Here is a 71,930-nt window from a genome sequence, read left to right on the forward strand (position 1 = left end):
AACTTTTATTCCGTTGCCATGGGTTACCATGTCGTGTGATTTGACACCGAGCTACAGGCACTGCTGATTAGTAGCATCCAGTTCTGTCCATCTCTGTGCATCACTGAACCATCTGGTCATTTATTCACTAATAAGCCCCTAATGGCCCAAATATTCAGCGGCCTGTCATTGTGACATGGCAGAAAATGCCTACATCTTTCAACTCGCCTTGACATGTTGCTTGTTTCACATCAAAACTCGTCATTTACAGGAGAGAAACTCAGAGGGGTAAAAACTTGACCTAATCTGCAGTGTTAACACAGAGGCAAGGAGCTTTGTTATCTGCTAGACTGACTGAAAGGATGTTAATGCATTCATCCTTCTCCACTTCAAGATCTTCTTTTCTGCCACAGGCAGAAGGATATGAGTGCTGTCAATAGGAATTTGATTATGCGCACATTGATTCTACACTCAAAGAGGAAAGATTATGCGCAGCTCAGACCGTAAGATGCTGCGAGAGAATGTAACACGCGGCTCACGGTTGTGCATTGTGTTCACGTCCAGCCTGTCATTTGTCGCCCAAAACATTGACTTTTTGCCATAAATATTTCCAGATGAACAAAGCCAGCTGGGATTGTAATTAGTGACATGCTACCATAAATTTAACCTTTCCCGGGACACTGGTGGCAACCAATTAACTAGCCATTGAATAAAAAATATCCTCAATTATCTGTCTCATTATGGCTACGTTGGCCTGCATGTGTAAAGAGCAACGACAATGACCAACAAACCCAAGTTTCTATTTTTTTAATGTTGACTTTTTCTATTAAATTTAATGGAAAAAAAAAATCAAATTCATTATAATCACAGTAGGAATAACACAAACATGAGGTGATCACTGTGTGTGTGAGAAGACATGAAAATACCCCAAAATTGTGATAAACAAGTAAGGACACGTTAACACAAAATTCTAAATGAAATCCTAAAACAACCCTTTTCTCTATCATTGGTCTGATTGGAGTGTGAATGTGCTCCACGTTGACCGACTGGTTGCAGAGCCTCTCTGTCAACTTAACTAGCAGCCCAAGATGGTGTGAATGTATACTTAACTCCCTGTCACTTAGAAAGGCATGCACCCTGAGTCTCCATCAAGACAAGCTAAGTAAGATGGAAGACGAGCAAGCTTTGGTTGGAAAGGAGACGGGAAATGCCACCTTTGGTGAACTCGCCTGGGACCCAAATCTCTCAGACTTATTTGAATGTTGTGCTAAGGGTGAGAGGATACAGAGCGTGTGTCTTTCACTTTCTATTGTAGAAATGTTAGGGTATGGCTGTTTGAGGGATTTACTTCATACTGGAAGCATTCACAGGAAAATCCCTATTCTAGCTCATCTTTTCCCTGTTTAAATCTCCTACCATGCATTGGCATTGCAAACTACCACCACAAGGAAAGGAATCAAATCATCTATGTCTTAAACCATCAGGCTTCGTACAAAAATAAAGTTGAAACGAAGCCATCTGATAAAGGAAAGCAAGGGGAAATGTTTTTATGTATGCAGTGCAGATTCAGAACAGAATGTGAAGCAGAGTATGTGTTTGAGTCTACTTTTTTTTTTTTTTTTTTTAACCACTTATAATTAACCAAAGTATTCAAATACAAACAGTCCAGCCTGTCTGATGCCACTGCAGCTCTGTGGTCTAATTTATGTAAACTTGTTCCATTATATAGGCTGCTGAGAGCATCATTAAGGTTTGGCTTGGTTTTGGGACTCTTTTAAAGCAAACCTACAATAAAGCACAGCCAGCTCATCTCATTTGCTCAGTGTGTTGGATGTGTATTCTAATGAATGGCTTACAACAATGTGACCTGCCAGTGCAAATAATTAACCTTAAGTGAATCCAATTACATACATTTCTGCCATCATGAAAGCCTCCAAAAGCAATCATGTATGGCTTTCTCCAGGAATGTTTTGCTGATAAAGAAACTAAGTAGAGGATTTGGGACTATTCTGTAGCAACAAATGGACACTGAGAAGTCTCTTTATGCTCAGAGAGATATCTAAAGAGGAAGAAGATAAACAACAATTATACTGCTTCTCCCTGTCAGCACAGCATGCCTTGGGTCAGTCCATTAGAGATCACTGTTTGGTGCACTCTTGTGCTGGAATAAGAAGTGCACCCGTTTGCGGCCAGGCTTTTGACTGGCAGTTGGGACCTGGAGACTGTGTGTGTTGTGAGCTGCCTGCGAATGCAGACGGGGGATATCCAGACATAAACTTCTGCTGTCAGCATGGGCAATCATGGCACTTCATTGTCCAGCAGCATCATTACAATATGGTTATCATCTGAGCTTGAGTCTGACACCTTCTCCAGGACCTCTCCAATCACCCCCATAGTAGGCTTCAGTACCAGGCAGTCAGGGCAAATCTCTGCTTTGTGCTTGTCTGCCTTAATAGACTGGATGTCACTTCTGCCTGTGGAATGTGCCCGGTCTTCAGCTGTCAGTCAGAGGCGCGGGTGTCAGGCCGGAGCGTGGCTGGAGCCGTCTGGATTAGAGGGTAGTTACCATAGCTGTCAGATTACTGACAGCCTGACACCCCCTCTCCCAACTTCCTTTTATTGTTTCTTTGTTTCTCTCAAACATCCTCCAGATGGGAGAATTACCAACCAGAAGAGAGAGGGAGAAGAGAGAGATAGGGAGTGTGGGGGGTGGGTGGATACAAAGCTGAGGCGGGTTTTAAAAGTTCTATGCCACGTTAGTTTTGTGATGAAGTAAAGCGTGCTTGGTAGATTCCCATAGAGAAAGAAGGAAAGGGAGAGAGGATGAAAGAGAGCATTACACCTATTCCCACCTCTCCTTGTTTATCTTTGGTATTCATGTCAAGATAGGTGATTGTGTTGGTCATTAGTGCGCCTATACCCAACAGAGTGTCTTAGTTAGTACCTTTGAGGGAAGCTTCATCTTCACCGAATATTCACCTCTATGACTGCACCTGCCTCATTCATCTGGAGATATGTTGGAAATGTTCTTTAATTTCTCTTCCTTTTTGAGACAAATGAACTGGCTCAATGTAGAGATGTAGACAGGCACGATAAAAATCACTTATAAGACGATAACCTATGATGAATAATGGAATCCTTCATGGTTTCTGGAAGTATTTTAATGATTGAAGAAACTGTGGGTAGGCTACGGGTCAGCACTTGTCTTTACATTTTTTCATCCCTCTCACCCTCTCATTTCACTGACCCTGAATGGGTGACACTGCATTCTGGCTTTCTGTCCTGCTGGCTGTGCTTTCTGTCTGTTCTGATTCCTGCCTGTCGGCCTTTTTCCAAATGAGTGCTGGACTAACGCCAGACTCCGCATTAGCAAGAGAGATGAAGACTACATCCCACTATCTGATCTGTTTAAAAGAATAGCCAAAAGGAGGGATTAAAAAAACCAAAAAAACATTGTAAACATTTTAGTTGACTGAGCTGTTAAAGAAATGCTGAAACATATAAGAAAAAAAATTTGTAAAATAATGTATTCTAACCTGCTTCAACTTCCAACAGCCACAAGCGGCAAACTTCAGAAACAATTACATGCATGTAAAATGAAAGGAAATGAGGTCTTATGTTTGTAAAATACACCGATACACTGCTTCCGCCTCTGGCCGTTGGATTCTACCATAAAAATAACCAAAGGCAGATTACAGTTTGCCCTGACCTCCAATCTCCTCTAACAAGCCCGGCTACTAAAATCAGCTGTGCCGTCATGTACGGGTAAAGATAATGAGGGTGGCTGCCTGAGGAGAGACTGAATGCAAAACAATTATAGTTAGTTACAGGAGCACAGGTTAATATTCTCTCATGTCCCTCTGCTCACACATTCCCTTTTGTCTTACATCAATCTTAATGAAAGTTATGAGACCTGTCCACAATGATAAGCAGCCACTCAGGCGTACTCTGTGTCAAGGCTCTCACATTATGCCTCCCTTTCAGCCTATGTTTTGCATAGCCTAAAGCATCTATTAAAATCCCCTTGTAAAATTCATAAAACAAAAATGTGGTGGGTCAAGTCTAGAGGGAGCCAAAGTAAGCTGCTTATTAGCAGGGAGTCGAAAACACAGATCCAATTACAGATCCTGAACAAGGAGCACTAAGAATCAGCATTGGGGAATAAGTATTTTCCTTTTCTCTCCCCTTCAATTGGCCTAGGTGCAGAGGAGAGAGAGAGAGGTATCAGAGAGCAAGATCCACGAATGGTAATTACAGTGGGAGTGTTTAGTGCATGAAGCCAGAGTTGGAGCCATTCAAGTACAAACTCATGTAAATCTTCACTTTGCTTCAGATAGTAAATTGGTCGGGTTTAAGAGGAATCCCAGATGGAGAGGAGGAGAGGGGCTGCGCCAAGAGGAGCCATGAGCTCCAGAGATATGTAAAGAATCTCTGTCTGGAATTTAAAGGGCTACAAATTAGACCTGACATTAGCCTTTTTCTTTTACAGAGCCAGCAGAATGTGAATGAAACAGAATAAATAACTATAAGACGGCTTTTCCCCCCTTCTTATAAGATGACATTAATCCTTTCATGTGCAATGACAGCTTACAGGGTTTGACCCTCTCCCCAGACAGCCATATAAAGCCAGGAGATTTCTTAACATCCCACCAAGAACAAGCTTCTGTTAATAAGAGGTCCTGATAGAGGTCTCCACCCCACATTTAATACTCCAGTTTACACCAACCTACCCTGCTCAACAGATGGTTCTTATTAATAAAAATCAACAATACTGTGATTTTTAATGCCACTTAGCTTTTTTTAATTTTAATTTGAATCATTCTGTATCTGTAACAAGGAGGCAGCACTTTTATATATATTTTTTCTTCCTGGGTAGTGAAGGCTGAAGTGTCTCTCAAGCGTACAATAGCGTGAGCATTTGAGCCCTTTGAAAGAAAAAAGATCAAAGGCGGCAAGTCCTCCTGCTGCTGCTGCTGGGTTTAAGCTGTAACCAGCACAGACCCTGCTCTCCACATCTCAAATAGCGCATAGTGGTGGGTGGCGAGCTGACTGATTGCCAGGAGTGTACTGTCAGCGTCACTCCCCTCCACAGAGGACCACAATGGGGGGACAGTTTGTGGGCATTTGATGTGGACCCCCACGCCACTAGCAGAGGCGGTCAGCATTTCCCGTAATGACCTCAATAGCTAATGTGCTACGCTCATATTTCGACGGGGTAATTCATTTGCACAAAAAGGCAATCAATCACATTTCTGCACACAATAAATTCTGCCCCAAGTTGAATGAATGTGGTATTTAGTTTTCAATACAATACTGAAAAGTAATTGAGTATTTAAAAAATAAAAATCAATAGGGCTACAGTGGAATTTCTGTAAGTGATACTTACAGAAGCAAGATGCCCTGCTGAGGCATGCAATGGCTTCACTTGACACTGAAAAGGTTTTAAGGTGAGAACAAAACATAATCTAATTTATTACAAATGGGAAAGGCTGAGCTCAATTCATTTATAAAATTAACATGTAATTAACTGGAAGCACAACTGGTGAGCTTTAATTGTATGAATGATCTGTTTGTGGTTTATTATAGCTAAAATATACTGAACACAGAAGTTATAAGAGGCAGCAGAGGTTAGGATGCCAAAAAAGATTTTTTTTTTTTTTTTAATATTTACATGGCTCAGTGAAAAATTGTGATGTTGTGGTTTCAGGTCTGGCTTGTGGCCTGTGTTGGCTTTCATCCCTGCCTTCTTCTCCATGTTCTCACTATGCTATGAGTCGGTGCTGCAGTGTCTGATATGATGCTATCTCATATTCTATTATATACAGACGTATATACGTTACATTACATCAGGATACACTAGAGTTATGTCTCGGGCTAAACTAAGTGCAAGGGTCTCACATCCTTAAATAAATGTTAACACAGTGGTATGAGTTAACAGACACTCCCGTACAATTACCAGCGAGGGTTACAGCGCTGACATTATCAGGAGGAAGTCTACATTACAAATGGTATTCCTTTTGAAAACGGCAGCAAAGTGGCCACTTTATATTCCATCACCTTGGATTTTTTTTTTTTTCCCCCAGCCACCCCTTATTTCTCCGTTTTCCAATCAATTCCATCTGCTGCCAATGGACTGATACAAATACAATTTCTATTTGCGCAACAGGATCAGACACAAAGCAAATAAAATGTGCAAGATATGCAGTCCAAAACAACATCTGGTTGTCGGAGTATGCAGATTAATTGGAAGTCTTTGTGTTGTGATTTCAGTTGAGTGCAGTTTGACTAACATCTTAACCTACTTAGTGCAATTAGTGCTTCATTAGAGAGGCTAACTAACTATTGCTTCTCTCCATAATGATGTGCAAGAGTGTAGACATAAAAGTACATAATCAATGGTTTCCAATTACTCCACAAGTGCAACCACTATTTCAAATAAACTGGATAATAATATAGAGCCATTACAAAGTCTAAGGTAGCAGAACCATTTAATTGCAGTGCAGTTCTTCTCAGCTCCAAGATTTTTTCACACTAATGAAGTGTCATACAAAAAAGGCTGTATTGATTTTTTCACCACACAGCCTCAACCACAAATATGTAATTATCCTTTTTATATCTGGCAGGGGATTAAGGTAATCTATAGTATCTAGCCTTTGCGCTTCCCTGACAGGGCTGTGTGTGGCTTTTACCCTTTTCAAAATATGCAGCTTTTTGATGAATGAACTTTAGACAAAATGATGTTCTGTTCTATATTGTTTTGTCTAAAAACCTGTATTCTGAAGACATCATGCAGCATGTACAGCTGCCTGAGCTTTCAGTACACAATCATGGCATTTCAAGCCCTGTCATCTATAAGCCAGGCAGTTAGAGGTAACCATCAGCTAACACACACACAGACAGATAGGCTCCACAATCAAACACAAACACACAAAAAATAGAACGGGCTGCACATTTTTACACACACACACACACACACACACACACACACACACACACACACACACACACACACACACACACACACACACACACAGTTTCTTTGAAGATGTGTGTGAAGCTGTGAGCTCAATAGAATTCATCACAGCTGGTTAATAAGGTTAATTTAATCCAATAATGTGTCCATGAAAATCACTATTTCCTCTGGAGCATCGCACAAAAAGCTCCCCACTGTTCACAGCGAAACACACAACGCATCCGCACTTATCCTCAGGCTTCACATGATAACAACCTAGTCCATTTAAACTTCAGGCCAGCAACTCTTCTCCTCTCTCTCCCTCTCTGTCTGTCTTTGCGTCTCCAGACCTGAGATGGACGAGCAACCTTAAGACTACCCCACGCTGGGCTGCCCTTCACGATAATAAAAAGCCATTACCTTGACCGCTGACACGAGGCCAAGTGTGAGGGTCAGAGTGATATTTATTGATGAAACTCTGAGCTCCCAATCTGCTGCACTCAGTGCGCATCATACAGCTGTCAGCACAGACAGGGATCAGGCAGCATGATGGCCCTCGACATGGCCCATCTATAATTTATGAACTACACAGAAAACAACCAGGAGACAACAGAGAAGCCCTGGCTGCCCAGGGATTACCCTCCAGCCCAGCTAAAGAGATCTGAACGAGAACCATCTAAGGGCCACTGTGGGCCACGCTGATATGGGGCAGCAGGTAAGCACAATAGCTGGTGTTCCATATTCAGAGGGGCCTCACCGGGATCCATCTCTCTGGAGGACAGTGTTGTGAATAATAGACAGTGTTTACAGTGGGGATGTAAAGTGAGTGCGCTGGTGCATCACACACCCCAGCACACTTCAGCTGAGCCCTGTAAATGAGCTAACAGAGGGGCAGAGGATGTAAAGTTTCACAGTTTATTCTACAAAAAGCTCTGGGATAGCCCAGTGGCACAGGCAGCCAAAGATGACCATCACGAGGTGAAGGCATTTAGTTGTTTTTCACTGAATTATTATTATCATTATAATTTTTACTACTAATTAAAAAAATCATTATAGATTAATAGGCAGAGTATTTTCTTGACAAACTGTTTCATAAATCTGTGAAAAATACCATCGCAGTTTCCTAAAGCTTTTTTTTTTCTTTTTTCAACAAACTGCAAAAGAAAGAAAAGCAAAAGCAAATAAACTGGAGGTGGAGAATAAAAGAAATAATCAGCAAAACAGCTGCTAATTAACTGTGACTGACTTAAAAATGAATCAGATCATTTTTTTTAGTTGAAAGGTGGTGATCTTGTGCCTGAAAATAGTAATATTAACTAATAGCAACATTTGTTAAAGTAGTTAGTTATAAAACTGATGACACAAATAAGGCTGAACCAATTTAAATGATTGCTGCTTCAGTTAGTTAAAAAAACAAAAACACTTTTTTACTTCTACAATTGAGTAAACATGGATTATAGCAGATGGATAGGATTTTTATTTTTTTTTTATTTTTAGAAAGTTTTCCCGCTGGTTTATTTTGGTATTGTTATCCATTTGTTCTTTTCTTTCTTATTCTAAATCCCACTTGACAGTTCTTTGTTGAAAACTTTAATTGCAAATACACTCCTTGCCCATTTTTTAACACCATGGGTATTCTGTCTCCATTCTTGAATTCCCACCCAGATCAAATGCAATCCTTCATCGGCCAATTTCACTGACACTTTCTTTTTATCTTCTGAATTCATCCTTACATGCAGCAGACAGACATATATTTTTCTGATCAATAAATAACCATATATAATTGAATACTGCTGCATCTCAAATGAAGCCCTCATTTACCAAGCTTCAGTAAACAGGCTAGATTCTTTGCCTATCTAACGCTGACATTTCAAATTCAAACACATTCGGGGCAGTGTCAGTGCACAGTGCTTCTGTATCCCACTTAGGCTCTCTTTTCAATATGGAACTATCTCCACCCAATAATTATTCTGGGCATCTCCAAAGTCATTACACATTATTTTGATCTCGCATCATAATTCACAGCTTGGCGCACAAATGCATTTTCTCAAAATGCATGGTAATTCCTTGGTGCACAGCAAAGTTATGATTCATTTATACTGGAGTGACAGCATAATGCAGAGACGTCAAAATCCATTAAACTGTTCATGTCTTGGGGTTTATTTTTAGATTCAATTGAGATTTAACGGATGGTGAAAAATACACAGTCAGGTGTGTTTACCTCACCTTTAGAGAGAATGTGTTATGGTTCCAATTAATTTGTTATTCCTGTCACTAAAGGCATTGTCTATGTCAAAACTGTCACAAAGCGCTTTGGGCTTTGTTTCTGGAGAATGGCATTTAATTTCGCTGTATACTTTCATAACTATACTCATTTAAAAGGTGTGCATTTTTTAGAGACACTTAAATTTAATACGTGCTGATTTGATTGCTCATCACAATGGCAGATTGCAACATGCTAGCCGTTACCTTGACCACTGAGCTATGATCATCCACAGTTTAAAAGACATTCAATTATCTTATGTGTGCCTCTAGAGATGAGCGCTGAGAGGAGGATTCAACAGTCTGAGTGGATGCTAAATTGCATGACTGTGGATATAATGCTACCATTTAACATTGTTAGCTTTGTGAATACTTTCCAGAGTAACACAGTGTATATGCCTATACTTTGCTGTGGCACTGCACACTGCTAATTTTCAGTACAATACATATTCATTCTTAATGAACTTTTATGGGCAATAAAATACTGTTAAATAAAAGTTTAGCTTAAGCAAATATATAATTCATAATTTATTTTTGTACTTTTTAAAATATAGCAAATCTGTTTAGTCAATAAAAACAATAGGTATTTGTTGTGTAGCTGTGCACAACTGCCTATGCAGATTCCACTAAAAAGAGACTGTACACTCCACATTGCTGTGGTTCTTTGTATTAAAGCCCAGAAGTGCACTGACTATAGCTAGCTGCTGTCTGATATGGGGAAAGGCAGGCAGGAGGGATTTTTTTTCTTCCTTCTACAAGGATTTTTTTGTGTGCAGTTATGGTCCATCATTATTAAATGTCTCTTGTTGGATGGGAGAGGCGCTTTATCAAAAACAGCCATTCATCAGGCGCTGTGCAAGACAGCTCACATCTGACCTCTGCGGCAATAATGCCGCATCAAGTAGGCCAACTACCTAGTTTAGGCGGCAGAGCAGGGAGCAGGGGGCCGGCTCCAAGATTAAGTGCGCTGTTTCAGGTTTTCATTCCCAGGGGCTCTGCTAGCTGATGTTGTATTGATTGCAAAAGTTTACCAGTAAGTATCACAAACAACAATAGCCAGGTCAACGATCGGTGATGCCTGAACTGCTATTCCCTCGCGGAGGACTACACGTTCAGGGCTAAAGCACTGCCATCATCATGGCTGTGTGCAGGGTGCAGAGAGGGCTCTCTTGAGTTGGGGGAAGAGAAGTGCACTGGCTGTTCCTACTGACATTTAGGAAAGCGATATGTCAGTGTGAAATGAGCGTGCGTGAGATAATTATAAGCCTTTGCATTATAAAAGGCTGCATCGACAAACTGTCGGATTGGCCTTCCACAGAGGCACCTAGCCCTGTTAGGTACTCCTACATAGGTTACTCCTTATCTTGTTTAATGGTTTAGTAATTTATTTTAACATCAACTGCAATGCCTTTCTATACACACATGTAGCAGATCCAAGCAAATGATTCAAAGTATCGCCCATTTCCAAACAACTCTGTTCCCTTATTTATGATAGCATGTCCAAGAAAAGAATTGTTACCCCTAAACAATATTTTCTAGGAGGAAACTGCACTGCTACAGTCATAACATAAGTGAAAGGACTGAGCAGTAAAGAAGACGATTCACCCTGAGGCCATCTCCAGCAGGCTGAATGATGGTGCATCCTTGGCCCTGCATGGGGGACAGCACACAACCCTCCATCACAGTGCCACCGGACCATTACCCAGGGACTGTAACGGCCAGTCGCTCCAACCAGGCCTCCTCCACTGCCCCATGAAGCTAATCATGTGATTTGATGCAATGACAGAGTAATGACACAGATTGGTGGTGTGTTCAGCTTCCCCTCTGCTGGAGGCAACAGAGGAGATGGTAAACACATGAGACTGCCTGAGCCACAACCAGAGATACCACATTGCAGAGCAAGTTACAGAAGATATCCAAGTGCTCTCACAAGTGAAATCAAGATTAATGGTGCTGCTGAGGAATTCTTTTATGTCCTTCAGTAACTATATTTCACTTAATGAGGGACATTAGCTGTAATAAAACTACTCAGAAGTACAAGCCGTTAATTAATGCATCCACATTACCACTGAATGAAAATAACTGAGTTGTGGTACCCATTGGACCAAATATTAAAGGTGCAATCTGTAGGCTCATAATTTCCACTGCTCTGTGCCAATTCATCATTTCAGCCTCTAAGAAAAATCCTTGTACAAAATTTCTAAGCCAGTATTGTGAAACTTACTGTGCTGCTCATCATTCCTTATTAAACTGTATTTAGCAAAGTTTTAAATTACCATATTTGTTTACCTTTTATTATTATGCATCGTGAGCATAATTACACCAAGACTGCTTTCAAGATATTGAGGACTGTGCATGAAGTTGATAGTAAGTGAACAGTTAAAGACCATTCCTGTTTGATTCCAGTGTTGAGCTACTGTTTTTTGTTTTTTTTTTCCTACACCAAAAAATTACTTCCAGATCTTCGCTTAACTTAACAACACAGAAATACATCTCACTAACCTCCCTCTAAGAGCACCTTTATCTGGGCTATAATCCTGGCTGTAATGTGCCCTCGTTAGGAAAGCACTGCTGGCCCACACCAGTAGTAACACGGGGAAGGCCTCAGGCACCACTGGAATTAATTACAGACAAAAGCGATGGTGTTTGCAATTGTCATGCCAAATTTATCACTAGCCACTTAATGTGCCTCATCTGAACTGATCCACACTGGCTGAATTGCCCCAGGGCATCTATTCTTCATCTTCCAGGGGTGAGGTGGTGCTACTCAGAGACCGTGTCTGTGTGTGTGTACAGGGCAGTCTGCATCTGCTGGGGGCCTGCCTAAATCCTAGGCTGGAGGCGGTGTGTGCTAACAATGCCCCCAGCAAATACAACATGTAGAAGTGTATAACAAATGTCAACACCCCCTACCCGGCCCCTCATTCTCTACCCACCCAGCTACGTCTCCAGAGAGAGGTTCAAAGCCAATCTTGACATCTTTAATTCTGTCATTTTTGTGATGATAATCCTTGATGTGCTTGGATGTGGTGTCTGTAGTCATTTGCTCCTCAACAAAGTACATCTTTACACAGGCTTGCAGTGCACAAAGCCCATACTGCAGATTAATAAAAGATTAAATAAATCTTTGCGTATTTTTGCCAACAAATACAAGAGAAAAACATTTAGAGAAGTAAGAAGACAACTAACAAATGTTTTCATTAGAATTTCTATCCAGCATTTAGTCTATAAAATTTCAGAAATTTCAGCTGCGTTTGAGGCGAGGTCGTCACATTTCTTGTGTTGTTTCAGCTTACTAAGAAAACCTACAATCTTCACATTATTTTTGATATTTTTACTCATTATTTACTCAATTATAAAAAATATCAGTTGACTAAGCCAGTACTTAATCATTTAATCTTCGTATGGATGTTGATAATTGTCACTGTCAATTAGGCATTTTATGAAGTTAAATTGTAACATGTTTGTATCCTTTTCATTGAAATATTATAAATTAAAAAGCTGTGACAATTTCAGCAGTAAAATCCAGGGTGTATTTTTTAACTGTTTTCTTTAATCTTGTCATTTAGCTGGTTGCTTATATCAAAAGCACAAAGACTGTCCCAAATGCACACTTACACATAAGCCACCATTATCTTTCTGCTTGTGCAGCTGAAAACCTAATACCTTAGTTCAATAATAATGCAGAGGGGACAGCTCATTGGTAGCCCGGTGGTACAACAGAATAATAGCTCCAAAAGAGTGCTGCCTCGCTAAAACAAATATGCAGGTGCTTCGGTTCAACTTGAAAAAATGCACGAAAATATTGTATCCACAAGTGCATAATGTCTCATCAACACAAATCGGTTATCAATTAAAGCAAAAACCATCTCATTATATTAATGAATGGCCTCAGCTAGTAATAGCCTGTCTTATTGATGTTTGAACAAGGTAAGCACAAACCCCCTTACACAGCACTGAGATCCACAGCATCAGCAGCTGAGAAGAGATTTGGAAGAATGAAGAAAACAAACAAAAAAAAAAAACACGCAAAGAGGAATTGAAGGGCACAACAGGGTGCTCTCAGAGGGACTGCATTTATTCCAGCAATTGCCATGCAAGCCTTGTTGTAAGTAATAATGTGGCCTTTAATGACGGAATGATGGACCTGCCAAACACTGCCTCTGCTATATACTGTCTGCATGTCCCCGCCGTCCGCTTCTCACATACCCATCTGGGACATATTAGCATATCCTCGTCAATTCACAGCCCGCTTTAACATAATCCATATTTGTTGGGTAAAGTCCAACAGCAAGCCTCCCATACAGCGGTCATAGGATGCTATGACACACTTCAGGAGCCCGGCCCACATAAAGCATGCTTGGGCAGCTAAGCAATTCAGAAATGCAAAATAGTAGGGCACACCATCCCCTGCCTTGTACCGAGAGGGACAAATCCCTTTTGGCCAGACATCTCCAGACTGTTACCTTGGTATTCCTCCACAACAGTACTTGTGATTTTTATTCTAAGTGTTCAGGAAAAAGGAGGAAAGGAACAAAAAGCAGCCTGCTGTCATGGCTGGCAGTGAGTGTGTAGAATACATTGGGTTGCTGAGGCATGTCAAAGTAAGTATGCTTCACCTATCAGAGAATAATGCCATATTTTGATTCACATTTGCTTGGTAAATATTCTTATTTTTTACTCTTTATAAAATGAGTTGACTGCAGAAAAGCAGAGTTTAAAACATCCTTCAAATAATCTGTTATTTTAAAATAAATGTGTTTAATTACATTTCTCTAGCATGACCCTGAGCTTCTGTAATTGTAATGTAGCACATTACTGTATGTAAGCAGGCATATTAATGAATATACACCTGAACAATAAATAATATTAACAGTGCCAGAAAAATCAAGTTACAGTGCATTAGGTCAAAGTAATGTCTATTATTCTTGAAAGCATATGGAAACTAATTTACTTAGTGGGTCATCCCCTAAGAGCGCAATAATCTTTATTCCAGAGAAGAAAAATCCTTCTCAAACGACCTGACATTTAATGTGTAGTCAGGAAATGGGTTTAAGCGAATTTAAGCTTCAATTTTCATCAATACATCAATCCAATCATGTTTAAAAGAAAATAAACAGTAAATGAGGAGCTAAATAATATATTTTTTAATAATAATATATTCCACTAATGTCATTTTTTAAAAGTTCTCTGCAGTAAAGACATTCAGTAGAATTCCTTCACCCACTTGAAAGCAATACCTGTCATGAACCATCATCACAAAAGCCTTCTGAGATATAATCTCAGAGCACTTTTAACCCAGGAATTTCAAACCTTCCTGTCAAAGAGAAAGCAGAGATCTTGGGATCATGACACTCAGTCAGCAGCAGTCACACAGCTCTGGGCCGGGTGCTTCTCAAGTGCTGGACTATGTAGCAGCCAGCAGAGCCGGAGACTGACTTTCACAAGTCCAGAGGAATCCTCTTAATGGACTGCAACAAACATGAAAGCTGTGCTTATATAATCCAATAATATCAATATATAATTAAGAAGTTGTCATTTTCGTAATGATTAAAGGAAGGATTCAAATGCGAGTCCAAGCACCTAGGCTTTTTTTTTTTAACTTATAAAAAAAAAAAAAAAAAATCTACCACCACTGTTTGGAGGTAAACAGAGTGGAGCAAATTGTAAACATCACGAAAGCTATAAATATTTCAGCCGTGTCAGTTGTCAGACCCACCTAGTGTTCAGGTCCGAGACATCTAGTTATAGCTGAATTCAAACTGAGGTTGACTTATGATAATAAGATTCATTCACAGCACGATCTACTGTATGTATACAAGATGCCCCCTTCATTTCCCTAAGTTGAGGAAGTTTCTGATGTAGTTTCCTTCTGTCTGCATTTAAAAAAAAAAAAAAAAGCATATCTGCTATGCATGGCTTCAGTAGTGAAAAATCACATGAAGAAAATGTATTTCTTTTTAAATCAAAGACCATTTTTATTTGTGTTCCAGAGAGGTCAGCAAGGGTTCCTGAGATGCACTCACACCCCCACTACGGCTGCGAGTGGGACGCTTCTCTAAGGGATGTCATGCTGCATGTCATCAGCCTGGTTAAATTGCACTGCCAGTGGGTAAGCAGCAGGGGTCACATGAGGCTCAGTGTGGACTGCAACATGTAACGCATGGCAGACCACAGTCTGAAGACTGGCCTGTAATGACTCCAAAACATCCCGATAAAGATTGAGGGGCAGCTGTTTTCATCTCGTCTCTCTCTCTCTTTCTCTCTCTTTCACACACACACACACACACACAATGAAGAAAAGGCCAAGTAAAGCTCCGTAGTAAAACATTAAAAAGGTCTATAAGGTTTTGCTTGTTTGCCCTGTAGAAATCAATATATCAATACTGCATCAATAGAATCCATAGATAATAGGGTAGCTGTTTAGGGGGTAGTCTGCAAGATAATTCTCATTTTAGGAATGATTATACAATCCAGTATATCAAGCTAAAAGAAAATTGTTTATTTCAGGGGCGAGCCCAAGCATTTGCCCTTGTAAACACAAAGCCCACATGTGACTGGGAGAGGCCTCAGTTGGGCAGACAGCAGAGGGAGTTAACACAGCTAATTAGGGGAGGCTGACATGTTAAAGTGAGCTGCGGCTCGGGAGTCAGCTCTATCACATATGTTTCCTTTGTGGCGGGTGAAGTGGCTCCTTTGTTTGTGAATTGATGGCGTTTCGCTCTGCCGTCCCTTTGGGTAGAGGCACTGACCTGCGGAGGCCCCGACAGTGTGAAGAGGCTCTTTCTCTATCTCCCCAATGCCTCCTGCTCCAGCTGTCCCACTCCCTCCCCAAAACGAAACCTTCCCAGAACTGTGGACGCACAGTGAGATGGGCAACACCTGTAAAAGAGCGAATACCCCCTCCGCCCAGGCACCTCAAAGCAGCCTGCCCACCTGCTACTGAGCTCTCTGGGCCCTGGAGCTTAAACGCTCATTTTGTGCCTCTCAGCACGGGACTTATTGATATAAATAGCTGTGCACAAAGTGCACACTCTGTTTTCTCTTGGTCTGATGCAGTAGGTGTGTATGTGATTATACTCAATGGCAGCCTCTTTCAGGTGGGGATGAAATATGAGCAGTTTGGACACTGGGTAAATGACAATCTCTTCTAAATTCACTGAAAATGATTATTGTACAATTGACATGTATCGAAATGGACAACATGATTTGGGCGCCTGTCTTAAACAAGGATTCAATATCTAATATGTAGACACAATATGGTCTGCAATAAACCTTACAGATACTGCAATAGATTTAATGATGACCTTACCATTTGTCTTTATAAAGCTTGTCCTTCCTCACTGGTGAATCATAGGGTTTGTCCTTGAAGAACACACTTTATGGTTACAATGAAAAGAAGCATTATTAAGTCTATATACAGTAAGTCTTCCATTTATTATTATGTGTTAATTGTAGTTTAACATATACCAGGCTATTCACCAGTAAGTCCATAAAGGTTGCTTGCCTGTGGCTCAAACAGAAACAACAAAAAAAAGAAACTAAATTCACTGTATAGCACGTCAAAGCCTGGTCATTAAAGTGTTAACTTGCCCTACGCGCCCACAAACAAAGTTTGAAAAAAGTCAATCTCTTTCATTCACCTAAGCCTGCATGGCAACAGATTAATCCTCACCCATTAAGATGACAAGACAATTTGTGGAGTAGTTGAGTGTAAATAAATATGTTGAGGAGGAGATAATACATTAGGCTGCTGACCGGGCTATTCCATTACAGCAGCACATTTGTTTCCATACACGGAGGAAGCCATTCAGCGGATAGCGTCTTTCCTTCATGAGGTGAAAGTGGAATCTTGCCTCTGAGAGGAAAATAAGGACATCAGGACTCTCCAACATTAACTTTCATCACAAAAGTCATCTCACCCACCAGCAATAGCGGCTCTCTCAGGCTCACCCATAAAAAGGAAAAGATATAATACACAGCCTTCAGTTTAAGAGGTAACAATAGTTTTGTCTCCATTAGGTGCTATAAAACAACAGCATCGAGAAGTGCATCTGGTGCCTCACCATTTCAGAGCCATGACTGTAAAACACTACCTGCCACTGATGCTCCAGCATCACAAAACAATGCGAGAAACTTTTTTAGATGTTTTATATGCATGTTTACAAGCTTCTTTACGATTCCAGGTGGTAGTTTTGCTAGAAGACAAGAGGCAGTACAAGCCAAGTGGCTGCATTGATTTTGCAGTAATTGATCTGATGGTTCCTTGTGATAATTGACAATTATCCCTGATTACCAGACAGGGGCTTAAAATCAGTCTAAGAAAATGACCGACATTATGGGATGTTGTACAATGGCTGAACAAAGATAAATCAATATACCTCAGAAACTGCTTACAAAACAAGACAAAAGAGAGTTACAATGGACCCCATGCTGTAATTCCTCATTTACTACTATATAGACACAGTGCCACACATAAACTAATACCAAAGGAGGCTAAAATTAACACAATAGTTATGTAAGTGCATGAAAAATGCTCTTAATAAGTGTCCCCCCACACACACATGCAGGCTGCAAATGTGGATATGTCTACACCTTTGCATGTGTGCGTGTCCATAAAAAGCATGCATCGGTGTGTAGCCACACGTCTATATTTCTCTGTTACTATGTGTCTGACCTCGGTTGATTGGTCCTCTTGATTCAACCAGACAGATGCAACTCATTGCAGCTTAATAAATATAGGGGCCCAAGGGATCTCTGCTAAACAGTTCTATTAAGTTGGAAACATGTCAGCCAATATAAAAGCAGCCTGACCCCAGGAAAGGTCAACTGTGACACGCATGTTTACTCAGGAAAACAACCCGAGGCTGGAAGGTCTTGTTTTATCGGATGTCTTCAAAAGAGAGAGAGAGAGAAAGAGAGCGCGTCTGGCTGGCCAATTGTTAGTTTTACGTGATTTTTGGATCTTTGAACCCACAAAGGAAAGGGCTGTGTTGTCACTGAGGTTTCCTGTACACAAGTAAAACAACAAGCACACAGTGTATATTTCTGATAAGATAGATAGATAGATAGATAGATAGATAGATAGATAGATAGATAGATAGATAGATAGATAGATAGATAGATAGATAGATAGATAGATAGATAGATAGATAGATAGATAGATAGACAGACAGACAGACAGACAGACAGACAGACAGACAGACAGACAGACAGACAGACAGACAGACTCTCGAATAGCTCACGAACAGCAGAGGTGAGACAGACCCACTTCCTGTCTCAAATAATCTGCCTCCACAATGTTTAATCAGCACATCAAAACATTGAGGGAGAGGAATTTCCGTGCTTGGTGAGCATATTAGGGATGCAGTCGCAGCGTTAACTAGCATTGATGAACTGTTTGCTTATGCAGTAATAATTAACTTCCATTACATTACTTTGTGTGATTACTTTCTTAATTGCCTGAATTATGCATCAATTTAATATCTAATAACCAGTCTTAGACATTAGACACCGTTCAGACACATTGCTTATAGTTTCCCAGCTTTAATTAAACACACTAGAATAAATGAAACCATGTAGGATGGATGTCTTGCAGTGATTTCCTGGGTGCTTAAATATGCTATTTATTATAAAAGCATCTAAAATTCACTTTCTCCTCAGGAAAGCAAACCACAAGATGCCAATTATAGAATGCAAGTTGCTTTGCCATGGCTTTTTGAGGATCTAGACTAATAAATTTGTTGAGTGGGATTCATTGTGTATTATGCAAATACAATACTGTGCCATTTTTTAAGTTTCAAATTTGCAGAGCGAACACATGTCCCCAAAGATGATTTTAATTATATAGCAGAATGGGCTCCTGTTTTGCATTGTTATTGTCCCACAGTAAGGAACCAGTTAACTGGAACAATAAATGAGAGTGTACGTTGATATTCAAATTATTTTTGATATCATTTAAATGCAACATATCTCGCACATAGTCGTTGCATGAAATATGTTCATGTGCTTACTGGCTGAGGCTACAAATGGATGACCTAATCAGGAATATAAAAACACTATAAAGGTATTACAGGCATAGAGCAGTATAGGAAGGTTATTTTCTGCAGAAAAGCCTTCCACCTTGTTCGCCTCTTCCAGTGCTGCACAAAAATAAACATTTTAGAATTAGGTCATCTTTCTCAATTGAACCTTCATGGTACCTGATGTAAATTTCATTTACAGGTACTGCATGTCATATGAGCTAAATATAATTAAAAAGCCAGCCCATGGAAGCGCCGCGTCATTCAGTGAATTGATATTAACTTTTAGTCCCCTTGTATCATCATTTTACCTCCACTAGAAAAGTGACATATCCACTTAAAAAGAAAAATGAATCCAATTTTCCTCATCAGCAGTAGTTTGGTAAACATTCATGTAACAGAAAAGCCACACTAGCTACATTTTTCTTTAAAAACCCTTCAAAATTATGTGACTAAAAACTACACTTTACATGAATTGTTGTAAATTATATGTGAATTCAAATGATGGCAAATCAACGCAAAAGTCAGAAGGTGGGAAAAATCACCTATGGCGGAACTAGAAATCTATTTAGCTGATCTGAACTGATGCAAATCCTTGTGACTGGTGTTAGGTCTGGCAGCATCGTTAGTCTGCCTTTTAAATGATTTCCAGAGCTGGTGAGCTGCTGGCAATGCAAGGTTAGACAGAAAATGATGGCAGCACGCGGATGCTTCACAGACCTCATGATAGTTTCCGTCTGTCATTATTTACGTCTGACTAGTCGCGTCATGTCAGCTACCTAGAGAGACACTTTTAATGTGAACCCCCCCTTCGTTCTCCTATTGCTCTTCACAAGCAGTGTAGTATACCATTATTTCTTTGCTTCAGTACCTTTAGGTGAAGCTCGCCCTCCCATCAGCCAGAATCAAAGACAGATCCCCTGCTTGATATTGTACATGCCCGTGTTCTTACAGAGCTGGCACAGAAGCTACACAGCTACCTCAGTGAGGAAGGCAATCTGTATTTCATTTGACTAATTAAATGAAATCGGGGGAGAAAAAAAAAACATTGGGTGATATGGAGTTTGGGGATTTAAAGCGTGGATCTCAAAAGATTTTGGAGGGCACAGCTGCAGCAACAGTTCCATAATAAATATCTGAAATGTTTTATAGCTATGTTTATACAGTCCTGCTGTATAATCTACTGTTATTAGCAAATGCAGTATCATCTCCTGAAGAGGAGAGTGCACTAAAGGATGCTATGAGCTACTAAGACTGATCAATTAATGAAACACTCAGAGCAAACCCAAAAGTATTATTGTACGAGGTCTCTTTCACAACATACAAATATTATCTCAAAACAGTTACCCTCAAGCTCGATACAATGGCCATTTATCACAGCACTGCCCATGAATCAAGTCACGCAGTAAAATCAATCATTGATTCACCTTATTCCCTTGTTTTTCCATCTGAGCCACATAATGATCATTAAACTGACCACAGCATGTCCAAAAAATGGATTTATAATACTCTGAGCACAGCTTGAAACATCACAAGAATAGTATTGTAAGGAAAAGTTGACACAGATACAGCATACAAAAAAGAATATTAATTTGCCATATCTTATGGCTATACAACTTCTTCTTGCATCTTTAAGTGCGGTACACTTGTGCTGTGGGAGTAGCTACTACAGGACCAAGACCCCTTGGCCAGAGTCCATCTCTACGCTTTGTGCACGTGATCCCAGCCTAGATGAGCATGCTTTAATGGGGCTGCTTAGCCCCATCATGACCCAATGAGTGCCGGCTGTAGAGTGGATGTGCTTGGTGTATGTGTGTGTGTTCCCAGCAGGGAGACAGTGCCTTATGAAGGTCAAAACTGCAGTAGTCTGGGGCTCTCTAAGTGAACCCTGGAGAGGATAACAAGCCACATCTAACACTCTCTTTGTGCTCTCACAGCCACTGATTCACCTGAGAATAGTATAAGCTAAAAGATAACACAGTACAAAGCAAAAGTCTCAGGGTCTCGGGATGCTAAGAAAAAAACATTTTCAATTACGGCGCAGAATTATTGTCTCAACCCAGGAATAAAACTATCAGTCTTGACTCAAAATGAGAAAAGTAGTGTTTTGCAAAGCAATTCTTGTATAGCCTGTATACAAAAATGAAGTAAATGACAAATACCGTTTGCCTCAAGGGGATTTCAGTTTAACCACAGTCTGTGACAGTATTGCCCTGTGTTATGGCCACCTAATGGCCAATGTAGCATTAATTCAGCTTCAGATGAACAGGCAGGACAGCAGAATCAAAAATGAGGAGGGGGCCCTAGGTGTATGAATTATGCATATTACATTACCATAACACTACAATACACTGTGCGACAAAACAATGTGGTGAAAATTGGGCTTCGACTGAGATATTGAACAATTTCCTACATGGTTCTTGCCTACCTTCGAAGTGGAATTGTATTAAGCTTCCTCAATAACAGCAAAACCCATATGAGATTTGTATGTTCACATCTAGTCCAGTGAACAAAACACTATGTAAACAACTCAGGGATAATTGAAAAGAAAGTCTCCTGACTGCTTTCCCTGGGACCTATCATTCAGGTAGATGGGAATTTGGTTAAATGGCAGGAGAGAAATTACTTCTTTCATTGATTTTCCTTTAGACTTCAAAGGCAGATAAATGAAATGGAGCAATTTATTTTATCATGCTCTGAAATGGTATTCAAGAAAAACATGTCAGAAACTATTATTTGCAATCATGTTGCTCTTATTAATCCTGGGGAAAAATGGATAAATGAAATCGCACAAAGGGATTTACTGGGCTACAACACATTTTCAGTTTGAATTACGCCGTAAACAGTGGAGAGCAACACATGCAGTCACACAGAGTAAATGAAGTGAAAAATTAAACTTTAACTTTTAAACAAAGTTCTTATACATACATCACAGGAGAATTGGCTTCTGAGATCATTATAAATGAAAAATGTGATCAAATACATATTTTTTATTTATTTATTTTTTTTTAAGTGTTAAACCATTGAAATTAAGATTTTTGGGTAAAATGACATCACACTACACACCCAATGTTTAGTATTTTAAAACATGTTTTTTATCAGTGTCATTTAAATCACAGTGTAGTCCTAAAAACAAAAAAATACAAGTCCAATAGTATAAGGCTGAACCTCCATCACTGATTTGTAGATGAATCCTATAAAGGAGACAGCCTTAAGCTGTAGCGCACACTTGCAGTGTGCTGTGTAAAACAGTATGTGGTATTGGTAACTGCTTCTGTTCAAGCCTTGTAATCATTACCTGGCATCTTATTGCCTCTGTGGCTTTTAAAGCTCTTGTCTCATGCCCAGAAAACAGGGAGTTATAGCTGATCTTTTATTAAAACTTTAGGAGAGCGTCCCTCTCTGGAGGGGGGCGGAGGAGGAGTGGGACAAATTAGTGTTGACAGTAGACACTTAAAGCAGGAAAATCACAGGCCCACTGGGAGGCAGGAGCCACATGGGGCTCCCCGCCTGTGTAAAGAACACTCCAGATTTCACTTGAGATGCAGTCGCCTTTTAACAGGGCAGGGGGAATGTCAACAGACTCTCTTGAATGAACCAATAAAGCCACTAAAAGGAGAGGATTAACCAGCTGATATCAGGGACAGCGGTTTGTTTTGAATGCCGCTCCCCCCTCTATGGAGCATGGCCTGAAACACACTGGGTGGAACATTTCTTTTGCCAAGCATGCTACTACACTGCCAAAATTGTGTAGTTAATTGTGCTAATACTTGATTGTGGTCACGCCAGATTTAACCATGTAATTCTACTGACATTACTACAGCTTGATCGGAGCATGAAAAGATAACCCTCCATTAATTTGTAATTGAAGCAAACTGAATTTCTTCTTTTTTCTTGACCTGAACTTTTGATGCAAAAAGGACCCGTTTCCAAATCAAATCCTTTGTACTGTAGACGCTCTATTGTTGCTTTTACTGCCCATTCATCAGAGAGCACTGCTGCTGGTAAGTGAGGCTACACAACATGAAACAGTAATTACAAGACATCAGGGGCTTTCAATCTCTTCTTAATTTCCTAACAGCTGTGATGAAAAACCCTCAGTCCAATTAATGTGTCAAAACATGACCCAACAATGTCATGGCCGACTCACAACCCCCTAATCATCAAATCAAGGAAAACCGTGAGTTAAATTTGATATGTTTGAACTCCAGTGATAGAGTTTCAATTTTTGTAAAACACCAAATAAACGAGTCAAGGTTGCTGCTGTTTTTGCTCATCTGTTTAACAGCTGCAGCTCAGTAAGGCTGGTAAGGGAGCGGTTTGACATATTTAATGATAAAATATCTTGAAGAGTGAATGGTTTTAATGTTAGGGCCTGATGTAAAGGCTGAGAGAAGAGTAATAAGTTGGGGCTTTGTGAAATTTGCTTGCACAAAGCGTTAGTGGCATGTTAATGCTCTGCCATGTGTATGCAGTTAAACTGCTTAATTCATTTAAAATTTTAAAAAAGAAATAACCAGATTGTGTATTGTGTCTTCTTTTCAGGTGAACCTGATGATTTAAATGATTTGTGATATTATTATTGATTTTTTTAAATTCCATTAATTCACCAGTCAGTTTCCAAGCTACAGAACTTTGTAAGGCACTGAGCACTTGTGAACACACTATACTGTGTCTGTTCCTCTGGTGGTTATGTGGCAATGTTTGCATGTTGATTATGCTAAAAACATCATATTAATATCCAGTAAGTGAAATGTTAAGGATTTATTTTCTTTTTTGTGTATGTGTCTACAGGTTTCAGAGCACAGACTACAGATCATGTAAAGTATCAACTGTCCAAGTGTCAGATGCTACGATGGCTCACCATAAAGTGCTTACGTTTATGTGAAAGTAAAACCCACAATTCAAGTTATAGAAAAAGAAAAGTTTTTTTTTTTTTTTTTTTTTTTTTTTTTTTTTTTAATGAAATAGCTGATAATGGGCTGCAATACGATTAGTATTTATGAGCACCAGTACTGGAAACTTTCTGCCCAACGTCAAGCCAGGCACAGTAAGATGAATTTAGGTATTTGCAAAGTGCATCTGATTTATTATGGAGAAGGTGAGGGTAAAACATTGAGGGATTTCCCTTTAATCAGATCTCTTAGGAGTCTGTGTAGTAGACCAATACCCCAATGAGTTTCCTTTTAAAAATCTACGAATAGATTGGTTGCACACTGCCACAGTCTTAGCCTCAATCAGAGTGAGTTAAGGAGGATTTTGTTAAATCTAAGAGCCTTTTACATCTCTGAAAAGTTCATTTCTCTTCATCTATTAACTCTGAATAAAAACCTACCATCATTTATGCATTTGTCCATTTAGGAATCCTCAAGCTTGTGAGCTGTAGATCTGAGCCCAAATTTTAAGCTTACGGATGACCAATCACAGAGGTGCGTGCCTCAGAGCTGAACCACAAATGGATCCTTCACAGCATTGTAAATCAGGACCTCAAAGAGTATTATTTAGCCTCAAGCAAAGAGTGCTTGTTTATCAGATGGTGCCTGAGTCTAGGATAAAAACCTCCCCATAAATCTGGGTACCTTTTATGTGCTCATGGAGACTGGCTGGCTCATTCTGAGTTTAAGGCTTTCAAGAATGCAGAGGTAAGCATGGCACTCATGTCAAAGAGTAAACATTGCATTACGAGGTCCTGAGGGCGAGTTTATGAGATGTTCAAACATAATCTAATTGTCTTAATGTATTTTTAATGACACCTATATCCCAGTGTAGCTTTGCTGTGACTTAAGCCATTTAAGGCTTAAGTCACAGCAAACAAATAAGACAAACAAATAAGAAACCACAAATCAGTGACAAATCGTAACACTTAAAAGGTGAATTCAAGGTGAATCGTCAGTCTAAAGGCTTTGCATTCATGATTTAGCGTATGGAGTCAATATATGGGTTCAATAAGCACTGTCAGTTTTTCACATGAAGTGCCAGTAGGTGCTACACTATCCAACTGTGCGCTGCATGTAAGTTTTCACGATTGCGGCGCTCCGGCAGGTAATTTTCTGAACATTTTATTTTGTTATCTGATATATTGCCGCTCAGATACGGCATCGCTAAACCCCCGATGATAAATCAAAGGTGCGGCGGCTGCCTCTGATAACTCAATAAGCACCTGGACTCCTCCTAACATGTCACACCTGCACTTCTACATATACCAGTTTCACTCTCGGGCCTCACTGGGGGGCTCAATACACCTGCCTAGTGCATTTCAGCAGCCTAGCAGCTGGGAGAGAAACATCATGCATGCTTAATTAGGAGGATAGGGAACCATGGGAAGAGACTGATAATTTTGTTAATGCATCTTATATATACTCTTTAAAATTTGAAATGCAATGGGGAGCATTTTGCTGGAATGACCCTCTTCTTGTTGAGCAAAGAGGCACTGCAAATCAATACAAAGTTGTTCTCGGGGATCATCTTTATCCTGGGATGAATGATTTCTATCTCGATGGGAATGGTATCTTCCAGGATGGTAATGCTGCCATACACAGGGCATGGGAGGTTACCAAATGATTTGTGAATGATGAGAAGCAAAGTTTAGGGCTGTTATGATGTCTGTCCAGTTGAACACCTATAAAGGACCAACCTGTCACCTCACCAGATAAAGGAATATCAATTGGATGAATGGTCTTTCATCCCTCAAGCTGAGTTCAAGGGATGTGTAGACGTGGAATGCCAACTGAAAACTTTAAACGGTTTTTTGCTTAAATGTTTTTTACATCTGTATATGCAGTATCTTCTCTCAATAGGCATTCTTTCCATCTTGTAAAATGAAAATTGTTCATTATTTTAAACAAACATGAAGGATTAAAGCACATTCATATTTAGTGTATTCCACTTTATTCACACTGCTGAGTATTAAAAAGACTTAATTTAATGAGCAAATTTGAGCATATTTAAAAAGAGAATACCAAGGGGAGACTTTGTTGATCAATACTATTGCACATCTTCTATCCAATCAATTTGGTGCCTGCTTAGGAGCCATTACCAAGAGTAATAAATAGGGGGTATTTATTAAATTTCACAGAGAGATGTTCAATGTCATATATGGGAAAAAGCCTGTTCAATGGATAGATTGTTCATTCTTTGAGTGTCAACAAGCTAAAAAATTGACTTTCAAACCCTCCAGCTGAATAATATAGTAAAACTACTATAAGATTTTTTTTTAATTGTCAAATAAGCTCTTTGTGAAGCACTTATTCCAATAAAATGTTAAAATTCACACCCATTTTTCTGCCAATCTATACAGTGTTGATAAGTGAAAAAAGGTATAAATAGTGGAGATTCTGTTTGTTTTTCTGAAGGCAGAAACAAATGCTCTGAATTCAAAGTTTTGAATGTATCCTTGGGCTGAGATTTTATGCCCTGTGGAGTACTACTTGCTGTAGTTATTTCTGCTGCTACATGCACAGAGGTACTAGTGTCTAAGACACCATTTCAGACAGGTGAATTTTCCAATGAATTTTTAGTGTTTTACAAGGACAGCCTTCTCGTGTGAGAGTATTGCTTTTGCAGGGTGACTCTCATGAACACTCAACAAGCTTTGTGTGTATCACAGAATTACAATCATACACCCAAATCTGATCTGGGCTCCAGCATTGCTACAAAGACTACAAGCCCTATAAGGGAGTGAGGAGGGAAGAAGCAGTATGATAACTCAGAATGTCCTGCTGTAATTATGGTATTCATGAAAAGATGAAATTGAGTGCAGACTAAATCTGTAGCTGCGGGCAAAATCAACAGCTTGGCATTACTCCATGACCCCTGCCTATCTTGAGGATACAGCAAACATACCAAAACTTTGCAGTTTTTTTTCATCAGTCAAGAGTGAGGGAATGAAGTGCATCGATTGCTTGTGATTATTAACTAGACTGAGATAAGCCCTCTCCTTATTATGCAGATTACTGAGGCTCCCCGCTCCAGCATATTGTACAGATGCAAGGGAGCAGCTGCTCTTACAGATGGTGGGTACACGGATCTATCATTATGCCTCCATTGTCTCCACTTCAATTGTTTGGGGGACAACAGAACTGCATCAAAGAGGAATCCGACTGCAATGAATTAAGAAAGAGAAACGAAAACCATCAAGTAAATTTATACACCGGAGGCCGTGGAATGGAGAGGAGCGTAAAGCTGAAGCTATTTCATATATAAAACCATGGAGTCACCCAGTCATGTATACTGTACCCAAATCTGTTGGATGCAGCACTGTGCACCAAACATATGTTGTTTTTAGCAACAAACAGACATTAATTTAGGAGTCAGATATTAATCCAAATACGAAAAAAAAACAGAAACTACAAGTAAACAAACAAACAAAAAAAAAATCATGGAACCTAAATGTTCAGAAATTTTAAAAAATGTGTACACCTCCTCATTAGAGAAATTTCAACTCACCATTCAAACGAAAAACTCAGATTATTTACTTTCATATGGCACACAAGCAATAACTGACCATAGTTATTTTTAAATTTATGAACTCATCCCATAAAGGCCACTGCAGTGAAGGGAGAATATGCAGACAACATCAGTTTTGCCCTTAAAGGGAACCTCTGGTTGTCCATTTGACTCTCCACACCTCCTGCTGTGTGCTGCTCAGATCAGGACACTGGTAGCTCCTCTGATCAAACATGACATTACACTGGAGGGAATTACATGCTCAGATAATACCGGAGAAGGTCACACTGAGTTGTAGATGATGACAGCAGTCACACTATTTCGCAGTTAGCGAGGGGTAATATTACTTTAAACATTAATGCAGTGACATTAACCCTGGCACAAAACAGGTTTCCAAACCTTGTCAAGTAAGCTGGTAATGTAAGGCTGGATGAAAATGTCCCTGATATATAAAGAATTTACATCCTTAAGCAGTAAGTAATTACTACCTTTTTGCTTACATATGCAGCTGCCACAATGGGTGGCAAAGACAAAACATAGGCTAACACAGGCTCATAGTCACTGCGCAACACAGCAGAAGCATATGAATGAGAAGCTATTTCAAGCTAAGAAGTACAATAGGTATACTGAAATGAACAGATAAAAAACAAGTCTTGAACTAAGCCTGGTCCTTTTGATTTTTGAATATGTATTGGCTGAGGAAGAGGGTAACTGAGTGATATATTAAAGTGTTAAATGCTGTACTAAATAGTCCACTCTACTACCCACAGTATAAGATTAAAAATACATTTCAGATGTGTCACTAATTCTTTCAAATTGTGGAGGTGGTGGACAGAAATAAAATGATCTACAAAATGTCCAACCCTCATTATCCTATTATTTTCCAAAATAAGGCTCACCCCACAAAAAAACAAACAAAAAAAAAAAAAAAAAAAAAACAACAGAAAATGTCTTGGTAATTTTCTGCCAGTACATTATCCATTTTTTAAACTGACATTTATGGGAATTCCTGTAAATGGTAATGAAATTGAACACATGCTTAAAAACATCAGCAATGAATTAACACGGAAAATTCTTTCATTGTAAAATGGCACATTGTACAGTATTTTTACTGATTTTTTTTTAGCGCAGCAGACTTACAAGAGAACACAATAACATCCATAAGATTACTTCTCTATAAGATTACTTCTTTATCCCATGTCATTTTATACCAATATTAAACTTCGATCTTTTTTGTATGTGATTCCATAATTCTGCATAACAGCAGCTATTTTGTGCAGAGATAGGCTTAAACTATAAACGTAAGATTCCCACTGGCATCCATATATTATAGTAATATGTGGTTTAATTCCCATAAGGTGGAGAGAACTTACGCCTCCTTATGGGAATTAATTATTTGCTCCAAATAGAAAATCAATGCCTTAGCAGAATATATTCAGTTTTCAATATCCTAGAGAACTGCTCTCAGTATGAATTAATAAATTCCATCTTAGCAACTTACTGCCCATTTATTCAATATTAAAACAGAATTTATCTTTGTAACAATAAAATTCATGCAAATATGAAATGCATGTGAGTAAAAGCACATAGTGTACAGGAAATTTTATAGATGTATCCCAGGCGGTCAGAAAGCTAACATTAATTCCTTAACTTGAATCTGCTATATTCCAATAAATAACAGTTTTCCTTTCTTGGGTCATGTGTCATGGGTGGATAGATTGAGCTCCTGTCAAAGGACAAAGCTCCCCACACAAGTCCACACTGCCTCGTCTGTTGTTAGGCCCTGGTCCACATGGGGCCAAATTTGATTGGAAAGCCCAGAGGGAGGAGTTCCACCAGTCACAGGGGCATTGTTAGCGCCTCCAAAATGGCCAGAGAAGAATGACTGATTATGCAACCACAGCCAGGGTTACTAATAGGAATTCTATTTGAATTTCTAACATAACAGATGTTTGCTGGGCACCTCCATGGAGTGTGCATACACAGTTATGCTAATTCACCAGTGTTTCCCTTCAAGTTAGCTCAGAGTCATTAGAGCACACAGCTAGCTTGGATCCCTCTGTCAAAATAATAATTGGCCATTATTGATATTAATTAACATTTTTGCTCTCTATGTCCTTTTTGACCCACTATCTGTTAGTAAATCCAGTTACTGAGCCCTATTAGGGCAACAAAATCCACAGGCCTCTACAGTCGGTGTGAGTTATTTATCAGAAACGGAACATAAAGCCAATTAGGAATGGGTGCACAGTTATCTTCATTCTCCACTGAATACTTCTTGATCTCCATTATAAATTGCTAATAGAGCAGATACTGGTTAGCAAAAAAGGAAAGATAGGTTACCATTTCTCACTCCCACCCGTGATGACAGGTGAATAGCACCAATTACAGTACCTTTGCTTGATGAGGCTACACCGTCATCAGCTGCCCCCCTCCTTCCTTTGAGGGGCTTCATGGTGTATTTTCCTCTGTTCTGTTGGTCAGCAGGGTTCATTGGCCCAAAACTCAAATATTACAGAAGGCCATGAAAGTGTTGATGTTCTGTCCTCCAAAAGTCATAGCTTTTGGTCTCTCTGCTATTATGATGCAATGAGCATGAAAAACACTTTATAGGCTCAGCTCAAGAAATCCTAATAGGTGTATATTGACTGGTTTATTTTCCACAAAGGGACTAGTAGCTGCAGGAAAATATATCAAAAAGGCTATCAAAAATGGTTGGGTCTTCTGTGGGGAATCAATAGTGGGTTGAGTTTTCACAGTTCTCTCTCGTCATTTAAAAAGACTGTAGACTATATGTTGCCTGGAAGGACCCACATGATTTTTTTTTTTTTAACATAGCAACCACACTACATGCTTGAAAAGACACAGATTAATAATAATTTAAACCATTATGACATCTGCTGTGAACTTGATAACAGGTAATTTTTACTCTAACTTGACAATGTGGCAATTATTTGTTTAGTGTTGTACAACCTAAGGACTTAGTAGCATGAAGGATCATGAGTTGATGTCGAAGCAGGTAGTCTAACATAACCTATGTGAATTAAAACTAATGTCCCTGCTCCCTGAATCCAGATGCTGCCATGGCAGCCCAGACTTATGACAAGAGGTATTGCGGTCCCTTAAATGAGCAGTATTTAATAGCCTGGATTCAAGTGTAAAGGCTTTCTCCCTAGTGCATTACTCCAAGAACCTAATTACAAGTTTCATCATCAATCATGAGCATTATTTATTCAGTGAAATGAATTTCTAATTAATAACTGATGAGCATTATGGCCTCAAAGACTGTAAAGTAATTAATTATAGTTGGCAACAGGGAATATCCCTGTAAAGGACTATCTGGTGCACAGTTACAGCACAGTGGTGCCAACAGGCTAATGTCCACAGAGAAGATGCACTGATTTTTTTTGTTTTTTTTTTTGCTTGGTACCAATTCTTTATTGAAATAATTATAGTTAATGTGGTCTGGGACTGTCATACTATTGATAATGTAGTGGAAAATCACAAAAAAGTATATTATAATTTCGGACTGCAACAGGTCCAAGAGCACATTTTAAGTCAAGATACTCCATAGTTTGTTTGAATATCACCACATTTAAAGTGAGGTCCGAAGGTTTTGGAGAGTGGTACAACTTGTAATTTTGCCTCTGTTCACCACCATAGTGTGGACTATCAGCTTTAACAGAAAAGGTTTAAATGTACTTAAAATGTTGCACTAACTGAACCAATTTTTGGTCTATTCACTTTCACAGAACCAAAAGTAAATGAATGAAATAATATAAAGATTATTTTAAATACTTTGACACAAGTCCTTTGCTGCCTTCAGTCCATGGAGCAGGAGCATTAGTTTTTATTCACATAGGTTATATAAGACTACCTGCTTCAACACCAACTCATCATCCCTCATGACTGTCTTAAGCCTGGAACCAATGGAGGTTTCTTGTTCAGGTGCTTTGCTAGGCCTTTACTTGCTACAAGTTTATGAGTCTTTCTTCAGTTTTGTATTCAGTGAGAGAAAAAACTGCTCAGCTGCCTTGGCCATTTAGTAACATTCTCCTCCTTTGCATGAAGAAACTGTCTAAAATAGTGTCCTATCAGTATTGCAGTACTGAACTGAATTTGAGTGTAGTAAATATACCTCTACACAATTCAGAAATCATCCTGCTGCTTCTATCACCAGCCATATAATTGACACTGGATGGATGGATGGTCCGGTTCCACTTGCAGTCAAATGCACCTATGGCATCACACCACATCTTCTGTGTTTTATAATTGTTGGTGCTTCAGATTATGATTCCTTCCTTTACTTCTCCATACTCTTCTCTTTCAGGTCTGGGCTACTGTAGACTAAAGTCTGGCAACCCCACACATTCAATTCAATTCAATTTTATTTATATAGTGCCAAATCACAACAAACAGTCACCTCAAGGAGCTTTATATTGTAAGGTAAAGACCCTACAATAATTACAGAGAAACCCCAAAACAACTGCAAGCACTTGGTGACAGTGAGAAGGAAAAACCTCCTTTTAACAGAAAGAAACCTCTGACAGCACCAGCCTCAGGAGGGGCAGTCATCTGCTGCGACTAGTTAGTGGGGAGGGGAGGGAGACAGGACAAAAGACATGTTGTGGAAGAGAGCCAGAGATTAATAATAACTAATGGTTAAATGCAAAGTGGTGTATAAACACAGAGTGAAAAGAGGTGAGTGAAAAAGGAATACTCAGTCCATCATGAGAAGCCCCCCCAGCAGCCTAGGCCTATTGCAGCATAACTAAGGGATGGTTCAGGGTCTCTTGATCCAGCCCCAACTATAAGCATTATCAAAAAGGAACGTTTTAAGCCTAATCTTAAAAATAGAGAGGGTGTCTGTCTCCCGAATCCAAACTGGGAGCTGGTTCTACAGAAGAGGAGCCTGAAAGCTGAAGACTCTGCCTCCCATTCTACTTTTAAATACCCCAGGAATCACAAATAAGCCAGCAGTGTGAGAGTGAAGTGCTCTTTTGGGGTGATATGATACTATGAGATCTTTAAGATAAGATGGCGCCTCATTGCTCAAAATCTTGTATGTGAGGAGAAGGGTTTTAAATTCAATTCTGGATTTAACAGGGAGCCAATGAAGAGAAGCCAATATGGGAGACATATGCTCTGTCTTTCTAGTCCCTGTGAATACTCTAGCTGCAGTATCCACTCCACTTATCAAGTATGTTAGGAGGCTATGCACATGCTTCCACAACTGGAGTTGCTACTGTCCCTATGAAGTAATAACTACTACTAGTAAAAGAAAAACAAACAAACATGTATTTATCTTGTGTTTTCTTTTTCAACAATTAAAAAGAATACCTCTAGCAACCATTTTAGATTCATTTTAATCATCTGTTTACATAAAAATGTTATTATATGAGACTTCTCTTTTTGAAATTCTACTCATAGTAATCATGCCATATTCATGACAACAAATTATAAAAATGACTGACAAAAACTACTGGGGAACAATGATTTGCCTTGCAGAAAGCAAAACAAAACAAAGATGGTTTCTGTGTCACCCCAGTGGCTTAAAGACTATAGCAGTGATTCAGCAGTGGTAGTGCACTGGGTGGCTACAGATGACCCACCTACCTGCAAAGAGCACCTGCTGCCAGATAGAGGCAGTGTTTAAAGTATGTAGTACAGCTGGTCTGTGGATTACTCCTGCTTGTGTTGTGGATTGTTCTTTAACCAGATGTGGAGAAGAGTGAAGTTATAACATACTAAGAGCTGAAACCAAGTGTTAAAAACAATGTAAAGTGCCCATCGCAGGCACCATCTGTGCTTTATATTTGATGGGGTTTTTTTCACATTTTTCCTGTTACTAGTGCATCCCGCTGTCATTCTCTTCCCTATTCTGGGCCACTTGTTAATCAATCAGCATTCAACCTGCGTACAGCATCATCCACCCTGAACAATGAGCAGTTGGGTTTTTGGAGGGCAGTACGTTTGCATAGACTGAAAACCCCTCCCTATAGACTCTCCATAGGCAAATACCTATGCAAACAGCCACAGCCATGGTAAAATAAATTAAGCATAAATGACCACTGACGTCCTCAGCCTGGCCACCCCAGCAGCAAGACCCATCACTGATGCAGATATCCTCCTGTGATTAGTGATTATTATTATTTTTTTTTTTGGAAGTCAGGATAACATTACAGCCCCATTTCATAACAGAAACCCTTTCAGCAGACATCTTATTACCTTGTGCAAATCTATTTTCCCCTAATTTGGAGGCCTTTATGTCTCCCCTGGGTTAGTAAAGATATATTACATATTCCAGCAAATATATGTTTTCAGAAAGATTTCATAAATATTAACAAAACACATTAAAACCACATCCTAGAACAGACAACAAATTTCCATGTAAACAAATTAGAGAAAGTACATACTGTACTCTTGTATAAGGGTGTATACAGCATAATGTCTTTCTATTTATACAATCTATAACAATAAGCCAGACATAATGCACACTTAAAAGGTATTTACATCATATTATACTCATTTGTGTACAGTAATATGATACGTAATGCACCCATACTACATAATTTGATATCAATGAATTATGTATAACATCACTATAATCATAAGCCAACCATGTACAAAACATAATGCAACCATGTTGTTTACATTTGAGAAATATTGCTGAGCAGTAGGTATGGCTTTAATATTGCTCTAGCTACTGCCAGCTATTCACTGACTTATATATGGGGAATCCCCACTTTCCCCATTTCAGTCAATAATGGTTAAGCAGGTATAGCCAATCACACAGCACAATATGATCACACGATTAGGCTAAGCCATTCAGGCATGAGAAAGAGGCTGCATATATTATCTAGCATCAGCAGCCTGGAATCCTCCATGTTGTTAACACTCCACTTCAGATAAATACAACCCAAGTGTACAAAGATTACTAAACATCCAGGAATCTGAACATCCTGTTGCACATCTTTAAAGAGTAAAGAACACATCTGCAAAATTCATGGCTCTACTCCTTGTGGTTTTGGAGTCTTTAGACGGGAAAGACAGATGGACAGATAAGACGGACAAATAAATGACAATATCCTCCCATTTTATATTGTATGGGAGGATAAAAACTGTAGCTTCACCACTGGTACAACATAATGTTGGCTTAATTTATCCAAATAATTTTGCTGTTTTTTTTAAAGACTTTTTTCTAAAAACAAGATGTCTCACCTGGCTTGGGGTGTCCATCTTAAGGCAAAGTATTTCAGTTGAATGGATTTTTATTCACCAAGAAAAGAATTCAGCAATCATGCATTTTAGCTATCGTCTATTGTCTTCCAGGCTATTTAGTAATGCTGAGTGATTACCTTCTAACAAGAAAACAAGCCACACATTGCCATGGAACTGACCAATCAGCACACTGTCCAAGTACTTTGTTTATTTGGTTAATGCATATATTTTGTCAAATGTTGTGAATTAAAGCTGAAAGACAACACATCAATCACATCTCGATTGCTTTATGGAGGCATGATCCTGTCCAAATACTTATGCACCTCACTAAAAGCATGAAAGACAATTGCAATGGGGTTTTTTGTGATTATATCCAGCTAATGCAGAGTTATGTGATTCCAGACTTACAAAATGCAAAAGGTTTTCAAGTTTTTATGACTGATTTAAAGCAAGGTTACATAAGAGAAGGATGTAACATTCACAACAACAACAACAAGCCACAACCACTTTTGAAAAGAGAGACATAATTACATAAAAGCATGTTTGTAAGAATACTGTGGGTCGTGAGAAAAGATTCAGCACCGATTCTGCTGGCCTGACCTCCTTCAGGAGGGTTTTACAAAGTAGGTCACCTAATGCCAAATGACCACTCTCACTTTAGAAATATATAAATAATTACAGTACACAGTTAAATTTGTTTAAGCAAGTATGAGTCTCTCTTCCTGAGGTGAATTATGTGCCAGCAATAAACACTGTGTACTGTCAGTTACAAGATATTAATGACTCTTCTGCTGATACCGTGAATGAGTATTGTTAGATTTCTCACTGCCATAAACATAACATTCAACATTTTTTTTTCCATCATTGCAATTTTGCTTAATTTATACTCAGAATTAAATCTTTACATCACTGTAATTGTGCTGCCCTGTACTAATCCTTTTCAAGGCTCATTTCATCTATATATATATATCTTTGGAATAACCACAGGTCAAACATAGATTGCTTAAAATTAAAGTAGATTATGTTGCATCTTCCTCTAGACATTACAATGAAATGGGGGTATTATGAAAAACGCACAGACTGTCAAAATTATGATAAAGAACCAAGAGAGGCTGTAATTCTGTCATTTAGAAAATGGAAATCAGCGATGCAGCCCTTTAATTTTTCTCTTGTTTCAATTCAGCACAATTTTTTTTAACATATATTCATCTCACACAACTCTACCTGCACAAAACAGAGATGAATTGAGTCATGCATGGCTGTTTAAGCTATTCAGAGTAAATGTAATAAATGTTCATGACTATAATGCTGAATTGCAGCAGTTTTAATCTGTGGCACTGCATCCTTATAGGTTAAAATACACTGTAGGTTAATATAGTACATGTCTGCATGTGGGTTGTGTTTAGATATACAGTAGTCCCCTTTGAATGGTTTTGGATTCAGACTTAAGACAACTCACTGCATTCACCAAAGATTTTGGGTGCACCATTGCATGTACTGGGTTGTTTAAAATCTATCATTTCTAATTTTAATTTGTTTTTTGCTTCCTTTTTTTCCAGGGTGACAGGTCCTAGAAAACAATGCCAGAATGTTCCTGTCAGAATATTTGCACCAGTATATAGGGTATACTAAAAAGTATACCCTATATACTCAGATTGACACTGTAGTATTTATACAAAGAAAATATGTACCCTACTCATTTGGACTAACATGACATAAAAATATGAGTACAACAATGAATGCCAATTAAATAGACTTTAGCAATGCAGACAATCATAATTTTGAATTCAATAAAATATCCTAGTCACTTCTCTAACCATACTTTTCACAGTTTTTCAGGCTGTTAGGAGCTTCCTCATGTACGTTAAGCATTAATAATTGTGTAGTCTATTCCAAATTAATTTAGTGCACACATTTGTAATTATACATTTTAATCAGTACATTATATAGTAACCAAACATCATGCTCTATTTAATCTGGTCAGTATTTGTACTTAACTTTTTAATGATTTTAGCCGAGCATGAAATATATCAGTAAAATATTATGAGACTTTCAGTTAGTGCATACATACATAGTGCCTCTACAGAAGCAGAGAACAATGAAGGGTAGGACTGCTTTCTTAAGGACTACTTACACAGTGCAAGAATCAGTTCAAACACCACCCTACTATAAAAAAGTCTTTCTATCAGCATACTGCTAATGTGTGCACTGTGCAGCCAGTGACATTCAAACTAAATTAAACGCGTCACAATGTCCTTTTATATCCTTTTATAGGGTGTTAATTGTTTTCCAACACACGACAAGACTCTAAGATATAATTAAAGCACAAAGTTGTCGTGCAGATGTTTGGGTTATTTTCCTCAAGCATGATCTCTTAAGATGATAAAACAGGAACACATCTCCTGCTGTTCAAGTAAAGTTCAATTTAAGGGGCCAATTACTCTTTATTAAATCTGCCTTTGTAGTACTGGATACTTTTTGTCTTTTAACTTTGGCTTTAATATAGTTTTAATTCATTGGGCATAGTTTCTATGTAAAAACAATAAATAAAAGTAAATGAATTATCTTGCTTTCATATTTTTAGATTCACTTGGTGCAAAGTGCCACCCGAGAGACAAAGTATCAGAGCTGAATTAAACTGGAAACTAAGAATGAGTGCACAACCAAAACATCTTTTTTATTTGGCCTTCTTTTTTTTTTTTTTGTTCAATAAACAAGCTTAGATAAAACTAACAGAAAAATGTATTAAGGAGGCTCGATTGGATTTAATCTGCTGTACACAATGGTCTTGTACAGAACGATAAAAAAATCAACAAAAAAAAATGGCAAACAATGTTTTAATAATCAAACACACAGGGCTCTATCCCAGATATCTAGGTTACTGAACCCATCATGCAGGTAATCTACATTAAAAACTGCTAAATATGGTCATCACATAGCTTCAAGTACTGGTGATAAGATGAAAAGTAGAAAACTTCATAATGGTACTACAAGTGTCTGTGTGTATACACACACATATACACACACATACACACTCACCAGCCACTTCATTAGCATACCTTTCTAGTATCAGGTTGGACACCCTCTTGCCTTCAGAGCTGTCTTAATTCTTCATGGCAAAGATTCAACAAGGTACTGGAAACGCCGTACACTGTGGTCATAAAGGGGTGCACTTGTTCAGCAACAATACTCAGATAAACTGTGGTGTTTAAATGATGTGCAGTTGGTCCTAAGAGACCCAAAGTGTGCCAAGAAAATATCCGCCACACCATAATATCACCAGCAGCAGCCTGAACCATTGATACAAGACAGTATGGCTCAAGCCTCAGTTTACTGTTCTTAGCTGACAGGAGTGATATCCAGTGTGGTCTTCTGCTTCTGTAACCCATCTGCTTCAATGTTTGATGTGTTGTGCATTCAGAGATGGTCTTCTGTATAAATTGTGGTTATTTGAATTACTGCTGCCTTGCTACCAGCTCAAAGCAGTCTGGCCATTGTAACAGTCATAATTGTGTGGTGTCTCTTTACAACAATCTAAGCTTTTGTTAGTGATGTCACAAGTATGCGTCACCGCTCCTCTGTAGAGAGCGTGGGAGAAACGTTTTGGCTGATGGACGCATGGACCGAGGCAGACCTCTATTTTTCTATCTCCCTAACTCTTAGTAATATCACAGGTTGTATGAACACTGCATATTTTCATGTATGATAATGCAGCAGCCGATCAACCGGGCTTTATAAGGTTGGTGAAGAATGTGTGTATTAAAGGACAACACTGTGGAATTCCTAGTACCAGTGTGGTTGTGAGTTTTTGTCTGCTGATCACGTCTGCTGCCTCCTCTTCACCACTGAACACAACCCAAACGTTACACCATTCTCCTCTGACATCAACAAGGCATTTCTGCCCAGAACATTGGTACAGGTTTACCTAATGAAGTACACCTAAGACAACGGCAAATCAGTTCAGTTTTTGTTTTCTGATGTTTAATGTGACCTATAACAATTCAGTTGAAAACAAACTGAAATATTTTATGGAGGGAAAATTAAAAATTAAAAAAAAGAAAGTAATGTGGTTCCATAAGTGCACAAACCTGCTTATAATTGGAGGTGTGTCTGTGTTCAAAATTAAGGTTAAATGGTATTCAGTACACACCTGCCATCACTTAAAGTGACTCTGATTGAAATCAAGTTCATCTGTTCTAGCAGAACTATTTACTTAGTTGCATCTTACAGCAAAAGCCATGGTCTTCAAAGAGCTTAAAAAGCATCAGAGGATCTCATTGTTGACAGGTCTCAGTCAGGAGAAGGGTACAAAGGACTTTCCAACTCATCAGATGTACCATGGAACACAGTGAAGACAGGTGTCAACAAGTGGTGAAAATATGGCACAATGGTGACATTACTGAGAACCGGAGGCCCCTCCTGAATGATGAAAAGACTAGAAAACTGGTCAGTGAGGCTGCCAAGAGGCCTACAGCAAAAGCATGCATCAAGTCTTCCAATAGCATGTGGCAAAATGTGTCATGGTCTGATGAGACCAAGGATAACCTTTTTGTCCATAATTCTAAAATGTATGTTTGGCACAAAATCAGCTCTGAACAACACCAGAAAAACACCATACCCACAAAGAAGCATGGTGGTGGCTACTGGAGCTGGGGCTTTACTCAAGGTGGAGGGGATTGTGAACAGTTCCAAATACCAATCAATTTTGAGACAAAACCTTCAGGCATCTGCTAGAAAGTTGAACATGGAGACAAATTTCACCTTTCAGCACAACAATGACCCAAAGTGTCCATCCACATCAACAAAAACTGCTTTCAGCAGAAGATTAAAGTTTAGGAATGGCCCAGCCAGAGCCCAGATCTCTTTGAATATCTGTGACATGGCCCAAGGAGGGCTGTCCACATGCAATGCTCAAACAAGATGACAGATTTGTAGCACTTTGACACAGAATAGTGAGCAAATTATGCCAAGATAAGCTGTGCCATGGTGATAAACCCCTACCAAAAATGACGAAATGCTGTATTGAAATCAAAAATTTAAGGGAGTGCTTATTTATGCAACTAGGGTATTTATTTATTTATTTATTTTTTTCTGCCTAAAAGATTTCAGTTTGTTTGTTTTGTTTTTTCTGTTGAATTCTTGTAGGTCACATTAAAAATAGCAAAAGTTATGAAATTATTTATCTTGGGCTCTCTCTCTTTTATTTTTTAACATCACAAAAACCCAAACCAAAGTCCCAGAATAAACAGAGAACCCACTGGCTTTACTGTTGTTAATGAGAAACATTCATATATAGATAGCAAAAAGCATAGTAATAGCTCTAGCAATAACTTTTAATTACTTTAACTTACTTAAGCACTGACTATAGAAGTATAGTTTATACCCTGGCAAAGTGTAGTTGCCCACTGTCTCTAAAGCCATAAAGTACACAAATTCCCCCACAGTAAATACTGTACAACAGGACTTAAATTATATTGTCAAAAGTATTCACTCACCCACCCAAATCATTGAATTCAGGTGTTCTAATCACTCCCATGGCCACAGGTGTATATATAACCAAGCACCTAGGCATGCAGACTGCTTCTAAAAACATTTGTGAAAGAATGCACTGGAATAAAAGCTCTAAAATACGGTACTATCCGAGGTATGATACCTCTGTATCCGTCACAGATATGAACAATATCCTGACAAATGCGCACTGGATCTTTGACGGATGCATTTTGGAGATTTCTCCGTAGACGGACAAGGTTGGACACTGAAAAACCCAAACTCTGAATGAACATCCGTTACATATCCAGATAATATAATTTAAACATCTGTGACAGATCAGACCTTCCCATATTCTCTGTGGAAACATTACGGATACGGAATGATCCATCGCAGATCCATAAAGTTGGATCTGTCACGGATCATTCCAGACCATTCCGGATCTTTCCGGATACAGGCCCTTTTTGTCCAGTGATGGGTCGCTCTCAGGAGCTCAGTGAATTCCAGAGTGGTACTGATAGGATGCCACCTGTGCAACAAGTCCAGTCGTGAAATTTCCCCGCAGCTAAATATTCCACAGTCAACAGTTTGTGGTAGCAGTGGAAGCAATTGGGAATGACAGCAACTCAGCCACAAAGTGGTAGGCCACATAAAATGACAGAGTGGGGTCATTAGATGCTGAGGCACATAGTAAACAGAGGTCACCAATTTTCTGCAGTCAATTGCTACAGACCTCCAAACTTCATGTGGTCTTCAGATTCGTTCAAGAACAGTGTGTAGAGAGCTTTATGGAGCTTTATGTTTCCATGGCAAAGCAGCAGCATCCAAGCCTTACATAACCAAGTGCAATGCAAAGTATCATATGCAGTGGTGTAAAGCACGCTGCCACTGGACTCTAGAGCAGTGGTGATGGCTGACAATCTGAAGGATGAGTCTGGGTTTGCCAGTTGCCAGGAGAACGATACCTGGCACTGTGCCAAGTGTAAAGTTTAGTGGAGGCAGGATTATGGTGTGGGGTTGTTTTTCAGGAGTTGGGCTCGGCCCCTTCGTTCCAGTGAAGGAAACTCTTAATGCTTCAGCATACCAAGGCAATTCCATGCTCCCAAATTTGTGGGAACAGTTTGGGAATGGCCCCTTCATGTTCCAACATGACTGCGCACCAGTGCACAAAGCAAGATCCATAAAGACATGGATGAGCCAATTTGGTGCAAAAGCAAATACTTTTGACAGTGTAGTGTATTTTAAACTCACTCACCTTTCAATCTCTCCAGGTGAAGAGCTGCTGCATCTCTGCTCCAACGGTTAGCTGTTATGCTATGGTTAGCAAAGTATAGATAGGAATATTAGTAGTTCCATTTTCTCTCAGGCTAGACAAAAATTTAAAACACCATCAGTCTTTAAGCATTCTGTAGTGTTAATGTAGTCAGTATAAATTACTCACAGCTAAAAACCTCTAGCATATATGAAGGAGTATTAGGGCCACATTGAGAAAAAAAAATTGTGCATTTTGAGAATAAAGTCAAAATTTTGAAGCTTTCGGCACATTTCTTTAACGTCCTTATACTTATCGCTACATTGTGTTTATGTAGTAAAACAGAAATCATTTCCTTGTTACTAAAACCGATTCTAAGGTATAGTTTCATCAACTCATCTACACAAAACAGTTTGGAGAGGGTATAGCAGACGTTTGACTTGAAACTACAACTCTAATCTCCACATTTTGACTTTTTTCTCAAAATAGCATTTCAAATTTTTTCTCGAAATGTTGATTTTATTCTCTAAATTTTTTTTTTTCTCAACGTGGCCTTAACACTCCTTTGTATAATGCTCCTTGTAAGCATAGGCTAACGGTATTTACTTGGTCTGGAAATTCATGCTCTGGTTGGGTGTACAGTCCCCCTGGCTGAAATCCAGTGTTCCGATTGGTTGAGAGTAAATGATTTTTGTCTGTTGTCAAATGGATAATTAAACAACTAAAGCTAAATTGAATTTTGCCATACACTGATCAGTGGATGCATTTTAAGCTAGCTCTAGAATATTTTAAAGCATTTTAAAAAGGTACATATTTCTTCCAAACTGCTATAAAATAGACCATATTTTCTGCAACATTTTATCGTCTCCTAGTAGCAGTATGAAAGACTTAAACTCAGGATACAAAGCACCCTCTTTCGGGGAACAGTGTGTTGTCTGTCATCTGAAATAACTGCATTAATCTTTTTTCCCTATTGGATTACACATGATTGGTACTTTAATTAACTGTTTAACTATCTAAAAGTTCAGGTGGGTCAGTTCATTATAAGGCACATTATTTCACTCTCACAGCACTGTCAGCTCAACACTGGAAACAGATACACTATGTTATATCCTTCAGTATGAATGAGACATAACAGAGACAGGACTGCACATCCTATAACTGTCCTCTGCAGGTCTACAAGACACACACACACACACACACACACACACACACACACACACACTGAAAGCTCCCGTCTTTCCATCTGGTAAAGTGGGCTGTTGTGATTGATTTGTGGATTTGCTCCCTCTTTTTTTCTCTCCATTTAAGTGAAATAATGTATGGAAGCAATCTGGCGACAGACATTTTGGAAAATCTATTTGAAATCATTTCAGTCGAAGCCATGGCAGTTTGTCTTCTTAGGGCATAGGAGCAAAGTATAATTGTCTGCAGTCTAGTAAAACACAGTATAACTGCCATCACACTTGACTGAGCTTATAGCCAGCTAGTCCCATGGCCTCTAGAAGATAGAGCAGTTAATGTTCCCTTTTATTTTAGAGGATATGTCACTTGTATCGCAGATTTATACCATGATACAGCAATTTTGTCCAAACAGATGGATAATGGTGTCACCAGCAAAAAGCCCCGTTTTTATTGAGTTTAGAGCATATTGTTTAGATAGGGGACTGTGTTGAACAGCTTCGCCAGCCCTTTCTCTCTTTATCTCTCTAATCTTGCCAGTATTAGATTTGATCATTTTTGTTTGAAGGAGGAAAATGTGGCTGTAATGGCTTCCTAATAGCAAACACAGGGGATACAAATCCAGGGACCCTGTTCTGTAGTGCTTCCATAAGCACCACTGATTTATAGAGGTCTTTATGACAGAAAGGAAAATGATCTGCTGCAGGTATAAATCAGGTGAGGAGTAGGAAATTGAACTTAGATATCATCTTGTCAGATGCTTAATGCTCTTCCTCCTGTCACATTCGATAGGACCAATTTGGAGAATCCTGCAGAGGTAAAAAGAAGACAATTAACAATGACAGTGTGGTAATAGATGAAGCTATAAAATGAACCTGCTGCCTGCAGGATGCTTTGTATGATTTCCACATGAGATAGTGAAGGGTTATGTTGTCTCAGCCCACCATTTCTTCTCTTCTCGCTCCTCTTTTCGGTTGTCTTTCCACGAAAATATGTTCTAAATACTAACATATGTTACATACTAAAGTACGTAAAGATATCTTTTGTGGTTTGATTGTGCTCTGTGGTTGCTGAATTATTATCCCACACATGACAAGACTTGTAAATTCAGGTTAACCTTGCTTTTATGTTATTGATTCCCATGGCATATTGCATCCTTACACTACATTAAATTAATCAATATGGATGTGCGTAAATGTGTCCTCATGCATGCATAAGAACATTAAAACCACTAACTCTCAGATCAAAATAAACTCCAGCACCCTGTCAGATTCGGTTTCTAGCCACTCCACTTTTTAAGTTTGATACTGTGATAAAATAGATGTTTGCATGCACTCTTTCCAAAAGTTTACTTCTATGCGGTTCTCCTAGTATACCATATATGTAAGGAAGTGGATTGTTTGCTGTAATAACTGTCAAACTGTATCAGTGCTCAAACAGATGCCATCGTTCAAGTGGTATAATGAGTTCACGATAGGACAGAGAATGACAATGCTCTCTGATCCCTGAATGTCACTCTGGTGTAAACCACAACACGGCGGTTTATTGCTAGCATCATGCATTCAGCAGCACACAATGATATGACAGAATGCGGGGAGAGAGAAAAAAAAAAAAAAAAAAAAAACAGGAGCCCATCCATCTGAGTGTGAAGGTTTCAGCTGACTTGAATTAATAATAATAAAAAACAAAACGCCTAATTTCTTGAACGCTGATGACCTTTTGTGGAAAGCTTTGTCAAGTGGCAATTCAAGCCCAAGCACCTGAAGAGCTTTACAGTAATAACCAGAGAGCCACTCTTTAGGAACCATCACCCCTCGCAGCTCATCAAGCCAAGCGCTTGTATAATCTAATTTGATTTTAATGCTTCTCTGAAGGAGATTGTGCTCTGTGTAATGATGCTGTTGTCAAGAGCCAGTGGTAATGTCTAATATCACAACCATGTTAACTACTTCTGTGACACTCATTGCAGCATGTTTTCCACATTGTCTCCAGTGCACAGTGGCATGTGCTGCATATTTATGACTTTGTTGTTCTTCCTGTTGCATTCTACTTCATGACTGACAGAAACATGGTAAATGTTTAAAACTCCTTCCTTATTACCTTTGCCTGATATGGTACTTTTTTCGTATTCAGTACAGTAGATAGAGCATAACGATGAAGGTCTTAGCTGAGATGAGGAGAATTTTGAAGTGCTCACACTCGGGGGCAGCAAATGGAAAAGTGACAAGCCTGGTGCACTTGTCTATTTTACTTATTCTGTGCCTCTGTTTCATATTCTGCCTCGCACCGTGGGGTTATTTTCCTCCAGGGTTCAGGAGGGCACGCTCTTTCATTTCTTCAGAAAATTGTTTCGCAGGATTTCAATCTTTGGCTGCTAGATATGACAAAACACAATATCAAGAACACTTATGTTTCTTATCTGCCATTTTTTCTGGGTATAAATAAAAGATCAGTATAAATTTAAGTCAAGCGGCCTCGAATGCACATGTGAGAGATGAGTATGAAAAGAACTATGAACCTTGGGACAGCACAACTGTACATTTTCATCTCTTGCTCAAAATTACCTTGGCACTAGGGCTTTGTGTGTCATTTGTCATCCTTGAAAATCAATTAAGTGTTTCCATGATAGCAATACAGATGTAATCCTTTGACTGGTCGGACAATCGAGCACAAAGAAACCTAAGAGCGTACCTTTGGATTTTACATTATGTAAAGAGTATTTCTTTGAAATACTCTTTGTTCATATAATAGATTTTGAGATGGTGGTCAATTAGGTGCAGACAATGATAACTACAGTATAAATCAGATAGCTGAAGGGCTATCCCAAGTATTGATTGTACTTAAATAGGCCCTCAATTTGCCACCCGATAAAAATCATCACACCACACAAATGCTCGTACCAGAGTAACCACAATACCTCTAAAAGGCAAAGATGTTAAACAGCAGAGACCACAATTTTACTCCTCTCTGCGATCATTCATCTGTCAGTGAAAGTCTTCATGCATCAAAACCAAAACAGCCAAAACAGAAAAACTGAACGCTGCTACACCGATTTGATAATCTCGCACACAAAAATTTCACTGACCGTAAAACACAAACTGTCATGAAATGATTCAATGCTATGGGACGCCCCCACCCAAAAAAATCTCTCATTTTCAAACCACACAGCACCGAGATCTTTCATGAAATACTACTTATGATGATTCACATATGTGCAGGCTTTGTATACTGAACCTCCCAGTGGTGCAAAAAAAATCCAACCATCGTCCTCTCAATGTCCCGCTTTTTGTTTTTTTTTTCCTCCCCCGTTTGGCTCTTGTCAGAGGTCAACCTCAAACAGCATGCGGTGGAATCAGGCGTTACTGTTGATGTCAGATTGATGCATTACAAGGCCCAGGAGGTCATGTCTCTGTAAACATACATTATCAAAACCCATAGAAGATGTGGGATGTTGAACTCACCAATAGTTTACGGTGTATCTTCTGGGGAAAAGGGTCATGTAATGGTAGAAAACAACTTTGTAGCCGCAATGACTTTGCTGTTGTAAATGAAGAGGGTCAAGCAATCAAGACTGGTCAGGCTCTGTGTCAGCACCATTATCTTGCACTGTCTGAAATGATCAATGAGCTAAAATAAAATGATCACAAGCTAAAACTGGCCTGCTAATGAAAACAGACTGTTTAAATATGGGCCTGATTGAGAAGATGGACAACGAAGAAAATGGGAACCCATTTAAAATACAACAAGAAACAATACAGGTTAGAGAGAGAGATCCCTGGGAGCTGTTTCTTATTCCGCTTTAAAATACAATAAACTGCACTTTCATAAATATAAAAATGAAAATGAAGGGGTTGTGACTGTGAGCACAGGTAGAGATTTTCTCAAAAGTTTATTTAATATTATTATACAGAACAGGAACTCGTTTAGCAAACAGATAGAAGTGTCATTTAAGACTGAAAACAGCTGAATGACTTCACTGTCTACATGTAAAAAGGCTTTATAGACAATGTTCCCAAACAGACACTTGAAATATAAAAAGGCACTTGTGTCAGTTTCACAATACTGACATAAATCCGCTTTCCTCTTTTAGCAATAAATACAGTGTATGTGCATTATTATTATTATTATGGTACCGTGGTTGTGTAAACATGTAAGCACCTCGAGGCTGCAGAGTACCCCAGCTAATGCTGTCAGAAAGGGCATAGCATTATAGAAAAAATATTTATAAATAACTTCCCATAAATAAAAATTTTCCACAAAATATTTTTTTTTCCTTCTTCTGAAGTTGTACCTTATTAGAATAATGACAGAAGTGCTTTCAAAACCTAGTAAAATATGAAAAAAAGCCTTTTTCCTATGCAACATCAAAACAACAAACTTCATTTAGATTAACCTTCAACGTTATTGACCTGTAAACATGCTAAAACAAAAACAAAAATCTGAGTGTTTGGCAGTTACCACCAAATGCTAGTGCTATGCGAGTTCAATATTTAGTTCATTACTATTGCAATTCTCAAAAGAAAGAACACTCTGTAAGCTGAAGATTACATTAACATCTGGGCTGTCATTGTGCTCTTCTGACTTACGGCGTTTACTTGTAAGCTATCCATTAATAAAGTTCCAGTCTGACTTGTGATGAAATTACCACTCCGCTGTTTTATTCTACTTCCATGGCAGACAAATCCTGCTCTCCGTCAGATTTCTCAGAGGGCAGGTCTTTCGGCTCTGGGGTGTTTTGGCCATCTGATGCAGAACTGGGCTCCGTGGTTGTTGGTATATTTGGCTCTTGGGTATTTGTATCAGCAGGGACGTCAGCAAGCTTCGGTTTCCCTGATAATTAGAAACAGGTTTTTCAAAGTTTAGATTTCAAATGCATATCAAACAAGTATTTTTTTTAAAGAATGAAGAAAATGGATACTACTGTATGTGTACAATAGAATGTTATTTTCTCCACTTTAAATCTGTGTCATTATTAGACCTGCTTTACAGTCATTATTACCTAAAACATTTTGTTTATCATCTGCATCAGCACCAGGCGCCTCAGGTGACAGCTTAAGGTTTCCAGTGACCTCGGTAAGCCTGGGTGCCTGAGGCCTCGTTTTCCTCGCAGGGTTCAAGAAATAACAATACGCACATCGAAAGGCTGAAAAGAAACAAATAAAACCCCATACATATATTTTATGCAACCTCGCTAATACATTATGAAACAGACATAGATTAATATACATGAATATGAACCAATGGAGAAAAAAAAAAATGCCTGAGATGCATAAACATTTCAGATTGATGTGTAGCTCCACTTTGCATATTCAATCTTACTCTCTTTTTGCTTACAGGAGTTGGTAGTGGCAGAGGCATTTAAGAGCCATATGATATACTATGCTGCCAAATGCTAGAGGGCAAATGAAGGCACAGTGTTTGATGGAGACTGACAAAGAGTGCTGTGATTCTTAAAGTCTCACCAATGTATTCAAATTCTTCTTTTAATGCCATGCCGTTATGGGACAGACACTGCTGACATATGAGAGCGTATCTATGAGGAAGGAAAAAACAAAAAGACAGTATATAGTAGGTGGACAGACATTGGATAACTCACTATTACTGCTGTTAACACAAATCTCATTAGCAGGTAGTAGTCTTTAAGATTTCCACATCAAGTACAAAAAAACAAAAAAAAAAAAACAAATAGAAAGCTTCCAAAAGTTCTTTTAAAAGGAGCGTCTATGTGATTTAAAAACATTTAGTAAGGGCTACAGCAAAATAGCATTACATTTCAGTCAAGCCAGTACATTTGTGGAGTAGCTGCAATGTAGAACAAGTTTAAAATAATGTTTAAGGAAAGCATAATCAGCAAATATAAAAAAAGAAGCTCAGTGCGGGAAGGATTGATGGGCTGTTTTCGGGTCGTGTTTGGATGATCATCTTTTTCAAGTTTAAATAAGCTGGTTAACAGGTTTGGCATTAAAAAACTGAAATCTAGCTTCTGCCTACATGTTCTTCATTCTCCACTGAACATTTATTCTTAAAAAAAAAATCTTAATACAAGTAGTAGATTCCTATCATCTAATATTTATCAAATTAAGTCATTTTAGGTGTTTATTATTAGAGCTTTTTCATGACAAGAAATGTCAAGACACACAGACTGCACTCACTTCATTGAAAAGACACTTATTTTCCAATTTTACTCACCTGTTCTGAGGGCCATCTCCAACGAGATACTCTATGACTCTGTCCATAGCACCTCTTTCCCTTGGGACCACAGGTCTGGCCAGCGGTGGGCCTGGGGGGTGCATTCCTGTTAAAGCACAGCATCTTTGCCTGTTAGAAATACTCTGTAGCCTGGAATACATACTTCAATAAACAGGTGCTGCTTATAGTAATAAATCTGTGAAATAGCCTGGTGCACAAACCGTGATTAATTTTTACAAAAAGCTGCCTCTTTTTCTTAATGACTTAACACCGGATCTCACTTGCAAAGCACGTCCCGAATCCCTGCTGCGTTGGTGAGTAGTAATTAATATAATCTAACATCAAGAGCAATCATAGGAAGATGACTGGTCATTTCTGTGAGACTTGGCAGAGTCTCAGTATCCTGCTGCTTATTAATTTACCAACATATGGAAACTCTGTGGTGACTCTTTGTATCAAATTGCTTTTCACTTTCAATTTTCAGCAAAAGCAGGTGATAACATCAACTCATGTAAACCATTTGTGAGGTGTTCCCAATGCCAAAGGCAATTTCACTGAGCATTAAAAGACATTTAGTGAGATTCCACCACCATTGCCCAGAGAACAAATGCAGGTCTGGCTAATTAATCATAGTTAATGCAATACTGCATCGTGCATACCTCACAGTTGGCATTCCACATGGCAATTACAGCATACAGCTTCCTCTACTCTAGGAGCATATTTTCCTTTACTGTTTGCAGTTATTTGCATTTTTTTCTATTGAGTGGTCAGTCCAGAAATTACTGATATTGAATATTCAATGCCCCTATACCCCACGGATGTCTTCCATATAAAACAACTGCAAACTGAAATTTTTCATCTATTTTTTTGGCTGCTCTTTTTAATCTTTAAAGCAGCCATTTATGATAGATCATAACCTCTTGAGGTAAATATTATACAATACCATTCCTACAGTATCAAATGTTATTAATTGCCAGTCTCAGGCCTGAATAATACACTTGGTGAAGAAAAGTTGGACCATTTAGTTTAGACAATTTAAATCACACATTTCTACGATTACCCTACTGTACAACATACTACAGCCTTTCTGATAACACACACCACAGAGCTTTGAACAACTGGGGACAAAGAGCCAGGAAAGAGTAAATCACACCTTAATCGACCACATTATGATCTGGTCCCCCTGTGTGCAGGTAACTCACCGATTCCTGGAACAGGTGTTCCAGGGGTCACAGGCTTCCTCATCAAGCTCTGCTGAGCAGCTATAGCTGACAGGCTCCTCTCTGGGGGTCCACCTGGAGCAGAGAGGGAAGATCGTCCAGGATAGGTGGGCCCGGAGGCAAGAGGAGGGCGGGCAGCAGCACTGCTTGGAGGATTTACCACTGCTGGTGGGGTCTTTGGGATTACATTACGATGGCGGAGCTCTTAAAACAGAAAACATTGCAGGACACTTAAACAGCATAATAGGAAATGGGAGTGTAGAAGTAGGGCAAGCTGTATTCTCTCATGAGAACCAGCAAAACTCACAGCTACCTTGTCCTGGTTTTGGAGTCATCTGAGGACCAACTGGAGTTGATTCAAGCTCCTTCAGAAATAGAAAAGAGTGTACAACAATGTGCTTTAATATAAAAAAATATAAACCAAATGCAATTACACAATTTACACAGCAAAGTAAAAACAAAAGAAACCTCACAATATTTTTCTTGGAATCAGGATCAAATCTCTCCAGAATCATTTTGGCATTTTTATATGTTTCAGTTTCCATAACTTCTTCAAGCTGGAAAAACAAGCAAAACAAACAAAGAAAGCACACACAAAACTTTAAAGATATGCTTAAATTGTCTTTCAATATGGTACAGAAAGTAATAATCATTGTTAATATAGCAGAATAATTATTTCCTGATCATATACATAATTAACTGGTACTTATAAATACGCACATATCTTAGAATCACCTTCAATAACATTTCAAGTCAAAGTGACAGGAAAAGGACCCCTTAAAGCTACTTCACTACATTGTACATCTTCATTTAGAAAGTACAGAACATTTCTTAATGTTTACATATAATATGAGGAATAATTACATCCACTACTTCGATAATGGAGAGTGCAAAAATCCATCAGCCCTAATTATTGAAAGTTATTAGACTTGACAGAGGATGACAAGCAATTTCTCAGATTTATTTCTTTTCTGTAGTAAATGCAATTAATTAAAGTGTCATTAGAAGAGTAGTTTACTGGATCAAGGTTTTGTACCAATCAAAAACAGTCTCCGCAGAGCCTAAATTATTGAGTATCTTGCAGCAACATGCTGAGAAGATCACAAAGAGCAATCCTAAAAGGCTTGAAATGCTACTCTTGACTTTACAAGTGGACCATTTGGAATCTAAATTGTATTTTTTTTTTTTTTTTTTTTTTTTTTTTTTTAAATAGACCCCAGACCCCCATATGAACATGTATCAACACAGGACAAGATCAACTGAGCTTTTCTATTTAGTTTAAACTCTTTATGTTCTACCCATCAAAGCAGACTTAATTTATTAACATTAAAAAATACACTCACCGGAATCATTACACAACTGTTCAGCTGCTTATTAACACAAGTATCTAATCAGCCAATCACATGGCAGCACCCCAATGCATTTAAGCATGTAGATGTGGCCAAGATGATCTGCTAATTTCAAACTGAAAATCAGAACGGGGAAGAAAGGTGATTTAAGTCACCAGTTTGCAATCCAATAGTTCTACCAATGGGAGATTCACATCATGGATGTGCAGCCAACAAATCTGCAGCAACTGTGTGACACTATCATATCAATATGGACCAAAATCTCTCACTTTCCAGCACCTTACTGAATCTATGCCACAAAGAATTAAGGTAGTTTTGAGGCCAAAAGAGGGTCCAAACCAGTACTAACAAGATGTACCTAGTAAAATGGCTGGTGGGTTTACAGCAAAAATGTAAAAGCCACCGCAATTATGGTTATAAAACTCTAAACCAACACAAAAATTATAATTTCCAATATAAATCACCATCCCCTAAACAAACAAAATATTGGATAACATTTTTTTCCTCTCTTATATCACACATTTATGTCACCTGTCAGACCACGGTGCAAAAATCCACAACAATGGCTTTTTAGAAATGTGTTTAAATTGACATAACATAATTTCTAACATTTTTTTTTAGGGTTTTTGGGGTGCCACCCATTTAAAAGAAATGAACAACTTTGATCATATACATACAATCTTAAAGGCTTTATAACTACTTGAACCAAACATAAACATAAAATAATAAATCATATTCAAAGATAAGCACAGGAAACCTCACAATAGACGGTACAACAGTGGTTCTCTATTGTGGCAAGCCCTCCTTCAAGATTTAGCACAAAACCATCAGTAGACAGAAATCATATCAGACCAACTTATTATTTTCACTCCATATTTTTCTCCCTGGGCATCCAACTGTGCCTCACTTCTGCACAGCATTGCACATATAACAATATAAATAAAAAATGTCACTTACTATTTTCCTTTTTTGTGCTTTAAGATCCTCTAACTTTTCATCTGGGAAAAAGAGAGTTAGGAAACAACATCAGTTTAAACAAACAAAGAAATGTATAAACTAACTTCATGTATCAACAGAAAAAAAAAAGGATCTTACTATTTTTTTCAGTTCTTCGTGAAAAAATTATTATGAGCAATTTTCGAAGTAACCACACTCTAAAAAAAAGAAATAGCTGTCTCATTACATCACAGTTACAGTTCAGTGAAAATGTGATTGATTATCTCTTATACTTACAATAACGGAAATATTACAAAGGCAAGACACAATATGAGCCGTCCCATTAACTGTTCAGGTAGGTACCAGAAATAGACAACTACGCAAGTGATCAAGTAGAGAAGGGACGAGTAGAGAAGAAGCCGTCCAACCCATATCTTCAGCCGCCTTTGATTCTTCTCGCTATATTCTTCAAGAACCTGTATTTCCTGTGGAGGAAAATAAAAGAGGATCATGTTAGAACACAAATGTGGTCCTAATGATAAAAAGTGATTGTTTACATGAAAGGATCATGTACCCAGTCTGAAATAGCTGCAGTCTGACTTGACATTTTTCATTCAATTGTCTATTAACATTATTACTTGTCACATCAGTCACATGTAGTTTATGTATTTATTAGGAAAATTACTCATACAAGCAAAAACTCGCCATACAGACAACACTGGAGCCAGGCCTGTAGCGCTTTTTCAAATTCTTCATTTCGTATTTAGTGAAGAGTCAAAATTTCACCTCAGATAATCATTTTGACCATCAAGTTAAAATGGGCAGTGTAACATGAAACACAGGAAACAACTGCAAACAGAGAACATCACATTCGCAAAAGACTTGGGATTTACAATAAATGTTTAAGAAAAACATGGTTTGAAAAACACATTAATAATTGGTGTATGTGTGATGACATTTGTGCAAAGTTTCGTTGAAACTGGCCCACCCACTAAGGAGGAGATGGGGTACATTTAGACATACAAATGCTACGATCATTATCGTGAGATTTTGTTAGCACTGTTTCACCTGCCTACTTTTGGATCATTAATAGAAGTGAATTCAGTGAGTTTCCATTTTCAACCATGCAAACATGCCATCAAGGAAGACTAACAAGTTTCCCTTAATTAGTTTTAACTGGCAGGTATATAACTGCTGTTTTTACAGCTTTATATAGAGATGAATATAAAGACAAATCTGTTGCTATAGTGACAGGTTCATGTGGTACTGTTAGAACATTATGAGGGGATGGTAAGGTCCAACTGTGCAGATCAGGAGGATCATTGCAAAGCATCCGTCTGTCCGTCCATCCATCCATCCATCTTTTTCTCCTTTTCTGGAGCTGAGTTATGAGGGCAAAAACTTAAGAAGAGAAATCCAGACCTCCCTCTCCCCAGCCACCTACTTCAGTATATCCAGGAAAGCACCAAGGTGTTCCCAGGCCAGTTGAGAAATATAATCTCTCCAGTGTTTCCTGGGTCTGCCCCAGAGCCTCCTCCTAACTGGACATGCCCGGAACACCTCACCCAGGAGGCGTCCAGGAGGCATCCCAGTCAAATGCCTGAAGTGCCTCAACTGACTCCTATCGATGTGGACGAGTAGCAGCTCTACACTGAGCCCCTCTTGAATGACTGAACACTTCAGCCTTTCTCTAAGGGAGAGTCCAGCCACTATTCAGAGAAACCTCATTTCCACTTGTTCTTTCAGTCACTACCCAAAGCTCATGACCATGGGTGAGTGCAGGGATGCAGACTGACCTGTAAATCAACAGTTTCACCATGATGCACTGAAACATCACTGCCCCCACCCGTCTGTCAATCTCCTGCTTTCCTCTCCCCTCACTTGCAAACAAGACCCCAAGATACTTAAACTCCTCCACTTGGGCCTTGTCCCTGACCCAGAGTGGGCACGCCACTCTTTTTCTGGCTGAGGACCACACTCAGCTGCAAACCGCTCCAGCAGTGCGAGCTTGAGGCTACTACCTGATGAACTCAACAAGACCACATTGGCTACAAAAAGCAGAGATGAAATTCTGAGGCCACCAACGCGAACCCTTATGTCACTTGGCTACACTTATAAATTTTGTGCATAAAAATGAACAGAACTGTGACAAAGGGCAGCCCTGGTGGAGTCCAATCCCCACCAGAAAAGAGTCCAACTTAATTGCTGGGAATGCGGACCAAGCTCTCACTGCCATTGTACAGCGACTGAATGGCTGTAACAACGTGCCAGACACCCCCATTCTCCCAAAGCACCTCCCACAGGATACCCTGAGGGATGCGGCTGAAAGCCTTCTCAATGTCCACAAAAAACATGTAGAATGGATAGGCAGACTCCCACGCACACTCCAATATCTTTGAGAGGATAAAGAGTTGGTCCTCGGGATAGAGTTACTGGGGTCTCACCCTGGCACCAGGCCTGGGGAGGGTGCCTGGTGGCCAGGCCAAGCACAGCCTGAAGAGGAGAAATGGGCCCGCCCTACAGCAGGCAGGAGGTGCCATAGGGGTTGAGAGTGCAGTGTGTGTCAGGCGTTGGCCAAGCCCAGAGGCCCTGATGGACCAATCCCTGGCTATCAAGGCATTACAAAGCAGTACAAAGTTATTCTGAGTGATCATCTTTAGCCTCTGATAAAACCTTTTGATCCTGATGGGAGTGGTCTCTTCCTAGATTACAAGGTCCCCATTCATAGTATAAGAGGGGTGACCTATTGACTTGATAAGCATGAAAATAATGTGACTCATGCTCAGGTGTTTGCACTTGATCCAAAGAAAATTTTTCAGGATTGAAATAAAAATATTTTTTAAGCAGTTTTTTTTTTTTTTTTTTAAGTGGGGTTTACTTTACTCAAAACATACATGTTGGTTTATCAAATAACAGGAAAATGCAGACTTCAGTTAGGTAATGTGTGGCCTTCATTTATGGTAACTGTTTCGCAACGTGTACTGAAGATGCAAGATGCTGTGGAAAACAGCTAGATGCAACTTTGCATTGGGAAACAGAGCAAAAAATACTAGAACAGTTTTATTCTTCTTTGGCGCAAACTCTTAAGTGCTGGATTTCATCCAACATTCAGCATTTGCATCACTGCCTTCATAATATTTCTCTCACTACTGTGTAAAGCTGCGCTGTTATTACAAAAGCGCATATGCAACTTCTGGCAAAGAATCTAAATGCCTTTGGCAAGACTGAAAACTCACCACACCAAAGAGATGCATAATCTAACCAAGGGATCAGTTTGAAATGTATGATTTGTTCAAATCTTGATTCGTTTTCACTCATGTCTGCTGTTATTATTTCACACGCAAACAGGTACTTCATTCTTTTTTAAACTGAAACGTTGCACCACTGCTTCAGGCTGCTGACTACCTATTCTAAAAATAGCTAGTGGACAAAAATGGGACCACTCTTGGGTCACGATGGTTTCACTGTAACATGTGTGTTTGTCACTCTAAGCCCTGGAAGAACTGGTTTCACATATAACCTTACAATACATCATGTCTGTCTTTGCATGTGTGCTGTAATAATACACGTACACACAAATATATTCTTTCATCTTCAATTTTCTATTTTGAAACAAACCAAGAAAAAAAAAAGCATCAACACGCATTGCGTTAACAACATCAACGCCCCTGAATGTCTTTCTGACATGAAGATGTCATGTGGTCCCAGCTCCAAGGACAGGTGCTTTAAATAGTCTGACATTAGCTGCACTGCAGAAGAGCAGTAAAGCCCTATCACTTAGCAAATGAGGAACTGACATGGCAGTCACTAAAGGTGCATGCTTATCCAACACCTTTAAATAGATATATTTTTATATCAAAAACTGGCTTGATTGATCACACATATTAAAAAACAAAACAAAAAAAAAAACAGTTGTACATCCACACTTTATGTGGCTGTACTGTAAGAATACCTTTGAGAACCAGTATTCACCTAAAATTTGCATTAATTAAAAGGCAGAAAGTGTATGCTGTAGCTTGAAATTCAAAAAGAAAAAGGTTAACACTGCTTAAATTACATTTTTCCAATGACTTTTCAGGTGTTCAAACTTTAAGGTTGTGTATACCTTGTCAATTCCTTCCAAAATTTCCACAGTGGATGGTTTTGCCTGTAAGACAAACATTTTGAATTAGAGGTGCTACATAATGACAGTTTCAAAAACAACAGTGCTCTTGCTAAGCAACTTCATAGAAAGGATCTGGAGACTTCCTGTTTCTTCTTCCCCCTTTTGTGCGTGCATTAAGAGTGTTCTCCTGTTAATGACAGGCTAACCTGAGAATGCAAATATGTGTTATATCATGCCAGCAGACACAGTCATAAGAAATATATGTAAATCTATCCAAGCATGATATCGTTGTTTATGTATTAAGTTTGGTGTGGCTGAAAAGGTGTACTGAAAGTATGACTAAATGCAATAACGTATTACAGCAGGAAGACATAGCCAATAAAGGTTTGGATACAAACCCTCCACCGTGAGACCAAAGCCCCCATGTCGATGAAAAGGAAGGTGTGTGGGTTACTCTCTTACTGGGCCACTCCTCTGATAGTCTTTCACAAATTACCTCTCCACCTGTTGACAGCAGTAATGAACTGTGAATGGGCACTCAGTTGCCAATGTATTAGGTACATTAGGCTACAACTGTTTCAGTATAATACAGGAGATTAATTAACACTATTTTTGTGAGACTCGTTTGTTGTGCTGTTCAACTATAATGCGCTGTAGCACGTACGTACGTGCAACACCAGCTCCAAACAATAACAGGTAAGGACTACCACGTAGGAGCGTCAATAACTTCAACTGGATACAGGGTGCATATTTCTGACTAACTTTCAGAAGACATACACCAGTCCTCATTAGCCACCTGTAAAATAGATCCAAACACTTAAAAAAAAACCTTGCCAGTGATCAGGCTGAAGAAGGTTGCCCTTGCTAGTTAAAATTAGCAGACCTAAACAACTTTCGGGAGGCGTCAGCAAGAATCCAATTGACGGTAGCAGTTATCTCACGGTCAAGTTTTTTTCATGTTGCTGTTTTCAGCTAACATGTACTAAATAACCTATAATATATTAACGCATATACCCATTAGCGCTGACGTGATGGAGCTAAGTTTGTATAATCGCTAGCTTGTAGGGCTAACGCTACTGCAGCTTGCAGTTCTCCGAGATAACTAAAGCAAGGCAGCTGAAGTTTCGCCAGACTTTGTACACACAAGTGAGGCCAAATGACGTTGCTGGTAAATGAATGAATAACAGCTCCGCGTTTTGAAAGAAACTGGTGTATTTACCTTGAAAGTCGAGTTGTCCCGTTTCAACAGCCTGTGGCAGTCTCTCTTGGCTTTACACGGAAGGTTTGTGAGCCAACGTGGGGGAGTGTCCACTCAAAGAGCCAGCATGAGCGTGAGCGCACCCGGGCCTTGAAAGGAGTTTGGTCTGCGGCTGATGAAGCCTACTACAGAACTGTAAAAAACTATTTGCCCCTTGTTCTTTTCTTTTTTTTTTTTTTTTTTTTGCATACTTGTCTAATATTAATATTAGCCAAAGATAACCCGAGTAAATGCAAAATGTGGTTTTTAAATGATGATTTCATTTATTAAGGGGGAAATGTTATCCTAAGCTATCTGGCACTTTGTGGAAAAGTAATTGTTCCCTGCTCCCAATAACTGGCTGTGCCACCCTTGGCAGTAAGAACTGCAACCAAGCGTGTGCGATGAGTGGCAATGAGTCTTTCACATCATTGTGGAGGAATTTTGGCTCACTTCTTTGCAAGATTGCTTTAATTCAGCCACATTGGAGGGTTTTCGAGCATAAATGGCCGGTTTAAGGTCATGTCAATGCATCTCAAGGGGATTTAAGTTCAGACTTTGACTTAGCCACTCCAAAACCGATTTGTTTGTTTTGTTTGTTTGTTTGTTTTTGAGCCGTTCACAGGTGGACTTGCAGGTGTGTTTTGGATCATTGTCCTGGTGCATAATTGAGCTTGAACCTCAGAGCACAAATTGATGGCCAGACATTCTCCTTCTGGATTATTACTTTTTACATAGGGCCAGGTACACTATATTGCCAAAAGTATTTGCTTGTCTGCCTTCACATGCACATGAACTTGAGTGACATCCCATTCTTAATCCACGGGTTTTAATATGATGTCAGCCCACCCTTTGCAGCTATGGCAACTTCAGCTCTTCTGGGAAGGCTTTCCACAAGGTTTAGGAGTGTATTTATGAGAATTTTTGCAGAAGCGCATTTGTGAGGTTAGACACAGTGCACAGTCGGTGCACAGTCATGTTGGAACAGGAAGGGGCCATCCCCAAACTGTTCCCACAAAGTTGGGAGCATGAAATTGTCCAAAATGTCTTGGTATGCTGAAACATTAAGAGTTCCTTTCACTGGAATGAAGGGGCCAAGTCCAACTCCTGAAAAACAGCCCCACACCATAACCCCCTCCGCCAAACTTTACACTTCGCAGTCAGACAAGTATCATTCTCCTGGCATCTGGCAAACTCAGACTCATCCATTGGATTGTTAGACGGAGAAGTATGATTTGTTACTCAAGAACATTGACCGCCCTCTGCAGTGGGGGCGGGGGTGCCAACCTCGGGTGCTGCAGTGCTCCGGGATGCTGTCACCACAGCCCCGGGCTCACCTCCCCCTGCCCTGTGCTGGGGTGTGGGAGGTCGGGGTGCCTATTGAGCCAGCGGACAGCTGGCTCTCTTCTTCCAGGATTCTTCCTGGTCATATGCCCCCCCCTCCCCCTCCCCCTCCCCATACACAAACACACACACACACACACACACACACACACACACACACACACACACACACACACAGAATCACTGTGCATTGTACTGTGTATAACTGTGCATGTGACAAATAAACACTATCTTAATCTTAATCTCTTAAAAAGAATACACATCACTCACAGATGTAGGATGGAGAGGCCATGTGGAGAGCTGCACCACCACTTGCCTCTCCGTTTTAATTGCACTTTAGTCATTATAACTCACAACACATACACACTTACAACCTGATACACATAGGACCTTTGGGGCAGGCATGTTACTCAGAGGTTGATGAGGTGGGGCCGCTGAGGTGGCCCCACTCGGATTCTCGTGACTGTCTGTCCCCAAATTTTATTTGCACTTTAGACATGGAGGGTTTTGGGGGGGCAGTGTGGGCAAGCACTGACGACCAACAGTTGGTGCTTGTGGCATAACTGTCCCCTCAATTTTAACTGCACCCTATACACCTCATTCACTCACAAACATTAACACATAGACCTACAAGTTGGGGAGGAGGAGGGGTGGATGGGTCATCTTACACCCTGATTTCTTACACCTCGCCCAGGGTAGGGGTCAGGTGGTTCCTTGGGGACCGGGCTGGTGGCGTTGGCTGTTGGCCCTGGGGTGGTTTCCACTTGCCCCGTCTTCAGAGGGTGGGTAGCTATGGATGAATGTGTGTCTTTGTGTATTTGTCACCGTCTCCGTGAGTATGGGTGGGTGAGTGAATGTGTATGTATGGCATATCTGTGTGTGGGTAAGTATGTATGGGCATGTATGAGTATCTGTGCATAAATGTGTACACGGGTGTGTGGGTGTGTTTGTATGTATGGCTGGACCTGGGTCTGGGCCTTGTGCCTTGCCTCCTGGCCGCTCCTTGCTGGTTGCCTCCTCCCCCCTGGGATGGGGGTGCCTCGGGGTTCCTGGGTGGGGCTGGATGTTCTGGCGTGGGTGCTGGCCTGCTCCCCTTGGGGGTGCGGTGCGGGGCTGCGTTGGCTTCTTCGGCGTGAGGGGGGCTCTGTGGAGGGTCGGGCGGTCCTTGGGTGCCGTGTGCCCTGGGGCCCTGCCGCCGGCCAGTGCAGGGGGCTGGCCGCTGGGGGGGGACTGGCTTCTCATCGCCTTGGGTTCCCTGGAGCCCTTGCTCCTCGACTGGGGGGGCTCCGTCTGAGACCACCCTCTTCCGTCTGCTGGGGTGGGTGTGCGGTTGTCTTTGGACTGAGTAGCCATGGGTCTTCCTGGCTCTTGGTGGGCTGCTGGTGGCCTGGGTTTCCGGAGGCTTTCCATACCTGCCTCTGGCTTCTGATGGGTGGAGCTGCAGCGTTTTGCCCTCATTGGTAAGTACGTTCCATGACACAGACACAAACATGACACAGACACAAACACCCACTCAATCACAACTCAACAAAATTGTTGGTGTGCGTAACATGCTTTGTTAGTTTTGTTTTTGCTCCCTTTCTCTCTCCCTTTTTCTTTTCTTTATTTTCCTTTTCTTCAGCCTGTCAGCTCTGGCTGTTACATTGTATGTGAAAAAATAACTCAGATAAATAAAATAAAGGGTTAAAACATCAACAAGAAGAGCCTATTGAGAACCTATAGAGCTCATCTTGAAATAGCAAATATGTTTGGCACAACAACGCATTCAGATCACAGTTCTGCTGGCAAGATCTACCAGACATGACAGGCTTAAAAAAAAAAAAAAAAAAAAGAACATGTCTCCACATTTCTAGAGTATAGTGACAGTGTGCTTTACACAACTGCATTCAACGATCTGCATTGAGCTTGGTGATGTAAGGCGTGGAAACATGGAAACCCATTCTATGAAACTTTCTGTGTACTGTTGTTTTGCTAACTTGAAGACCACATGAAGTTTTGAGGCCTATAGGGACTGACTCTGCAGAAAGTTGGTGACCTCTGCACACTGTGCGCCTCAGCATCCACTGACCCTGTTCTGTCATTTTATGTGGCCTACCACTTTGTGGCTGAGTTGCTGTCATTCCCAATCACTTCCACTTTGTTATAACATCACTAACAGTTGATTGTGGAATATTTAGTAGCAGGTGGGATCCTATCACAGTACCACACTGGAATTCATTGAGCTCCTGAGAGCAAAAATGTTTGTAGAAGCAGTCTGTATGCCTAGTTGCTTGGTTTTATACACACGTGGGCATGGGAGTGATTGGAACACCTGAATTCAATGATTTGGATAGGTGAGTGAATACTTTTGGCAATATAGTGTTGGAATAGCTTTTTTCATTTAATAAATTAAATCTTCATTTAAAAGCTGCATCTTGGATTTACTCAGGTTATCATTGTCTAATATTAAACTTTGTTTGATGATCTGAAACATTTAAGTGTGACAAATATGCAAAAAACTAAGAAATCAGGAAGGGGACAAATAATTTTTCACAGCAATGTACATGTTACTATTACAATGGTCAAATTAAGCTAAATGCACACCCTGTAGGCATGTGCACAGGAGAATTAATTCATCTTCTAATGACTTCTTGATTTCAGTGGCTGAATGCTAAAAGCTGTGAATACGCTGCAATGAATGGACAGCCTCGTATGCGCTACACGAAGAAGAGATAAAGTGCTGTACTGTTGATAGTGGATGATTTGTCATCATATTAGTAGTTTTAGATGGCCAGCAATTGCGATGTTAAATTTACAATGTGTAAAATATCACCCTTACAGCTTGAGTTCTGTTTTCTTACCTCTCCCACTTCAAGTGCATAATCCTAGCTATGGTGGCCCCGTAGGACAAACAACTCTGGCCACTGTTCATCTGTAGTGAGTGTAGGCTGTCCATCCTGTGTTTACCTCAGCTGTCAATATGTGTCCACATCTATGGCTGTAAAACCTTGTGAAAGGAGTCCCACACGAGTTAGTCAGTGAAGCTCATTTCTGTCCGATGACAGAGATACTGAGGTGAGTTGTTGAGGATATCCTGAACTTCCCTCTTGGTAAGCGTTGCTGTTTTTGCTGCTGTTAGCTGAAACTTTCTTTGAAGTGGATCTTACGTTGTTGGACTCGGCCATTTTGTAAATAAACTCTCATACAATGTGAGAATGTAATCAAACTGTTTATCTGAAGGAAAGTGTAATTTTTTTTAAGGAGACTCAAGCCTAACATTAGCAGGCATAATGTTAACTTATAACCAGCTGTTGCTATTTAGCTGGCTCGTTGTCAGCTGTCTGGAGAGGAGAGGGTTGCATGTCTAATCTGCTGACAATAAGTAATTGCAACAATACTGGGAACAGATAAGCATGTTTATGCAGATTTTTGTGTGTTAGAGCATTGATTTCAGTTCAGGAGATGAGGCTTGAGGCGAGGAGGTAGAGGATGACATTTTATCACGATGCCGGGAGCATTGAATCTTTCCTGCAAGTTTTCACTTCTTTGGTGAAGAGGACCCCTGCTCAGATAATAAAACATGATCCTTCATATCTTGAGTCTGAATGTGCAGACACAAAATAAAATTTCCCTCCATGCCATGTGAATACCTACGAGTTCTCTTCCTCTTCTCCTTTGGTGTTCTATGTATGTGGCCGATCTCTATCCACATTCAGTACCAGTCAAAAGCTTGGACACACCTTCTCATTCAATGTTTTTATTTTATTTTTTATTTTTTAGTCATCTGGACTATCAAGGAACACACAAGGAATCGTGTAGTAAACTTAAAAGTGTTAAACAAACCAAAATACATTTTACATTTTAGATTCTTCAAAGTCAGCACATTTTGCTTTGATTATAGCTTTGCACACTCTTGGCATTCTCTCAATCAGCTTCATGAGGTAATCACCTGAAATGGTTTTCCAACAGTCTTGAAGGAGTTCCCAGAGGCGCTGAGCACTTGTTGGCTGCTTTTCCTTCACTCTGCGGTCCAACTCATCCCAAACCATCTCAACTGGGTTTAGATCAGGTGATTGTGGAGGCCAGGTTATCTGACGTAACACTCTATCACCCTCTTTCTTGGTCAAATAGCCCTTACATAGCCTGGAGGTGTGTTTGCGGTCATTGTCCTGTTGAAAAACAAATGATGGTCCCACTAATCGCAAACCAGATGGGATGGCATGTCACTGCAGAATGCTGTGGTAGCCATGGTAGTTAAGTGTGCCTTGGATTTTGAATAAACTGTCAACAGTGTCACTGGCAAAGCACCCCCATACCATCACACTTCCTCCTCCCTACTTCACGGTGGGAACTACACATGTAGGAACCATCCGCTCACCTTTTCTGTGTCTTACAGACATGGCGAACCAAAAATCTCAAATTTGGCCTCATCAGACCAAAGGACAGATTTCCACTGGTCTAATCTCCGTTCCTTGTGTTCCTTGGCCCAAGCTATTCTCTTCCTCTTGTTCTTCCTTAGAAGTGGCTTCTTTGCAGCAATTCGACCATAAAGTCCAGATTCAAGAAGTCTTCTCTGAACAATTGATGTTGAGATGTGTGTGCTACTTGACCTCTGTGAAGCATTTAGGTTGGCTCTTTTGGGGTGCTGTTAGCTTGCGTTAACAGAAGAAACGCTTGGTCTTCCTTTCCTGGAGCGGTCCTGGTGAGAGACAGTTTCATTATAATGTTTGCCTACTTTGAAGAAGCTAAACTATAAAACATATTGTGGTTTGTTTAACACTTTTCTGTTTACTAAATAATACCATATGTATTTCTTCATTGTTTGGATGACTTTAGTATTAATCTACAATGCAGACAATTTTTAAATAATGAAAAACCAGTAGAAGGTGTGTCCAAACTTTTGATTGGTACTGTACATAAAACAAGATCAGGCAGAACGGTGATGTCAGTCTCAGCCACTGTATTCAACATGGCAGGGCCACGAACCGATTCCCACTCCTATGTATTTTTAATGGATTAATTATTATGTTTGTAGGAAGATGTAATTACACTCATGAGTACAATGTTCTTTTTTCTTTTAAATAAACTAAAAAAATGACTGACTGTACCTCTGTTTTGTTGCTGGGTTATTGTGCATGCATTGCTATATTTATATGTCATAAATATATCAATGATTGTTGTGCTATTATAAAGTGCTGATTTTATATGTTTTAATAGTTTAAAAAGCTGCACTGTGCAACAAATGATTTTACAAATGCAAAACAACCATTATATGTATTTGGCTTTTGCAATAAATTTCCACATCTAATTCAACAAACTGCCAATAGTTAAAATTTCCCAAGTTTATATTTGCATTGTTGGGTGTAACACATAAAATTACCACCATAGCTAACTATAACAGTGAGATTCATTAGTGGGAATGTGAATGCAGTAGTAGCCTGAGGGTGCTCAATAAAAGCTAGAATGGAAAACAAAGAACAAAAAGTGGAATTAATGGAAAAAAAAACATCAAAAGATGTTCTAGTAACTCCACTAAGTACATTATAAATTGTTTTTATGGTAGACACCATACCTTTTTCTGTTTAATTCATGACAAAAAAAAAATTACTTGGAAAATGAACTAAAATTCATTCTCTGCGAGTGAAAAACAACTAAGAATGTGTATTATTTTCATTATTTCAGCTTTGTTTTTACTTAGCAGCCTGTAAAGGGCCTTTGAAAGAGCATGAAAAATAGTTTGTGGTGGAAGTTTGTAAGTCTGATGGTCTGCGTGTCTGTTTTGACAAACTAGAGAGGAACCAAAACATAGCAAATGATGCCCAGTATTTCACTAATTGCTATATAAATACTAATTTGGTTGCAATAAAAGGGATATAGTCCAGAGCTTATTTAAATTTCAAGTTTAACTTGAATGTAACTTGGTTAATTTTAATTGCTGAAATACCACAATCGTCACAGTGATTGCATGTGGCATTTATTAAAAAGCCATCCAAGTGTTTTATCTGTAAAAACTAAAAGCTATCATTCAACAGTTGTTGAGGTCAGTCTGGAGTGTGTGCATATATATATATATATATATATATATATATATATATATATATATATATATATATATATATATATATATATATATATATATATATATATATATATATATATATACAGTGTATCACAAAAGTGAGTACACCCCTCACATGTCTGCATATATTTAAGTATATCTTTTCATGGGAAAAAACTGACAAAATGACACTTTGACACAATGAAAAGTAGTCTGTGTGCAGCTTATATAACAGTCTTCATGTAGCGCAACAATTCATCTTTTAAGATCCTCAGAGTTCTTTGCCATGAGGTGCCATGTTGGAACTTTCAGTGACCAGTAGGAGAGAGTGTGAGCTGTACTACAAAATTGAACACTCCTGCTCCCTATGCACACCTGAGACCTAGTAACACTAACGAGTCACATGACATTTTGGAGGGGAAATGACAAGCAGTGCTCAATTTGGACATTTACGGGTGTAGTCTCTTAGGGGTGTACTCACTTTTGTTGCTGCTGGTTTAGACATTAATGGCTGTATATTGAGATATTTTGAGGGAAGAATAAATTTACAATGTTATATAAGCTGCACACAGACTACTTTTCATTGTGTCAAAGTGTCATTTTGTCAGTGTTGTCCCATGAAAAGATATACTTAAATATCTGCAGAAATGTGAGGGGTGTACTCACTTTTGTTATACACTGTATATGAGTGTGTGTGTGTGTGTGTGCGTGTGCGTGTGTGTGTGTGTGTGTGTGTTCAATGGGTGAGGTTTTTGGCTGAAAGTCAATTGCACATCTCTTGGGCCTCTCACCGACTGCATCCACCAGTGATTAAACTAATTGCAGGCATTGTAAGAACAGAATAGTTCAAACCGATAGACTAAAAAACTATAAACAAAACACTGGTCACTGATTGACCAAAGAGACTTTCAGCATTGTGTTTAGGGCCTTTAGTCTCTTTTTCCTTTTTGCCCCTACTCTGCTGGAGCCTCATCACTTGACAAAGTTGGGGTATTTAGTCATTCTAGATGGTATCTTGTCCTTTACACCTTTTGGACAAATGTGATAAAATAATATACATGTGCTTAGATTAACATGATGAGACAGATGATAACTACATTACTGTCTTAAAATCAACCTTTTGTACAGTTCTTTCAGAGAGCTTTTGGGAGAGATAATAATGGTGCTGCATGTAAATGAGCTTCAAAATGATGGAAATTAAATTTAAATGGCTCACGTTTTCCATTAACTGTGCTCTAATTAAAGTTTGATGTGATGCACTGGTTTCCAACACAATGTGACCTGAAAGTTCTGTATACACTCGTAGGCCCACTTTCAGGTAAATGGATTAGGCATAGAGGCTTGTGATTTGTGGGCCTTCTTGGACCTTCTGTCTTGGTCAAGGAACAAGCACACTATATGCATGTTTGATTTAATTTGTATTTTTTAAAATATTATTATATTAATATTATATTTAGCTTTCCAATCTTTAATAAAATTATTTCATGAAATCCCATAGACTGCCTATAAAAAAATTACACAGCCACCATATTTTCAGCTATGGGTTTGTGAATTAACATTTTTGAAGCCCTGACCTGAGCAGTTTCATACATTGTAAAACTGTGAAACACAAAACACTGATGACTTATGATTTATCAGTCCTAAGGTAGACGTTTATTAAAACCTAAAGCTGGGATAGGAATTCGCACCTCCAAGTTTCTCAGCTGGAAAAAGGTAGAGTGGCCTCTCCAGTTTGGGAATGGGTTACAGAGAAGTGGAGGAGTTCAAGCATTTTGGGGTCCTGTTTATGAATGAAGGAAGAAGGGAGTAGGAGCTTGACCAGCAAAATGTATGCAGCTTCCTCTGCAGGGTGCCTAAGCAATCCTTTAGAAATAGGACAACGGGTTCAGTCATTAAAGAGGGCCTCAGAGTAAATCTGCAACTCTTCCACCCCAAAAAAGAGTAATTTGAGGTGCTTCAGGCATCTGAATAAGATGCTACTAACTTGCCTGTTAGGTGAGGTGTTTCAGGCATGTCCAATTGGGAGGGAGTCTGGGGCAGACTCAGGACATGCTGGAGAGGTGCAGAGTAAGGTGGTCCAGCTGGCTTTAGACCACCTCAGTGTCCACCCTTGAAAATCTAGTGGAGTTGACTTGCAAGAGGGAGAGCATCTCAGTTTAGACTGCTGACCCCCTGTCCTGGCCCCAAATAACTGGCAGTGTTAAGGAATAAAGCCTCTACTTTAAAAAAAAAAAAAAGTTCCAAAGAATGCCAAATGCCTATCCCCATGGCACTGGCACTGATGCTGTAAAACTTTTAAGGTTGTCAGTGGGTAAATAGCATGTTGTTATGAATTTGATTTGGCTTTCAATGCTTGTGTCAAAGTAAAAATCTCCTAATGCCAGCATGAATCATGGATTCCAAAGTTGAGCACAATTCCATTTATTTTAACTTTTGTCAAGAATATCCTCTCCCCTCTTGAAGACTGGTTTGCCACACATTTATGCTGTATTCTATTTACTTCGGAAGTTGGATGTTGGTGCTGGGAGTGATGCCACTCCAGAGCTGATCGTGTTCCAGTATTAGTAGTCAGAAAAGCAAGAAAAATAGGATTTGTTTTTTTCTTTAGCAAGGTAGAGCCATTCTTTCATTACTAGCAATACACAACAATACCTATTTTTTGTGCTCAAAAACACTGCTGCAGCACATTTATAGAGCCTGATCAGTGCCCTGTGCGTGGCTTGTTTTGCAAGTGACAGTACAGATTACCAGTTTTTCATTTTTACTAATGTTTGCACCTTTTGAATCACTGTTCACCACCTAAAAAGAAGGCATCAAAGATGGAGAATGTAGTGATATATATATATATATATATATATATATATATATATATATATATATATATATATATATATATCACTGAATATACAAAGACTATAATAACAGTACAAAGTGAGTACCTACAGGGGAACTTGAAACTCAGCAGTTTATGATGGATCATAACAGGTAAACAAAAGTGTTACTTTTTCCTTTCCCTACATTTGCAAGCCCCAAATGGTGTATTCTTTGCAACCACTAGTGCCTGTAGTTGATATAGTTGCAGGACATCCAGTAGCAGATCGGTCAAGACACGTATCATATGCTGTAGCTGCAATGTCCCAAACTATGCTCAAGCAGGAGACTTGACATTTTTTTCTATAGCTTTTATATCAGGTTAGTTAAAGACAAGTCAAATTCATGTGTTGTACAGAATTTGTCATCCCCTTTTGACCATACCACCCTGAGCACGCCTGAGCTTGTTTGATCTCAGAAGCTAAGCAGGGTTGTTCCTGGTTAGTACTGGGATGGGAGACTGCCTGGGAATACCGGGTGCTGTAAGCCTTGGGGTGGGTGCAGCTCATGGGGCGACTGTAACTCGGGAGGTAGAGCAGGTTATCTACTAATCAGAAGGTTGATGGTTTGATCTCTGCATGCCGAAGTATCTTTGGCAAGATACTGAGCCCCAAGTTGATCTCCAATGTGTTCATCGGTGTGTGAATGTTAGATAGAAAGCACTTAGGTGTAGGAAAAGGTGCTTGTGTGAATGCATGCTGTATAAAGCACTATGAGTGCTCAAGTAGAGTAAAAAAGCACTATATAAGAACCACTTTGTTTACCTTTTAATGATTAATTCAGATATTTAATCCCCATAAACATATCGTATTGTATCTGGTAATGTATATTGTATCCCAATATACAGTTTGGACACACTTTCTAATTCCTTTTTTTTTTAATTATTCAGAAATTGTCTGCATTGTGGATGCATACTAAAGTCATCCAAACTATGAAGAAATGCATATGGAATTGTTTAGAAAATTTTTTTAAAAAGTTAAACAAAAAAGAATATGTTTTATATTTTATATTCTTCAAAGTAGGCACCTTGTGCTTAAATGACAACTTTGCACATCTTGGCATTTTCTCAATCAGCTTTATTAGGTAGTCACCTGGAATGGCTTTCAGTTAACAGCTGTGCCTTGTCCAGAATTAATTTCTTGAATCTCTTGCCCTCTTGATGTGCTTGAGACCATCAGTTGTGTCATGAAGAGTTAGAGTTAGTATACAGTGAATATCCCTATTTGAGTAATGTTCTAATCCATATTATGGCAAGAACTACTCAGAGAAATGAAGAAATGAAGGTCATCCAGTCTGAAAAATTTCAAGAACTTTGAAAGTATCCTGAAGTGCAGTTGCAAAGACCATGAAATGTTATGATGAAACTGGCTCTCATCAGGAACGCCCCAGTGAAGGAAGACCAAGAGTTCCCTCTGTTGCACAGGATAAGATCACCGGAATTACCACCCTCAGAAACTGCAAGCTAACAGCACCCCAGATAAGAGCCAACCTAAATGCTTCACAGAGGTCAAGTAGCACACACAGATCAACATCAACTGTTCAGAGAAGACTGTGTGAATCTGTATTTATGGTCAAATTGCTGCAAGGAAGCCACTTCTAAGGAAGAAGAACAAGAGGAAGAGAATGGCTTGGCCCAAGAAACACAAGGAATAGACATTAGATCAGTGGAATTCTGTCCTTTGGTCTGATGAGTCCAAATTTGAGATGCAGAAAAGGTGAGCAAATGGTTCCTACATGTGTGGTTAACACCATGAAGGAGGAAGTGTGATGGTGTGGGGGTGCTTTGCTGGTGACACTGTTGACAATTTATTCAAAATCCGAGGCACACTTAACCAGCATGGCTACCACAGAATTCTGAAGCGACATACCATCCCATCTGGTTTACGCTCAGTGGGACCATCATTTGTTTTTCAACAGGACAATGACCTCAAGCACACCTCCAGGTTATGTAAGGGCTTTTTGACGAAGAAGGAGGGTGATAGAGTGTTACGTCAGATGACCTGGCCGCCACAATCACCTGATCTAAACCTAGCTGAGATGGTTTGGGATGAGTTGGACCACAGAGTGAAGGAAAAGCAGCCAACAAGTTCTCAGCGCCTCTAGGAACTCCTTCAAGACTGTTGGAAAACCATTTCAGGTGATTACCTCATGAAATTGATTGAGAGAATGCCAAGAGTGTGTAAAGCTATAATCAAAGCAAAAGGTGCCTATTTCGAAGAATCTAAACTCTAAAACATATTTTGGTTTATTAACACTTTTAAGTTTACTAAATGACTCCTTCTGTGTTCCTTGATAGTCTAGATGACTTCAGTGTTAATTTACAATGTAGGAAAAAAAAAAAACATTGAATGAGAAGGTGTGTCCAAACTTTTGATTGGCACTGTATATCAATCAGTACATAATTTATCAGAAGAAGAGCTACTCCATAGTATGGAGGGAGCTAACAACAAAAGCTCAGCACCCTGAGATGTGTGTGTATGTATGTATATATATATATATATATATATATATATATATATATATATATATATATATATATATATATATATATATATATATATATATACACACACACACACACTGAAACACAGTGGCAAAAATGTTAAACCTTAGAGACTCCCACACTGAGCTCAAAGGAAACAAGTTACTTTTTTTTTCAATTTTCATTTTATTTATTATTATTTTTTATTCTTAATATTTTTTGTAGATTATTTTGTAAAATAATACAAATTCAGAACATTTGTATATATACAGTGTGCATTTATTTTTTCTTAAATGTTAGTTTTAGTCAGGACAAAATATTTAAAAATGCCTGATGCTACGTTTCACATATTAGAAAGATTTGCTGTCTGTTGTTCACAGTAAGTAATACAGCTTATGGCTTTACCACTGGTATTGGATTGATACTTTGTATTGCTAATAGCCAAGGACAAAGTGTCTTTAGTGATACTGTATCTGGACTGAAAAGTTGGATCTGTATTTCCCTATTGGTGGGGTTTAGTGCTTCACAGTTTATCTTGTATTTTGAGGGTACCAGTCATATGTTCCTTTTAACAGGTCACAAAAGAGCTGTGCCAGTAGAAAATGTGAGATGGAATTAATCAGATCTGTGATCTGCATAGACATACTGTAGATACTGAACCCAGCTAAGTGTGAACAGTGTTTTTAGATGAATATCTGAACAGGACCTCATTATACCTCTGACCCATCCTCACCTTTTTTAATACAGAAGAGTCTATACACTGCTGTACTTCCTGAATGGTTTGCTCCATTTGGTATTTATTCAGTTCACTTCTTCAAACCTGGTCAGTATGATGGCTTCTGATATTTAAAGAAGATTATAAGGATCATAGTGAGAATTTGACGGGCATATAACGATGTAACAGGAGCAATTAAGGAATCATCAGAAATATTATTATTCATGCAGATGAACTAAGTTTGTTGTAATCTTTGAAAAATGCAACAAATACTTTTCATTCAAGACAGATTTTAATCTTTACAATCATGTACCCCACAATCTTTAATTTTGGCTGCATGAAAATGGGATTACCAAAAACATAAAAATATAGCTTAATACACTACTTTATTGTCTCTCAGAACACTTAGGAGGAATTCAAGCTGAGCACCACTGTTAGTTGTTAAAGAGAATGGTAGGTACGACTTCTGGATTATTGAAATGTGATTGCACAAGGCCCAATGCAACCAGTTGTATGGGGCCAATAGGTAATAAGAAAATTAATCAGAAATGAATACAATGTTGAAAATGTTCTTATATAACATTGGCCACAAGTTCCGAGCACTTGGGCAGGTAGGGCAAGTAGCAGTTACACAGTGTAACAA

At 39.2% G+C, this 71,930-nt stretch overlaps 1 protein-coding gene and 1 pseudogene across 2 annotated transcripts; one reads left to right on the forward strand and one right to left on the reverse strand.

Moving 5' to 3' along the window:
• Positions 1-46,672: 46,672 nt before the first annotated feature.
• On the reverse strand, positions 46,673-57,939 carry lnpa (limb and neural patterns a). 2 transcript variants are annotated; one of them, XM_030758170.1, is made up of 14 exons: positions 57,821-57,937; positions 57,270-57,397; positions 57,000-57,105; positions 56,602-56,643; positions 52,794-52,981; positions 52,656-52,714; positions 52,518-52,558; positions 50,685-50,768; positions 50,525-50,576; positions 50,194-50,415; positions 48,992-49,097; positions 48,265-48,335; positions 47,802-47,945; positions 46,673-47,632 (listed from the first exon to the last, which is right to left on the reverse strand). In XM_030758170.1, the coding sequence occupies exons 3-14, from the start codon at positions 57,024-57,026 to the stop codon at positions 47,460-47,462; spliced, it is 1,209 nt and encodes a 402-aa protein (XP_030614030.1). In that variant the 5' UTR covers positions 57,027-57,105; positions 57,270-57,397; positions 57,821-57,937; the 3' UTR covers positions 46,673-47,459. The 2 variants fall into 2 exon arrangements, with proteins under 2 accessions (XP_030614030.1, XP_030614029.1); XM_030758169.1 differs by lacking the exon at positions 57,270-57,397 and having other exon boundaries at positions 57,821-57,939.
• A 10,521-nt stretch (positions 57,940-68,460) lies between these two features.
• On the forward strand, positions 68,461-68,579 carry LOC115801322 (uncharacterized; annotated as a pseudogene).
• Positions 68,580-71,930: the final 3,351 nt, after the last annotated feature.

The sequence above is a fragment of the Archocentrus centrarchus genome, chromosome 21, assembly GCF_007364275.1.
Source record: "Archocentrus centrarchus isolate MPI-CPG fArcCen1 chromosome 21, fArcCen1, whole genome shotgun sequence".
Taxonomy (NCBI): domain Eukaryota; kingdom Metazoa; phylum Chordata; class Actinopteri; order Cichliformes; family Cichlidae; genus Archocentrus; species Archocentrus centrarchus.

Excerpts from the sequence above, each read along its gene's own strand:
- lnpa (XM_030758169.1), bottom strand. The coding sequence starts at position 57,026 with ATGGGGGCTTTGGTCTCACGGTGGAGG. Across the intron at positions 52,715-52,793 it reads TTTGTAATATTTCCGTTATT|AGTGTGGTTACTTCGAAAAT; the intron begins GTAAGTATAAGA and ends TCTTTTTTTTAG. Across the intron at positions 50,577-50,684 it reads CTGATTCCAAGAAAAATATT|GAGCTTGAATCAACTCCAGT; the intron begins GTGAGGTTTCTT and ends CTATTTCTGAAG.